The sequence below is a fragment of the Gorilla gorilla genome, chromosome 6 (assembly GCF_029281585.2).
Source record: "Gorilla gorilla gorilla isolate KB3781 chromosome 6, NHGRI_mGorGor1-v2.1_pri, whole genome shotgun sequence".
NCBI lineage: Eukaryota > Metazoa > Chordata > Mammalia > Primates > Hominidae > Gorilla > Gorilla gorilla.
This window is the reverse complement of record NC_073230.2, coordinates 159747672-159807082: the sequence shown is the minus strand read 5'-3', so window position 1 is coordinate 159807082 and position 59411 is coordinate 159747672. Positions and strand designations below refer to the sequence as shown.

Genomic DNA, 59411 nt, shown 5'->3' with positions numbered 1-59411 from the left:
GCATGGTTGCTGTGGCGCCTCTTGGGAATTGGAGCTTTGGGCCTCAAGTGTGCCCAGCATGGAAATTCCACAGCAACTGTCACTGGGATCGTCTGGACAGAACCCTCTCAGGTGCCCCCAGGAGGGGCTGGGCCCTCTCTCCAGACCAGGGTGGGAGGAGCAGCCTTTAGATGCCCCTGCTGATTTGTGAGATGTGGAAATCCTGACTCCAAGCCCTGGAGAACCTTCAGTCATTGGTGACTTGTCTTTTTTCCTGCTCTCCCCAAATGGATTACATGCCTCTGACTCCCAGTGACCTCCCAGAGGCGTCCCTGACATATTTGCTGTTGATGATGACCTGAGGCTTCCCAGGGGCTCCCAGGAAATGGGGTTCCCAGTCTGTCGTCTGGTTTCCTAAGCACCAGCCCCATCTGCGCTGGGCACTGCTGAGCCGAGCACTGCTGATACTGAGCCCACTTTCTAGAGGAGATGGTGTTCTGCTGCGCGGATCCAGAAGGGGGAGCTCTCAGGGCCTGTTCTTCTTCAGCAGGGAAAGATCGAATTGCAATTCGATCTTTGGGTGGCAGGCAGGCAGAGGCATTGCAGTAGGCCTCTGCCGTCACCTTCACACCCTCACTGGCTCTATCTGGCCCTGCACTGGACTGCTGGTCCCCCAGAGGGACAGAGATGAGGTCCTGACCACAATTCTCAGCTCAGCCAAATTCTCCCTAAGCCTTCCTCCCTTGCGAAGCCTTCCCTTATCCTTCTGGCCTTAAAACGATTCCTTCAGACCCTGAAGTCAAAGCATTCATGGTCTGTCCGGGCGCCGTGGCTCACACCTGTAATCCCAGCACCTTGGGAGGCCCAGGTGGGAGGATCGCATGAGCCCAGGAGTTTGAGACCAGCTTGGGCAACATGGGGAGATCCTGTCTCTATTTTACAAAAATGAATAACATTTTTAGAAAAAGAAAAAGCATTCATGGTCCGCACCACTTCTTAGACTTGGGATCTAGGACTGTGTAACTTCTCTTGTCAGCCGCCATTATTTGTATTTGGCTCCTGTAATATTGTCTAATCATGGGTGAAAATATTGTCTTCTCAACGAATTGCAAATTTTGTAAGGCCAGGGACTGTATTGTATATCATATATTTCCTTAGGAACACTTCTCAGTGGGGGGCACATAGAAAGCTCTGGATAATTGTTTGTGGGTATATCAGGGAGAAGATGGAGTGGGAGACCTATTTGTTTATTGTTTTTGTTTTTGTTTTTTGAGACAGGGTCTCACTTTGTTGCCCAGGCTGGAGTGCAGTGGTGCTATCACGGCTCACTGCACCTGGGCATGGTGGCTCATGCCGGTAATCCCAGTACTTTAGGAGGCTGAGGAGGGTGGATCACTTGAGCCCAGGAGGTCAGAACCAGACTGGGCAACATAGTGAGACCGTCTCTGAAAAAAAAAGCAAAAATTAGCCAGGCATGATGGCGCACACCTGTAGTCCCAGCTGCTTGGGAGGCTGAAGTGGGAGGATCACTTGAGCCCGGGAGGTCAAGGCTGCAGTGGGCCATGATTGTGTCACTGCACCCCAGCCTGGGAGACAGGGTGAGACCCCATCTCAGAAAAAGAAAAGTTAACAGGTAGCTGCAGCCTTGACTTACCCGGCTCAAGTGATCCTCTTGCTTCATCTTGCTGAATAGCTGGGACTACAGGTGTGTGCCATCACACCCAACTAATTTTTTCTTTTTGTAGAGATGAGGTCTCGCTATGTTGCCTAGGCTGGTCTTGAACACCTGGGCTCAAGCCATCCTCCCACCTCAGACTCCCAAAGTGCTGGGATTACAGGTATAAGCCACCGTTCCTGACCATGCAAGACCTATTTGAACCTGAGTTCTCTTCTCAGGTCCTTGGTGTTGGCTGGCTCAGTAGCTGATGATCCTTGGGATGGGCTAGGATATGAAGCTAGTGTTGGGTTAGCATTTTTATTCCAAGCTGGGGTAGGCTCTTAATTCTGCCTGACATCAGCAGAATGAACAGCAAAAGTTCTGGAGAGCTGACAGAGCAACCTCTGTATCTAGAGTTCTCTGGTCTCTCTCTCTCTCTCACACACATATCTCAAATTTCTTTAGCTCTTGTTATATGTGGTATGTAATCTCCCACCTGGCCTGGTGTGGTGGAAAAATCACTTAACTAAGAACCAGGAGACACTATTTTATGTCCAGCTCCATTTCTAACTTGTGGCACAACCTTGAGGCAGAGTCCTTGTCACTGTGAATCTCTGTTTTATTGTCTAATATATGAAAGTGTTTGCTTCTGGCTCTAATATTTCATAAAGCAACAGAAACTCCCAAAGGAAATCCCAAGAGTTGCAAGTGTAAAGTTCAGGGGTTTATTCATATCTTTTCCTGATGGCTGTCAGAGGAGTGAGGGAGGAAGGCACACTCTGAAAGCGCATGAGACATGGTTTTCTCAGCATTGACTGGCAAACCCAGCTCTTGCTTCACCCCGTGCTGCCTCTAGGAGCTACTGTCCAGCTCCAGAGGCATTTTCAGGATTTGGGGTGACCATCTAATGCACTGTGTCCTGAAGAGTGCCTCAGTCTTGTCACCTGGGCTGCCCTCCCTGGTTTTCTGCCGAGACTGCCGTGAAGTATTTTCAGCACCTTGGACAGAGACAAAGCTCCAACCTGGCTGGAGGCATTGAGTAGCCAAGAGAGTTTGGGATCTCCTCCAGGGCCAGCTTTGCTGGCAGGGTTGCCCAAAGCATGTCTTGGTTCTTCATATTTTTTAATCCTTCGAAGGCACTCAAAAATAAACCCCCTAATATATGTCAAAACAGTGCACTAGTTCTGCAAACTGTCAGAGCATTTTTTAAAACAAAACCAACCTATTTTCTAGAATAGTGTTAGGTACACATTAGGTGCTTAGTAAATACATTTAAAAAGGAATACATGCAAATTCAACCTTCAGACAAATGTCCCAGCCTCCTTATAATCGGATTCTTTCTCCCCATCAGTCCATCCTATATAGTAATTCTGGAGCTTCTAGTACTTGCTAAGTTTTGCAGCCTCACTTGAAGCCCCTTCTTGTGTCTAAAAATCCCAGTCTTTAAATCAAAGGAACAGATGACTATTAAGTTTTCAGGCAGAGGAAACTGAAACTGGCCCCTTCTCTTTCTCATCTGGGGGTAAATATAGATTGGTGGGGAAACTCACACCTGACTCCTCTTGGGATCTTGCTTTATGAAGATGTTCACCACCTTCCTTTGTACCTGAGAAAGCCCTTACCATGCAGAAGGACCAAAATCGCCCAGGAAATTTTCCGAGCTGCCCCAGTCCACTCAGAGCCCTCCTTCTTCTGAACACCCCTCCACGTATCCTCAACATCACCAGATTGTTCTTCTGACATTTCATATCCAAGTTTTTTCATGCCTATTGGTTCTTTTCCTGGTTAGATAATGAATTCCTTGTGTTTGTAGTTTCTAGTAGATGCTACTGTGATGCAAACACAGCAGATAAAATGGGAGATTGATCAGTCTTGGGGGCTTCTATCTTGTTCTAAGGGGTCTCCTGCACCACTTATTTTTAGTCTGACATAACTATGCAGGATGGATCATGGTGCTGTTTGTGGAGTAACCATTGGCTCCAAGTGCACCCAGGATGAGAGAGCAGAGGCAGGAGGTGGAGGTGAAGATGGCTATTGAGGAGAAACAGAGGAACCACTCATGGGTGGGTGTGTTGCTGTGTGGAATTAAGGAATCACTCACTGCTAGAGCTGGAAGGGATCTCAGAGATCAGCTTGTTTGGTCTCCTCATTTTACAGGTAAGGAAAGTGAGATTTAGTGGTACTCCTAAAGTTACACAACAAATGGGCCCTTTTCCATCACCTCTGACCTGGTTCAAGTGTTGGGCATCTCTCCCTTGGATTATTGTATTGCTCTATGTGGCAGATGATATTTTCCCAAGGTGGTCGTGCCAATACATATGCTTTTCTTCCAGTGTGACAGCAACACCCCTCCACTGAGAGGTGGGGGTCTGTGTTTGTTCTCCTTGCATCTGATGGGCCACGATTACAGCAGAAGTTGTTTTATGTGATTTTTTAAGGCTAAGTTATTCAAGGAGATACAGCTGCTGACTGGTCTTCTCTTGGGACACTGGCCCTTGGAACACAGCCACCATGCTGTGAGGGAGCCAAGTGGCCACACAGAAGGGCGTCGTGTAGCTGTCTGGCCCCAGTCCTAGCTGAGGTCCCAGCCAACAGCCAGCACCAACCACCAAACGTAAGTAGATGAATCTTCCAGTCTCTCGTTTGGAGTAAAGCAGAGAAAAGTGGTCCTGGTGGAAACTACCCCAGTTGCAAATCCATGAGCAAAATATATCCAACTAAACCACTGGATCTTGGGATGGCTGTTATGCAGCAATAGGTAATGGAAAAACCTCATATCCACCTCATTTTCTCCAAACTATTATACACGTTTCATTCAATCAACAAACCTTTCTTGGATACCTACTCTTTGCCAGGGTCTGTACAAAGACAGACAGAATATTTACATTCATGGATTCTGCATTCAGCTGCCACTACTGTTTCCTTACTGTTTCCTGCCACTACTGTGTCCCCCTTGCAGAGATAATAAAATTCATAGTCCTCATCCCTCTGCAAATGGTGCCAACCTGCTGCTCCACTGCCACCACATCAAATTATTTTGTCCTCAGACCCAATCTCCATTCTCCTTTCTTTATATATCCTTATGTTGTCTCTTCTATCTGCAATGCTTCTGCCCTGCCCCACCTCCAACCTTCAAGGACCTGTTCTGAAATCTCCTTCCCTGGCAAGGCCCTCCAAGACTCCTCCGGTTGAAATTAACCAACACCTCCTCGTAATCCCACAGCACTGACTGCAGACTGCAGTTTCTGTCTGCCCACCGTCTCCCTCAAAACTCACTAGACTGTGAATCCCTGGAGGAGGGATCCTGGCTTATCCCTCTTGTCCCCCAGCAGTGTCTGGCACAGGGCCCAGTACTTAGAAAGCCCCCAGTAAACACTTGTCGATGCAACTAGTAGCAGAACTAGAATTAGAAGTCAGATCTCCCGAATCCTAGTCTCCAGGGCCTTACTTGCTTCTTTTGACACCACAAAGGCAGGGAAAATGTCCCACCAAAGGTGGGGATCAGGTTGTCCAGAGAAGACCTTGGAATGGACCAGGGGTTGGCGGGATTGCTACATGTGGAGCTGCAGAGGGCGATGAGTGAAGAGTGTCCTGGCTCTTGGCTAGGGGTTTCAGGCGGGTTCCTTCCATCCTTTCTTCCTTCTTTCTTTCCTTCCTACTTCCCTTCTTTCTATCAATAAGCCCTGATCATCCACTTCTGGAGGGGAAACATGCTGTTTCTTTGATTCTTTTCTTCTCCAACTCCAGTTCATATCTGAAAAAAATCTCTATTCTGGGGACCCAGTTGCACAGAAAAACAAAAAACCCCACCGTGTTCAAGCATCAAGGGACCTGCTCACTCTGTTCTTCCTTCCCCAGGGTTTCCCAGGAACCATTGCTCTGTAAGCTGTCTCTCCTGTGCCCAGCCGACTGGAACTGCTTCCCAATCCCCTGTGGGTAACCCCAGGCTCTCCTGGGCCTGACTTTGGTGGTGTCTTGCCTGGCCCGCTCCTTGGGGGACCTCTGGCAGAGTGGGCTTCCATTTCTCTTTTCCCTTCCAGGATGTCCTGGCTCCATGCCTTCGGACTGAGCAGGAGCAGAGAGCAGGGTGGGCAGGATGCTTTCTGCAGACTTTTCTCCCTAAATTGTTTCTTTTTGGGAGCTGGGAGGAGCCTGGATATCTCACTGTAGCCTCTCTGTTCCCTCAGTCACAGGCAGGGTGCGGGAGAGCTCTTCCCAGGAATGGTCTCTGAAATGGCTCTTGGAGCTGAGATGTGGGTGGGGCAGATTCTAGAGACTTAACAGCCCAGCTCTTGGTATTAGGGTTGGGCACTTTTCTCTTTGTCCCAGATCTGGGGGTAGCAGAGGTGGGAAGTTGAAGGCAGTGGGGGCTTCTCCATCAGCTCATCCGAGGCCCAGAAATGTTGCTTTGGGGAGAGCTTGCCCCCTCTCACAGCTTCTCTTCCTCAGCTCAATTCTTGAGTGTGGGGGCGGCTAAGTGGGTCTGCCTTCAGGCTCTACCCTGAGCCTCCAAGGAAGTCAGAAATCTACATTCAGCTTTGACTTCTGAGTATGTAGAGTGGGCTGGGGGGAGAGAGGGAGAGATCTGTCTCTCCTCAGCTTGAGGGAGCAGCTCTCTTCTTGCCTCTGTGCACAGAAGGAGGGCTACCCCGTGCCTGGGCTCCTCTCTGTTTGGGAGGATGAAGGGCTCCTCTGACTCCTGTCTTCCCTTTGGGATAAGAGCAGAGGCCTGTCCCAGCAACATGGGTACAGGAGTGGAGGACAGCTGGCCAGCTCAGATGAGTGGCTCCTTCCCTTCAGGGCCTGGCTCTCCCTCTCCCTTGGTCTGGAGAGAGGGGGAGGCTACAGACGTCCCTTTCCCTTCTCGCTCTCCCATGCCCATTCTCAGCTGCTGGCCTTTGCTCACTTTCTCTCCATCCCCTGGCCTGGACAGGAGGACACTTCACTCACACATGAATCATCCTGGATTCATGGTAGGCAACCCAGCGGCCAGGGGTGGCCTTGGGGCGTGGCGGGGGCTGGGCCAGTCATGGACTAGGTTCTACCCGGAACCCAGATGTGTGGATGCACCTGATGCCAAATGCTACAGCAAGGAGGAGTAGCTTGTGCTGCGGAAGGCCCTGGGCCCCCTGGGGGGTGAGCGAGGAAACTGCTGGCAGTGGAGAGGGCCTGAGGAATAACTGCACAGGCAGGAGCCTCTGGACTTTTTTAGCATCAGCTGTGGAGCCACCTCCTTCTCTCCCACTGGCTGCCTCCCTGAGTCACTGCCCACCCACCAGCAAATAAAAAAGAGTGTCATCTGCTGGCCAGTGGCCCCATTTGGCCCCAGTGTTTGCATCTTTGTGCTCCTGGGTGGAAGGTGAGAGTCCGCGTAGGGTGGTCTCACCACGACAGTTTTCTGCGTCTTCCTCCTTCGGGACTCCGCTTCCTTCCCTGCCCTTTGTTCTTCCCCTCCCCCCATGATGGTTCTCGCTGGTGACAAGACCCAGCCCCTGCTCCAAGGACAGAGGCAGCTGCAAGCCCTCAGGAGCCCCCACATGGCCCCATCCATCTAGACAGGTCTCTGATCCGGCTGCAGGGAGGGGACCCTCGGCTGTTCAGCTGCGACTCCTCCCTCCCCGCCCGCCCACTCAGCTGTCAACACTCGCCTCCCCGCCCTGGCCTTCCCGGGGCCCTGCCTGACTGCTAAGTCCGAGGACACTGCGCCCGGAGACCCTCACTCAGACCCATGCAGGCGATGAGCAGGCGGCGGGCAGACACCCCGCCTGCCCTTGAGCATCCCTAGGCCTCCTTGCCTAAATAAGGGAGCCGCAGCTGGAGCGAGCCAGCTGGCCGGGGGGAGGGGCCTGCGGTTAGGCCAGGGCTTTCCGAGGGGCTGGGCCGTGGCCGCCGCCGCAGGGCCCCGAGCCCGCCGATTGGGCGTGCAAGGCTGGCCCCGGTCTGCCGGGGGAGGGCGGGCCGCTCGCACACGGGGATCCCCCGGTTGGAACCTCGCGCTCAGGGACCTCTCTTTGATCCTGCAGCTAGGAGGCCGCAACTGCTGTCAGAATGTCCCTCTTTGTGCAGCTCCTATGCAGAGCCCCACAGAGGGCTCTCTCTCTCTCTCTCCGTGTGTGTGTGTGTGTGTGTCTGTGTGTGTGTGTGTGTTGGGGCAGGGGGCGTGCCCCTTCTAAGTTTAACCCTCCCTTATTTCAGAGCTCTGCTGCTCTGGGGCCTCCAGATTGTCTTGCTTTTCCTATTTCCAGGGTCTCCCTTGACCCCGGGCTCGTCTTCGAGGGCCCAGGCCTTGCCGCGGTCACCCACAGTAGGCACTGAGCGCGTGCTGTGTATACCAAGCCAGTGCTCGGCGTGGTGGGGAACCAGGGCATAAGGACCCGCCGTTTCCCTTCAAATCAGGTTTCTTAGTCGCTAATCTGGGGTGGGGGTGGAATCCCTTCCCCCATCCCGGCCGCCTACAAGCCGGCCATGGCACCTGTCCTCACGGTTTCCCCTGCCTAAGGGTCCCTTCCCCCTCTTCTGGGCGCGCGAGTCCCAGGGGCTCCTTGGCAGAGTGAGGGGCTGGCGCTGGGGGAGCACTCGGCGCGGCTCAGCCAATGGGAAGGTCGGGCGCGCGCGGTGGGGCGGGAGCGGGGGGAGAGGGCGGCGCTGCGGGCGCGCGGCAGGCGGGAGGGGGCCGGGAGGCGGGGGCCGGAGCCGGAGGGGCGCGCGCCGCATTAACCCTTCCGCGGCCGGGCCGAGCCGCAGGCGCTGCCCGAGCCGCGGGCGCTGGAGCGGCTGTCGGCGCGGTGGCAGGCGGGAGCCAGGAGCCCGGGGCTCGGGCGGGCGGAGCGCAGCGCGGGGACGCGGCGGAGCGGGCCCCGCGGCTCGGCGGGGGCCGGCAGACAGGTGTGCCGGCGGCGGGCGGCTCGCGCTCAGGCGGCTCCAGGCCGGGCCCGGGGTCCGGAGCGGGGAGCCGGGAGCCGAGCGAGGACCCGGCGCCCGCAGTCCAGTCTTGGCCGCGCCCGTGCTCGGCTTGGCCGCGGGGTGCGGGGACCACGGCCCGGCCGGGCCACCCGAAGCCTAGTGCTGGGCCGGGCCGGGCCGGGGTGGGTGGGGGCCCGCCCGGCCCGCCCATGGGCTCAGGATGCCGGTGCGGAGGGGCCACGTCGCGCCGCAGAACACCTTCCTGGACACCATCATCCGCAAGTTTGAGGGCCAGAGTGAGTGGGGGAGGGGGCTGAGCGGGGAGGGGGCTCTGGGGGCGGGCCGAGCTCTTCCGAGTGTGGATGGGGGGGCGTGCCCGGGCCGTGTGCGTCGCCAAGTGCGAGTCAATGGGGCCTGGTGGGCCCCAAGCTTTGGCGAGGGGACGGCGGGGGCAAGGCTTGGTGCACCGGGGCCGTGGGCACCGGGCCAAAGGGTTTGGGGTTGGGGCTTGGGGCGGGAAACTCAGCTCAGGCTTTTGGGATCGGAGTGTGTGTGACACGCTGAGTGTGCAGGGAAGGGATGTGGGATGGAGTGTGCAGGTGTCCCCAACTCTGGGTGCGTGGCCGTGGATGGGGCTGTGGGCAAGGGCATAAGAGTGTGTACGACCCAAACCCTGGGATCCCGAGAGTCCAGCGCGCACACTGGTCTTGCCAGATCTTGACTGTGTTGTGCCTGAGGGACTGAAAAGCCGTGGATGCAGCGTCAGCCCATAATCTCTTCTTGTGTGTGCCGTGTGTATATGACCCTGAGCCCATGTGTCACCCGTGAGTTAGACCCTGTATGGGCGGTGGGGAGGTGTCTTTGACAAGGCTGCGAGCTTGTGGGCTCTGTGGAGACAGGGTGTCCTGGGGCTAGAGCTGGGCTTTGAGGGTAAGCAGCTCCCTGTGGTACCCCCAAGTTGTGGGTTTTCTTGCCCTGGACACTGTCACCTAATTCCCTTATGGGGACCAGGAGTACAGCACCCCTAATGCCTGCCTGGTAGGGAGGCTTCTAGAAGGGTCCCAGATTAGGCAAATGTCCTGGGTGTGGGTTTGCACCCAAGCAGCATTCATGTGCCTGTCCCTAAGGCTGCATGAGCCACAGTGGGTGTGACTGCCAAGGGCCCTGGGAGTTGGGAGAGAATGACATTCCTTGCCCATGACCCTGTGAGCATAGGACAACGCGTGCTTGTAACGGTGGTTGGGGGAAGGAGGGGTCAGTCCGATGGTCAGTATTGTGTGAAGCGGAGGAACAAGATGATCCTGAGGGGGTGGAGACAATGACACTGGTTGAGGGCCTCCCTGAGAGGTGGGGGTGGGCCCAGGGGGAGGCTGTGGGCGGGCCTACGAGGAGGCTGGGATGGATGTGGGGGGGGGTGCTGGATTCTAGCCCTACCTTTGCCACTGACTGCCATGTGACCTTGAGTGACTCTTCCCTCGTTGGGTCTCAGGTTCCAGGTCTGTGGAGGAGGGGCAGGCTTTCTGTCCCATCCCTGTATTCCAGGATCTCAGTGAAGGGTGTGTGGGGGGGTGGGGCATGCCTTCGAAGAAACTTGCTCTTCTTTCCCAGGCCTGGGAGAGAGGACAAGGGGTGGTTTTTCTTCTATGAAGCTGGGGTGTGTGGCTGGGCCTCTGGACTGCCTTGGACTGTGGCAGAGCTGGAGGCCGAGTTAGGGGGTCTTTTCAGGTGACAGGAAACCCTGACTCCTGGAATTGATGTCTGCCTGGGAGGTCTGGGGGGCCTTGGGAACTGGCCAAAAGACGACCCAGTTCCAAAAGGCAACTTTCTGGGGGCCAGGGGAAGGGAGAATCGAGAAAGGTGGGAGGAGGCCAAGTCCCGATGGCCTGGGCCTATCTCAGGGTGCCCTGCTGCAGCCCAGCCTTGCACGTAGGATTGCCTAGGGCTGCAACCTGAGGGCTATGCCTGCTGGGGAGGGGAGGGGGAGAATTCCAACTGCTACTGAAAGCCCCAGCATTACAGGCCAGAGTGGCCGGAAACTTCTGTTTATAAAAAGCTCTTATCCCAGGAGCATCTTGCCTGGCACAAGTGAGGCTGCTGCCTGCCTGCTGCTCACTCGCCAGCCTGGCTCTCCGGGCAGGCCTGGAGTCAGGGAGCCAAGTCTGGCAGAAATGGAACCATGGGGGTGCTCATCCAGGATGAGGCCAAACTGAGGAAGGCCTCACATCCCTGGGCAGGTCCCCTTGCTTGGGTCTGTTTTCCTACAAGTCGGGCCAAAGTCTCAGGCCCCGCCCAGGCTCCGGGTGTGTCCAGGGTTTGGAGCTGCAGGTCCCTCTCTTTGCTTCCTATGACCTTGGGCTTCTGCCTGTGACCCTCAGCTTATTCTTCTGCCTCTGCCAGACCAAGGTTCAAAAGCTGGCTCTATCATTTACAAGCTGCAAGACTTGGGCATGGTGCCGAACTTCTCTGGAGCCTTGGTTTCTTCATCTATAAAAGGAGGATAATAACACCTACCTTATGGGGTTGTCAGAGGACCTAATGAGATGCAGCGTCCTTAGGTGTTCAACGTGTAACTTCCCTCATCCTCTCTGGCACACCCACCCCTCAGCTCCTGACTGCCCTTGGGGCGGGGGTGGTGTGCAGAAGTTCTAGGGGGTACTGACCTGGTAGGATCCTCAGATAATCGGGGAGTGATTTCGTAGGGAGCCTCAGGATAAGGAGTGGCTCAGGGAGCGCCCCCCAGTCTGGAGAGCAGGGAAATTAAAAGCAGAATCCAGAGAGCCGGTGCAAAGGGAATCCTGGCCGCCATCTCTGGCCTTTCCCAGGCTCCCTTTCTAGGCCCAGTGTTTATCCCTCCGCCGCGGCTGCTGACACGCGTTGCTGACACCCGCCAGGCTGGCCTCAGCCTCGGGCATGGAGGAGGCGGCGGGCTGCTGGCGGCCTGCCCGGGGGAAGCCACGCAGCCAGCCCGCGGGCCAGGCGGAGGAGGGGGCGCACCGCGCGGCCCGGCCGGCCAGGCACCTGTATCGGGGCACACGCACAGCTGCGTCCGCCCCCTGCTGGGGACCCCGGTCCCAGCCATGCTTCCTGTGGCGGGGAGTCCCCGGGCGGCTGTGTGAGTGGAGAATGTGGGGAAGGGCTGGGAGTCCCCGAGGCTGGGGTCCTCGCTCACGCGCACTCTCCTCCCCGCCCCACTAGGCCGTAAGTTCATCATCGCCAACGCTCGGGTGGAGAACTGCGCCGTCATCTACTGCAACGACGGCTTCTGCGAGCTGTGCGGCTACTCGCGGGCCGAGGTGATGCAGCGACCCTGCACCTGCGACTTCCTGCACGGGCCGCGCACGCAGCGCCGCGCTGCCGCGCAGATCGCGCAGGCACTGCTGGGCGCCGAGGAGCGCAAAGTGGAAATCGCTTTCTACCGGAAAGATGGTAGGCGCGGGCCGGGGCGGGGCCACGACCAGGGGCGGGGTCAAGAGGGGCGGGACCACGGCGAGGGGCAGGGTGCGTGGGGGTGTGGGGGCGGCTGGAGAACGCCCCGAGCCCGGGCAGGGTTCTGTGGGGGTGTGACGCGGGCGGGGGCCCTGCGGTGTGCCTGTGGGAGGCGCGGTTCCGGGGCCTGCGCCTCACTCTGCTGAGATGGTTTTCAGGAGGGCAAAGGAGTTGCTAGGCTGTGGGTCTGGCTCCTCTGGTCCTTTTTTTCCTTGGGCAGGTATGGGAACGTAGAGCAAGTTGGACTAGAGTTAGACCGAGCTGGGATGGCAGGTACGTGCGTGGATGGAGGTTAAAGGTCAGACTGGCAGTTGGGCGCTGACATCCGGGCACAGGCCCCTATCTACCTTAGGGCAGTTGCTGCCAGGTGACAGGTCTGGGAGATGTCATGGAGGGACAGGAGGGCTGCAGGACTCTGGCTGTCTCTGCTGCCCCCCTCCTGCCCTGCGCTTCAACAGCACCTGGGGGAGGTGAGTGCCTCTCCCCGCAACCTCAGTTCCCTTTGTCTCAGCTGTCAAGCGCCCCGCCCTGCCACCCTCTCCTGCGCCAGGTGTCTTTACTCAGCCACCGCCTCCCAGCACAGCTGCTCTGGGCTTCCGGAGAGCGGATAAACAGAGCCCGGGGTGGGGCTGCTCCCACACCGTGAATGCCCTGTTGGGGTGGGCTCTGGTCAGGGCAGGCAGAGCAGGAGGACTGGGGTCCTGTGGGCAGAATCCGGCTGCAGAGGCGGCTCTGGAACGCGTGCAAACCTTGCTGCTTCCTAGCGTGTGTCCCATAAGCATTGACTCAACCCTTGTGAGCCTGGCAGGCACTAGGCTCTTGGAGATGGGCAGGACAGATGAGGCTCCTGCCCTCAGGGAGCTTGTCTGCTGTAGACAGTGAGCATGCTCTGCTTTCTGTTTGGGACCAGGCCAGCCAGCCCCATGTGCCAGCCCTGTGTGCTCAGGGTTGGCTGGGGTGGCCCTGCAAAGCTTTGCATCCTCCAGGCTGTGCTTTTGCAGGCCTGCACAGTCTGTGGCATCACTGGACGGCACTAGAGGGGGCATGGTCCCTGCACCCTGTGGAAGAAGGTTTGCTCACAGCAAATCAGGGTTCTAACTGGCAGGAGGCAGGGGCTGTGAGACTAGACTCAAACCCTGAAGGCAGTGGATGGTTTCTAGGGGCTAGACACTGGGCCAAATGCTTTACTTCTCTTATCTCAGGCACTCTTCACAACCCAGGGAGGTAGACACTACTGTTGTCTTCATTTTGGGGGATGAAGAAACTGAAGTTCACACAGTCACACAGCTAGAAAATAGCAGTTGGGAACGGAGCCCACATCTGTCTGACCGGAGCCCTGTGCGCTCTGTTCTGTCTGTCGTATATTGAAAATGACACCAGATAGTTGCAGGTCTATCTGTATGCTGTACATTATCTCATGTGAAATTTTATTGTAAAAGTTTGCCAACCACAGGTGTACTGAAGAGAATATGAACCCATAAGTCCTGGGTTTGTGTCTAAGACAATGCTGGAAATTATACACTACTGGACAAGTTGGTTGACTTCCCTGGGCCTGTTTCTACTTCTGGGATAACGTGCCTCGCTTTGGACCTTCACAAGGGTGCTGAGCTTTCATAGAGAGTGCCTGCAACGGGCCGTGCTCTGTAAACACGGTGCCAGTCCCACTACGATGTAGCTGTGCTGGGGATTTGGCCTCTTGGCAGCAGCGGCTGAGGGCTCTTTCCTTTGGCTGTGGTATGTGTGGAGTGCTCTTAGGTGGAGCTGGCCCTCCCTCCCAGTCTAGGCTGGCCCCTTCTGGAGAGGATGGCTATGGGCCCCCTTCTGCAGAGGAGTTATTGTGGGATCACCTAATCCAACCCATTCGACTTGCAGGTGGAAGGACGGAGAAGCAGAGGTCTGATGACCAGTGAATCAGTGGAAGGAGTGGGATTAGAACCCAGATCCCCAGCCCAAGTTCAAACTTGTCCCCTCTCCAGGTTACAACTCCAAAAAATGGGGCTGTGACCCAGAAAACTCTGTGCCAGCCATCTCTGTCTGTCCTCTTCTTCACTCTCACCTAGTTTCCACGGGGCTCAGGTGTCTCCTGTTGGCCAACAGGCTGGCCTGGCACTCAACCACCTAGGACCCCATGTATCCTGGCATTCTAGGCCTGGGGTGATGCAGACAGATTTCCTCAGCCTCCGCTTCTTCTGCCTTGAAACACTCAGTCCCTCCTGTGATCCCCGGGACCTGGCTTGGGCTGCGTGTGTGCGTGCCTGTGTGTGTACTCACACATGGGCCCGATAGGGAGGCGGAGGTGAGGAATGCCTGTGCCACCCCTTGTTTCTGTCCAGGCCTTTCTCAGGGTCTCTGCCTGGGCCAGCCTCGGGTAGGGGGAGCTGGGCAGGAGGTGGAGCCTTCTGCTGGCAGGCGCCGCCGTGGACAGCTGTGCTGTGTTGGTGCCTCTAGCCTTGCTCTGCGCAGTGTCAGGGCCTGGAGCCAGACAGCCCCATTATTTAGTTGCTGGGACTGCTGGGAGGTGGGGAGGCTAGACTCGGGGAGTGTGGGCTGAAGGGAGAGACACGAGGTGCCTGGGGCTCACTGGCCCTGTGCCCCTTGAAGTCAGGCCCGGGATTAAGGTGGAATTGGGGGCAGAGTCCAGTGGTGTGAGGCTGGCTGGCGGTAACATCCCCGCAAGGCCCTGGGGAGGCACCCCGGGCAGCAGGTGCTGGCTGGGTCCACACCTGTGCTCCCACATCGCCATGGGGGCTGTGGCTCCTCCTCTGCCAGTCCTCACAGAGTCCCTTCTCTCTGTCCCCCTGCATCCTCTTTGCTCTTTGTTCCTGCCTCTGCTCCCTGCTTCCCTGCCACCGTGCTCAGCCAGCCTGACTGTGCCCACCTTCTCGGCTCCTCTCTCACTCCCCACGTCTCCTTGCCTTTGTCTTCTGCCTGCCTGGCTTACTCTCTGTCCCTTGGTCTGTATCTCCTCTCTGGTGCCTCCTCCTGTCTTCTTCCCTCGCCTCAGCACCCCGGAACCTTGCTCCTTGCCTCTGTCCCTCTCTCCCATTGTCCCCCACCCCTCGGAGCCTCTATCTGGAAGGCTCTGTCTGGCTGCTCATACCTCCGACTGGCCTGGCCTGGCTCCATGTCCCTGTGTCCCCGGGAGCTTGTGCGTGGGTGGGGACGGTGGTGTCTCTGGAGAGGAGTCTATTGGCTTCTCCACTCCAGCTGCAGGCCGGTTGCCATGGTAACAGGGTCAGAGGGCCCCCCCCACCGCAACAGCTGATGCTGCGGCTGTTGGGAGGGGGTGGGGACCTGCTGTCCAGGCCTGCTCCCCAGTGCACTGTGCCCAGGGCCTCAGAGGTGGCCCCACGCCCAGTGGGCTTCGGTCCGTCCCCGGCCTTGGACCCCAGCCTCCCCAGTGCTTCTGCAGGCCTCAGACCTCAGACTGCCTTGAAATCCTCAGTACCTCCTGTGATCAGCCCCACTCCTCTGGGCCTCCTGCCCTTCTCCGTCCCCCAAGGCCGTCTGTCCTGTCCTCTTCCTCGCCTTCTTCATCTCTTCCTGTGCCCATTCCTTTAAATCAGACGCCCTGCTCTTGTCACCACCACGCCTCACCTTCTCCCTCATGGCTGACCCCTCCCCAGCTCAGACACCCACTTTCTGCTTCTTTTCAGCCCCCTAGGTCTGAGCTGAGGATGAAAGAAGCTTTTCCTTGAAGGGGAGCCTTGAGGCTGGGAAGGCAGGTGGGACAGGGATTGGTGCATAAGTGGGTTTTGTTGTCTTGAGATAGGAGGCAGACCAGAGCGATCCCAGAGGATGGGGCTTAGACAAAGGAGAACTTTTCCTGTGGCACTGAAGCTATCAGGGGAGCGCCCTTCATCGTGGGGACAGCAGTGTTCCTATCCTTCTGGTCAAGGCCTGGTGCAGCCTGGAGACAGGGCTGAGTGGGAGAATCTGCAGGGCTGCCAGTTGCGGGCGGGGGTCCATGGGGGCCCTGCTTCTGAGCCAGTTGCCTCTTGCCCTGCAGCACCTTCCCTCCACCTTTCCCTTCTCTAGCTGGATCAGAGGCCTGTTGGAGGGGCTCCATGGGGGTCATTCCTGAGCTGCGGCTGTCTGTCCTGGTCTGCCGGGGCTGCAGTCTTCCTATCCCAGTCCTGCTCCAGGGGTGAGGCAGGCATGACACAGCTGAAGGGTGCTATCTACTCCTCGACCCACCCTGGGGTCTGGAGAGCGTCGGGAGAGCGGCTTCTCCGTGTTGCGTCTTCTGCAGCCCCCGGAGAGGAGCTATGTAAATATTTGCGAAGAGCTGTCTGAGATGGGAGCAGAGTTTGATGGTGGCCTTGGGCTCTGGGGAGGGGGGCCATGGGGCAGCAGAAGGGCCAGCTTGGGGGTGTGTGAGGGGGGAGACTGGGCCTCTTTTCTCCCCAGAGGTGGCTTCCTGGGTGGGGTGATTTTGGAGGGTCCAAGGAAGCCCTTCACGTGTTGGTATTTCCCTGAAGCGTTCCTGAAACTCCTCCCTTAGAGAACTTCTGCGTTTAGAATGCTCCTTTTTCTTTAAGAACACGTTCTCTCTCATTGCCCCCTCCCAGCATAGAGACAGAAAGTATTTAGCCCTTTAGTGTGTGAGGGAGTTTAACAGAACTTCCCTCCCGACGTGGGCAGGAGGGCCATGGGAGTCAGGGTCAGTAGAAGAGGGAGGGGTGCTGGGACAGGTGATGAATGTGGGGTGCTCCCCTGAAGTCCCCTCCATGTCCTTAGTCTTGCCCATAAAGATCTCTATGCTGTGGCCTGTGGTTGGCCTCAGATAAACCCCTCTCCTTTTTGGGTGCTTATCCAGGATGAGAAACACCTTGGGAGCCAGGCAGCCTTGGTCCTCCGCCTCCTGCAGTACTGGAGGAGGTTCCCTGTCCCTCTCCCCGCCACCAGGCCTTGAGCTCCAGGTGGGTGGAGAGCAGCCCATCTGCTTTGTTCTCTGTTGTATCTGCGTGCTCAGTGCACAGCGAGAGCTCGGCACTGTTTGCTGAATGAATGAATGAATGGGGTGGGCAGAGTGCTGCGTTGCAGGAGCCTTCCCTGGGAGTCAGGTGACTTGGGTGGAGTTTCCAGCTTGGTTACAGACTTGCTGTGTCTGGGAGTCCTCTAGCCTTGCTTCGCGTGGACATTGTGGGGCACAGGAGCATCTGGGGGCTCCCAGCTTCTTCACCCTCAGAGGTGGACCGAGGAGGATGGGGTGGGGGGACAGAGTCTTAGAGCCGCCACAGAGAGCACAGCTGAGGTGGGGGTGATGCCACCTGACCAGCAGCACAAGGCACTTCTATTGTTGTGACTGCACTTTGTAGTTTGCAAACTGGGGAACCATGCTTTACCGCAGGTGGTCCTCATGGCCCTGTGAAAGGCAGGATTCCTCTCCGTCACTTTACGGGAGGGAAGCTCTTGCTTAGAAAGGCTGAGGCACTTGCCCAAGTTTACCCAGCTGGCGGGTGGCCTGAGTGGGAACCCGAGCCTAGCTGTCCCCTCCCTGCCCAGCGTGGAATGCCACTGCACCAGCTGTCTTGCCCCCAGAGAGCCCTTCTGGGGCATGATGGGCTCAGGGCCTCAGGAAACTTGGATTTTAGCTGGGGTCTGCAAACCTCCATTCCTCGTTTGCTAAGTGGGATCATAGCACCTGTCCCTGATGCACTTTGGGGTGTGAGGATGTTCCTGGAATGAGATGACAGACACCCACAAAGCAGCGTGCGGTGCCAGAGCTCATTCTCCTCGCCATGAAGCAGGGCGTCACCTAAGTGGCTGCAGCTGCTAGCCCGTGCTGTTGCAATCGTGGGAAATGAGCCTGACCCAGGGCCTCAGCACCCCTGCTCCTATGGTGCACCCCGCCCCATCCTGCATGCTGCCTGCCTCTCCCCCTCCCTCCCTGCAGGCTGCTGCTGGCCCCGGGTCCTGCCTCTCCCCCAAATAATTGAAACCACAGCATTTGTGTTATTGCTTTTTCCTTTCTCTTTCATTTTATTTTTTCCTTTTCCCTTTTATCTCACTCTCTAGTCTCATTACCCTCCCCATAGGCAACCATTCAAATGTACTTACTGTGAATGTGTTGCTTGCATATGTTCTTGCAAATGTGTATTTTGTCTGGATATATGCATATAGATTTAATTTATGTAAATGATATTGTGCTATATGTTGTATTTTGGTGTTCGCTTTTCTTACTTGGGAATGTGCTTTAAGTCCAGCTGGGTGGCTGTTCGACATCTAGTCTGTAGGTGCGTATTCAGTGGTATGCGGCCGCCACGCTTCACCCACCCACTCTCCCGGGGAGGGACCCCACAATGTCTCCAACTCCCAGCCACTGTAAATGAGGCTGTAGTGAATATCCTTGGACATGGTCCCTTCTGGACCTGGGTGAGGATGTCTGTGGGATACACGCCCGGGAGTGGAATTGCTGGATCGCGGGACATGTGGACACTTAACTAAGTACAGCCATGCCTGTCATCACCGTCCTTCTCAGAGCTCAAGATTCCCATACCCGCATATCTCGGCCACTCTCGACATTATCTACCTTTCTAAATTTTGCCAATCTAATAGGTGACAGTGATTTCTTGTTGCTTTAATTTGCATTCCTTTGATTTCTGTTGAGTCTGAGCATCTCTTAGGCCTGGTAGCCTCTTGGGCTTACTTTCCCGTGAATTGCCTGCTCATGTCCTTTGCTCATTTTAATTTTGATGTCGCCGTCTTTTGTCCTTGTTGATTTGCAGGAGTTGCTTGTGTCCTCTAGAGATACCAATGCATACTGTTAAACATTCAGTGTATTCCAGATTTTAATTCCTTGTTGAACTGGAAACAGATATTGCAAATATCTTCTCCCATTCAGTCTCTGTTCAATTTATCCAACAAAGATACTTAATTTTGATGCAAACAAATTCATTGATTTTTAGCTTTGTTTGTACTTTTGAAGTGTCTCAGGCTGCAGAGGGTCTCCATTTTCTTCTGTTCCTTTAATTGTTTTGCTGTTCTCAGTTAGGTCTATAATCTATCCTGAGACTACCCCATATGTGGTGTCAAGTAGGGATCGAGTTTTATTTTTTCCATGTAATGTGCCAACTTTCCCAACGCATCTTGTAAACAGTCTGTTCTTTTCCGCTGAATTGTGGGGCAGCCTTTATCAGGTTAATCTCCCACATAGCCATGAGTCTGTCCCTGTGCTCTCTGTTCTGTTCCAAATATTTATTTACTGGCTCTTGCATTGATATAGCTTAACAAAAACCTATAGCCTTCCGTATGTCTTAGCGTCTGCTGAGGCAAATCCTCTCTCTTCATTCTGTTTTTTAAAGGCTGACATAGCTATTTGTGGATCTCCCTTGTTCTTCATAAACTTTATTTATTAATTAATTTATTTTTTCAGATGGAGTCTTACTCTGTTGCCCAGGCTGGAGTGCAGTGGCATGATCTCGGCTCACTGCAGCCTCTGCCTCTTGGGTTCAAGCGATTCTCCTGTCTCAGCCTCCCGAGTAGCTGGGATTACAGGTGTGCACCACCACATCCGGCTAATTTTTGTATTTTTAGTAGAGACGGGGTTTCTCCATGTTGGCCAGGATGGTCTCGAACTCCTGACCTCAGGTGATCCGCCCGCCTTGGCCTCCCAAAGTGCTGGATTACAGACATGAGCCACCGTGCCTGGCCTCCCTTTTTCTTCATAAACTTTAGAGAAAGTTTATTGAATTCTTGGAAAGAAAACACCCACTAGATTCTTGATTGGAATTAGTTTGGTTCTATAGATTAATCTGGGGAGAACTGACATCTTTATATTTGTCCCACTCAAGAGCCTGGATTGTCTCTCCATTTACCAGATGAGTTCTGTATTTCTTGCTAGTTTAAGGTTTTGTTCCCTTTTGCCCCAACTCCAACAGGGTTCTTGTGCCTTCTTGGTCAATTCCTGGACACTTAAGAGTTTTTGTTGCTATTGTAAAAGACATATTGTTTTTGACTATATTTCCTAATTGCTTGTGTAGAAAAATGCTTTATATTTTTGCGGGCTGATCTTGTATCTCTCAACCTTGCTGAACTCTCTGATCTAATTAGTTCTAATTGTTTATCTGTTGATTTCTTGGGGGTCTCTAGGCAAGTGACCCCGTCATCTGCAAATAATGCCAGTTTTCGCTGTTTATGTTTGGATCACCGTCACGTGTTTTGATGCTCGAATGTTCCACCTGACTTTTTGGAGGCTTTTCATTAGCACTCGTATTTGTTTGTTGGTGCTTCACAGTGTCCTGTGTGTGTGGGGGGGGGGGGGGGGGGGCAAATCAATGAGGAATTATAACTCTTGGTTTAAGCTGTGACTCATGGCAGAGCTGGAATTGGGACAGGGCTTTATCAAAGCCTTACCAGGCTGTCTGGGGTATGCTAGGAGCCAAGGCAGAGCACAGACCTAGAAGCCTACAGGCCACTCACTAGAGGAGACCCCAGAGTGTCCCCTGGTGGACAGTGGCAGCTGTGTGCACCTTCACTGCCCTGTGGCAAGCTGTGTGTGGGGTCACAGTGAAGGGGGGCTGAAGGGGACTGAGACTCGGAAGTCTCACACCTGGTGCAGTTCCTGCTTTTGCCGCCTTCCCTTGGGTTCCTGGGTGCTCAGCCTCTGTGTTCCATGAAAACTGATGACCAGGTTGAATTTTGCTTCATCAAAAGGCACCTTAATTCCCATGGTTGCTCCATCTGCTGTCCAGACTTGGGCTGGAGGGCACCACGGGCTTGAAATGGGCAAATTCTGCTGTGAAAGGGTGGGCTGTGCCCCCGGATCTGGAAGGGAGCTGAGAGGGTGGGGACATGGCCTGTCCCCACCTGTTATGACTGCAGATCACCACCCCTGAGTCCACCCTCAGTTCTTCTGCAACTGCCAGTCCTGCCCTGGCCTCAGGGCTCTGACTCGGATGGACGGGGAAGCCCGGCCAGTGTACAGTGGCCTTCTAGACGATGGGCATTGTTTGGACAAGTTCTCCAAGAGCAGCGTCCATGTGGGTCAGACGGAGCAGTCAAGGAAACCTTTCTAGAAGGGGTCCTAGAAGGCTGGGGAGGAGTCGGAGGGAAGAGGGGTAGGGGCCATGGGGAGCAGGAGGGAAGGGCTGAAGCTGGGGCGCAACTGCCCGGGACTCACGCGCCTGTGCAGGGAGCTGTGGAGAGCTGCTTCCTGGCATCAGCGTGCCCTTATTTCACCTTCCCAGGCTTCTCAGCAGGAGGGCAGGGGGTGGGACTTCCAGTTCGTGCACCATCGGAGAGGCAGAGCCGGGCCCCAGAGCTTTAGAGAAGCTAGAGGACAGAGATCTTCTGAGGCATTGCTGTGGTCCGGGGCAGAGACGGCTCAGGCATGCCACATGCAGTGGATTTGGATGGGTCTAGATGACTACAGCGGCCCCCAAGACCCTATAAATGATCCCATAGATTGCTGGCTGGGTCTCAGGCTGGAAGGGGTGGTGGAGGAGTCTGTCTGGAGATGCTGCTTCTGTGGGGTCAGGGTCTGAGCTTGGGGCCCCTCAACCTGCTGCATTTCCCAGATCCTGGAGGCAGGAGCTTAGGACTGGTCTCTCTCTCATTCAGCACACACACACACACACACACACACACGTGCGCACACACACACTCTCTCCCTGTCTCTGTCTCTCTCCCTCCCTCTCTCTCATTCACTGGTTGGCCTCTCGGGCTCCCTAACTCTGTCCCCTGGGCCTGCAATGTCCCTGGCCTTTCCTAGGCCCCTGGCTGCCCATGAGAGCTGTGTTAGTGACACGGTGGCCCCCTGCCAGGAGCGGCTCCTGCTGCATCTTCCTGTCGCCGCCACCAGGCTAAATATAACCTGACACTGCACAGCCCTGGGCTGCTGCTCCGGAGACAGCCTCTCTGCCTGGGGGCGGACAGGCCGACTGGAGCCCCAGCCTCCTGCCCTCAGCGTGACTTTGGGCCTGTCCTGGGCACAGCTCCTCCTGCTCCGAGCGAGGCAGGGAGGCGACCAGGGCGAGGATGGCTGCCTCCCTGAGGTCACCTTCCCTGCAGGGACCCAGCACCCCGCCTTGTTAGAGCTCTGGATGCTTCCACAAAGCCATCTGTCATCTCATCTGGCACCCAGTGCAGGAATCACTTGTCCCCGCAGTACCCGCAGGGAGCCTGAAGCTCAGGGAGGTGGGTGACCTGCCCACAGCCACAGAAAATAGAGGGAGTGCAGGAGCCACCATGGCTGGGGCAGAGTGGCTCGGCTCCCTGGGGCTCCTCCACCTGTCTGGCTTGTTCCCTCTCCTTCCCTCTTGCCCCATGCATCAAACTGGGGTCCTGTTGGATGGTGGTTCACTGGGGGCAGGTGCCAGGTGTGTCTTGTTGGTCATGGTGGCTCAACACTTCGTGTGCACGGATGTGCTTAGCGATTTGCAGAGGACTGGGAGGAGCTGCCTGGGAAGAAGCTGTGATAGCACCTCATTTACAGAGGAGCGCACGGAGACTCTGACCCCAGAAGGTGCCCAAGGCTACTCAGGGCCATCTGCAGCCTCTTCCTCCCCACCTGGTGCTGACATGGGAGATAAGGCCTGCCCCTGCCACAGCCAAATGTGGCTCCTGCCTGGGGCCTGGCCTAGGCTAGCGGTGCCCAGAGGTGGGGAATTGGGTGGAGCCCCTGACCTCGGATGGGTTGGGATGCTGGGCAGGAACAGTGCCCCCCACCCCAGGTAGACTGCTGGGTGTGGATTGGCACCAAATGAAAGCAAGCCGGTGTTGTGTTCTGAGAAGTGATGGATACCTTCTGTGGTAGCAGGATGGCGCTGTACCTGCCACTCTGGGAATGTGTCCAGGCCTGGCTCTCCTGCTCTGCTCTGAGCTGCATGGCCTCTGGAGGCCTGCTGGGTGGCCAGCCTGCTTGCCTCACCCAGGCCATTGGGCCCAAAGGCACGGGGGTTCTAAGGAGCCATGGAGCCTGTGCAGGGATGGTTGCGTCCATGGGTGCCTCCCCTTTCAGAGGGCCCAGGAAGCAGAACTGGGCCAGGCAGGGAGAACCTTCTCACCCAAAGTAAGGTGTCTTCAGCCAGCGCTGGGGCTGAGGCTGGGGCGGGAGTGGGGTCGGGGCTGGGGCTGGGGTGGGAATGGGGCCAGGGCAGAGTGTTCTGGCATTAGCCACATGAGCCAGGCTGGCCCTGGGGCCTCTCATTGCTAAGCTCCCTCCACCCTTGTCTGCCTCTCTTCTGTCTCAAGCTTATGGTGACCTCAAGCCAGGCTCTGAGCTTCACATATCTTAGGCCATTTCACCCCTACAGCCCTTGGGGGGTGGGCAGGATCACCCTGTGTTGCAGATGAGCGCCCCGGGGCTCTGGGCTGGTAAGTGACCAGCCCAAAGTCATTCTAATGCAATGTGCAGAGGCACCTGACTCCACAGCCCATGCCCCCTCCCTTTGAGACTGGGAACCCTCTCCCCTGTTGCACCTCCTCCGCCCTCCTTGTCTGTCCTGGCTGCCCCCTGAGCGCGCCCAGTGCTGGCTGCCTCGGGAGTGTGGGCTGTGCCTGCCACGGAGTGGCTCTCAGCGGAACTGCAGCCGGCAGCAGCTGGGTCCTTCGTCTCTGCCCTGGGGAGCTGGGCCACTGGCAGGAGCCAGGGCGAGTCGGTGGGAGAAGGGAGCAGAGCAAGGGCCTGGGGGTCTGGAGTAGGTGGCACTGGGGCAAGTGAAGGGACTCCCATCCCCCCATAACCCAGCCAGTGGTGGGATGGAGTCTGGCTGGGAGGCCTGGCTGAAGAGCTGGGAGCAGGTGATGTGGCAGTTCACCGAAGCCCCAGCCGACCCGGCAGGGTGGTTGCAGGCAGTGCCTCTGAGAGCCCAGGCCTATCTGGGGCCCCTACTTTCCTTCCTTCCACATCCCCTTGATGATCGCTAGATCTCCCCCGCCCCAGCCCCTGCCATCAGGCAGGGCTCCAGTTCACATTTTTTGAATAACCAGGCCTTTGACAGGGTTATTTTGAAAGGAAAAATTTCTTGAATCTCGACAAAGGAAGAGGGCCAGTAGTCACTCCTCTCTCTCTCTCTCTCTCTGTCTCTCGTGTGTGTGTCTAAGTGTGAGTTACAGGCTTGTGCTGTGAGGTGGCGTATACCTAGAGTTTCTGCGACCCTGGCAGGGGGTTTTGAGATGTGGGGTCCTGGACTGGGTAGGCTTCAGAATGCCATTCTGGGCTGTCTTGCTGAGCAGCTTGAGCTGAAGAGGGGACGGGCTGCTGAGGTCTCAAGGTTGGAATTTCTGGGGCCCTATGTTGGGGACAGAGTCTCCAGCCCATTCTGAAGGTTGGGTCCATCTTGGCTCCAGACTCTAGACTTCTCTGAGGCAAGCTCCCTGGTGGAGGACTTAGGTTCGAGGGCCTGGCTGGCTGTGGTCCCTGGGGTGGGTGCTGGGGTCTCTTGGGCTAAGGCTTCCTGGTCTCCGGCCTCTCCTCAGTCCTGGTGAGGCGCATCCCTGTTCAGGCCGCTGCCGGCCATCACCATATTAGGGCATAAACTCCAGGCAGGCTGTCTGGGTGCCAAATGGTCTCCAGCTGGGCCCAGCCCCCTGCAGCTTCCCAACACCACTGCTGTGTGTCAGAGGCCGGAGGTCAGGGGACAAGAGTGGCTGCTGCAGGGAGACCCAGACAGAGCCCCAGAGCTCAGGGCCCTCGGGCGGGGCTGTGAGGGTCTGGGATGTGGTGAGTGGAAGAGCTGCAGGGTGGGGCGGAGAGTTCCTGGCCAGCCCCTTCACCTAGTGCCAAACCTGTTTAAGCTGGTTTCAGAAGACCTCGTTCCCCTAGATGAATCCCCAGCGGGTTAGAATCCCCGAGCCTGGCCAGCATCTGCCATGCATCAGGCCCTTCCCACCTGGCCTGCTCCCTGCCTCCCCAGCACGCAGCCCCTTGGCCTCACTGTCAGGCTTCAAGCACCAGCTCCAAGTCCCAGGGGTGGCGTCGCCTCCAGGTTGCCGGTGTCTGTTGCTGGCTTCTACCTTGACTCACAGCACCACCACTGTCGCCCCTGCTCTGGGTTTGAGATCAGGAGTAGGGGTGAGCCAAGGAGGCTCTAGGGGGTAGAAAGGTGAGGAGAGGCTGGGTGCGGTGGCTCACACCTGTAATCCTCGCACTTTGGGAGGCCGAGGCAGGCAGATCACTTGAGGCCAGGAGTTTGAGACCAGCCTGGCCAACACAGTGAAAACCCTGTCTCTATCAAAATATACAAAAGTTAGCTGGGTGTGGTAGCATGCAGCTGTAGTCCCAGCTACTTGGGAGGCTGAGGCAGGAGAATCACTTGGACCTGGGAGGCAGAGGTTGCAGTGAGCCAAGATCATGCCGCTGCACTCCACCCTGGGTGACAGAGTGAAACCCTGTCTCAGAAAAAAAAAAAAAAAAAAAAAAAAGGGAGGCTGGGTTGCTAAGATGGAGTGGGACTGCATGGTTTGTCACCCTCGCCTCTCCCCCATGCCTGCAGCCTCCCTGTCAGCATGGCCTGTCACTGACACCACCAACCAGTGCTGGCCCCAGGGCGTATGACTCTAGGTGCTAGGCACTAATGTGGGGACGGGAGACACTGGGAGGCAGAGAAGACAGCTGAGCAGAGGGGGAGCTGAGAGGAAGGAAGAGGCTCCCTAGGGAGAGTGGGAGATGAGGAGCCTGCCTGGTGGGTCCCTGGGGGGCCATAGAGGAGCTGGAGCGGGATGTTAACTGCCTTCTGGTTTCATTAAGGACTTCCTGCGGGCAGGAGGTTCTGAGCTGGGCCTTAGGTGGAACTGAGTGCTTGGCCTAAAAGGGGCTCCTTCAGAAATCAGCGTGGGTGGGGGGCGGGGGGCGGTGGGGCGGCAGGGGGCCCATGTGCTCAACAGGGAGCTGAGGGAGACCAGGGGTGCTTGGCGTAGGGGACTGACCTCATCTGGTACAGGGCCTTTGGTGGACAGAGAGAGACTGGAAAAGAAGAAATCAAGGATCGAGGGGAACGCGAGGCGAGGTGAAGATGAAAGATCTAGAAGCAGTGCTTCTTAGACTCTTTGGTGAAGGATCAGTGTTTTTTAATGCTAATATGTTATAGGCTGGTACATCTATGAAATACGAGAGCACATGCGTGGATATTGTGGTGATGCCAAATTGCTGTAAAGTTTTTGAAATTCTTGCTCTCAACGTCTGTCCTTATCTTGTGTGCTGACACAACGGCTGGTGCTAATCTAGAGAGAACAGAGAGACAGATAGTAACAGCTAACCGTCTGTAGTGTGCGGCATACGCCAGGCATTGCCTAAGCGCTCAGCATGTGCTGACTTGGTTAATCTTTATAACTCATGAGAAAAGAATTATATACATTATGTGTATCACAACATCATTGTGTACCCCATAAATATGTACAATTATTGTGTCAATTAAAAAGTTAAAAAATTTTAAAAAGAAAAAATTATTCTTCTTCCCATTTTATAGATGGAAAAAATGAGGCACAAGGATGTTAAATAATTTAGGAAAAAAGCATAAGTGATTAAGCGGCAGATCCGGGCTATGAACCCAGAGATCGTAGGCCTAAAGTCTGTGGGCTTAAGCACTGTGCTACAGCGCCTCGCGTGAGGGAAAGGCAGAGGTGCTGGGAGGATATGAGGAAATGAGATAGGGAGGAAATGAGACCAAAGATGGCGGAAGAAAGGATCATAGCCAGCGTGAGAGAAAGTGCAGCCAGGAAAGAGCTAGATAAATCATATAGGCAGAGAGAGGGGTAGGGGAGCCTGGCAGCAACAAGCTGGGGTAGACAGATTGAGGGGAGCCATAAGGGCGGCAGGCACATGGCCGGGTCGGGGATCAGGACGGGAGATCCTGGAGAGGAAGGGCCATACGGGGAGGCAGAAGTGGACGGGCCCACTTAGGTTCCAGGGTCCATCCTGCCTGGCTTTCTGCTCTGCCCACTGAGAGGGTGCCAAGGGGGCTATGTCCTCCCACTCTGCAGGGAGCTGCTTCCTATGTCTGGTGGATGTGGTGCCCGTGAAGAACGAGGATGGGGCTGTCATCATGTTCATCCTCAATTTCGAGGTGGTGATGGAGAAGGACATGGTGGGGTCCCCGGCTCATGACACCAATCACCGGGGCCCCCCCACCAGCTGGCTGGCCCCAGGTAAGTGTACTTGCTTTAGGGCAGGCTCAGGGGTTCGTGGTCTCACTTCTCTGGGGCTGTGAGCTGTCCAAGGTCAACGCTCTGCAGGAAGGGAGGATGTAATGGTTGGGTGGGGGGTCCCCCCTTTGGAGGTGGGAAGTGAACCCTGTACCCTGAGGATGTGGCTTGGTTCCCCTGGCCCAGGATGGACACATAGGGGTGGAATGACAGGGCCCAGAATCACAGGTCCTTGGCGTGGGCTAGCACCGTTTCCCTAGCTTCATCTGTTGGGCTTCCCATCCCAGCATCCCCTGGGAGCGGTCCTCTCTCCAGCCTGGTTTGAGCAGCCCAGGGTGGGGAACATGACCACCTGGGAGCAGCTCCTCTGCTCAGTAGGAAGCTGTGTCCCATGGACTCAGCTGTGTGTAGGTTCTTTCATCTGCTCCTTGTTCATGGACTGGCCAAGTTTCCTGGGGGTCTGGGCTAGCTGAGGAGAGGCTTTGAGGGAATGCCCACCTGGGCTGGACCATCCGCTTGACAACAAAGGCTCTGAGCCCCTTCCTCTGTCAGGATGCCCTCTTTGGCTTAATTTTAATCTTTCCCTCAGCATCATGACAAAAGTGCTCACCTCTTGGTTTCTTACACTCTAAAATGACAGTGTCAGTAAAACTGGCCCTACCTGTTCATCGGATGCCACCCCTGACGGCAGGGCCCCTGGCATTGCGTCGCCCACTTAGGCGCAGGCCCCACGCACTGGCTGTGTGACCTCCAGAGAGTGACATGACGCCTTTGTGTCCACACTTCCTCCTGTCTAAAATGGGGACGCTGGCACCCAGCGGCCGGTGTGAGAGACAGAGATGATTTTTGGAATCCGCCCTGAAGTGTCGCTTCAGATATGGCGGTTTATGATGACTGGATTCTAGAATGATTTTTGAGACTCGAGGTCAAAATATTGTGAATGGAAGTGGGGATGGGGGGGTTGCCCGTTCCCCTCCTTCCCTTACCCAGCGGCTGGGGCTCCATTTCCCAGGCCTTGCCCGCTCCGGGGCTGCTCGCGGTCCCCACGACCACGTGCCTCTCCTCTCCTGCAGGCCGCGCCAAGACCTTCCGCCTGAAGCTGCCCGCGCTGCTGGCGCTGACGGCCCGGGGGTCGTCGGTGCGGTCGGGCAGCGCGGGCGGCGCGGGCGCCCCGGGGGCCGTGGTGGTGGACGTGGACCTGACGCCCGCGGCACCCAGCAGCGAGTCGCTGGCCCTGGACGAAGTGACAGCCATGGACAACCACGTGGCAGGGCTCGGGCCCGCGGAGGAGCGGCGTGCGCTGGTGGGTCCCGGCTCTCCGCCCCCCAGCGCGCCCGGCCCGCTCCCATCGCCCCGGGCGCACAGCCTCAACCCCGACGCCTCGGGCTCCAGCTGCAGCCTGGCCCGGACGCGCTCCCGAGAGAGCTGCGCCAGCGTGCGCCGCGCCTCGTCGGCCGACGACATCGAGGCCATGCGCGCCGGAGTGCTGCCCCCGCCACCGCGCCACGCCAGCACCGGTGAGGGCGCCGCGGGACCCGTTGCGCCCCAGCCCACGCTTCCTCTGCTGCCAGGCTTGCTGCTTTCTGGGCCCTCGGCTTCCGACCTTTTCACTACGTCCTGGGTGCCTGGGAGATGGAAATCCCATTAAGCACTTATTTAATTCCATTAAGTGGCTTGTTGCGCTATTAAATGTCCATTCATCCCATTACATTCTTCCACTCCCAGAGCCCTGGTAGGCCCCTGGAGCTGGCTGTCCCGGGACGGCCTGGAGCAGGGATGCCCTGGGCAGGAAACGTGCCCAGCCTCCGAACACCACCTGGCCCCCTGCCTGCCAGCTTCCTGGGGCAGACCGTTTCCTCTTCCTCTTCCTGGTCTCAGGGCTGTCTCCTGGCTGCTTCCTTAGAGTGGGACAGGGGTCTGACCTCTCTTGTTTCTTGTGACTCCCCTGGTCTCTTGAGCTGACCCCATGGACTCCTGACTGTGCAGGGCCTGGTCTCCACTCTCGCTCTATGGGTGGCCTGCCTGGCCTGGGGCCCCGGGCCTGCTGGCCTGACCACACTGCCTCTCCACCTAGGGGCCATGCACCCCCTGCGCAGCGGCTTGCTCAACTCCACCTCGGACTCCGACCTCGTGCGCTACCGCACCATTAGCAAGATTCCCCAAATCACCCTCAACTTTGTGGACCTCAAGGGCGACCCCTTCTTGGCTTCGCCCACCAGTGACCGTGAGATCATAGCACCCAAGATAAAGGAGCGAACCCACAATGTCACTGAGAAGGTCACCCAGGTAGGCGCCCAGAAACTGGGCTCTCCTCTCACCTTGGAGGAGCTTGGAGAGGGGGTGGGAGTAGGCTGTGGTCCAGAGCCGGGTGGAGGGGGCTAGCCAGTGAGGGCCTCTTGGAGGGAGGCAGACCTGAGGGTTGGGGTTGGCAGTCTATTCCAGAGCTGGGATCGGGGGAGAGGGGACAGTCTGAGAAGTCCTGGAGAGGGGACTGGAGGGGTCTGGTAAAGGGCTGGGAATGGCAGATGCGGAGGTCGGGTAGATGGGGTGCGTGCCTTCAGGGCACAGGGTGAGGACAGGGCAGTTGAGGCTGGGGATGTGACAGGGCCAGTAGCAAGTGGGGAAGGCGGCCTGAGGGACATGAAAGGTCTGGCTGCAGGGTGTGTGAAGGAAGTACTAGGGGCCAAGCCAACTGGGAGGCTTCAAATGAAGAGGGGTCACAGAGGTCAAGGACAGGAGGGTCTTAATTCTTCCAGGCCAAGGTGATGTGCCAGGCAGAGGGTGGGCCTCAGTCCTGTAGGGATGGCCTCGAGGGGCCCAACTATGTCCCCAAAGCATGGGAGAAGCAAGTTTTCTTCTCATAGGGAGGTGGTGGGTACAAAGATATGGAAGGGTCAGGTCCCTGAATCCTGGGCCAGAGAAGACCCCTCGGCCTTGGGGGCATTAGCCAGCCTGGTCTTCTGTCCCCTCCTGGGTTTGGGGTCCTCCTGGCAGCAAGAGGACCTGCGACCCCTCCATGGCTTCATCCACCCGACACCTTATCCTAGCCTTTGGGGGCTGGGGGTGGGTGGGTCAGGAGTGCAGATCTCTGGCAGTGAGTGAGAAGCCTGGGATAATGTGGGGGACTCCTGTCCCAAGCTGTCCCCTCCTGCCCCTTCCACAGCAGCTGCCTGGGTTGGCTCATGTAAGGGAGCTGCCCTGCTACCTCAGCGGGCTCCTGGCCCTGCTCCCACCGCCTGGCTCTCTGGGTCCCTGCCAGGTCTCCAGTCCACTGGCCATGACTCCAGAGCATTCCCCCTCACCCCAGGCCCTTGTCTGGCTGCCTACCCCTCTCTTCCACCTCCCTTGCTTCTCTCTTGGTTCCCACCTGAGCCCCTGGCATCTGCCCTGCTCGTGTGCCCGCTGCATGTGCCCGTGAGTTGTAGTAGGTCTGTGCATGTGCACCTGTATGTGTCAGCAGGCGTGTGTGTTCCTGCCAGTCACCAGCAGTCTCTCCATCTCTGGGTGTCTCTGTCTGACTCTGGCTGGCTCAGCACTGGACCGGCTGGGCGGGGGTGTCAGGGAGACCATTAATCTGCGGTGACAGGCCCGGCTGCTGGCGGAGGGGGAGGGGCTCAGGCTGCGGGAGCGCCGCTGCAGGAGCCCGGGCGGGCTGCGGGGGAGGGGGCCGCTGGCTGGGCACCGGCGGGGCGGGGGAGCCTAGTGTGGCGGGGTGGGGGTGGGGACCTGGTAGAAGGAGGGGCCGGCTGGAGGAGCCGAGGTTCCGAGTGCGGCCGCTGCTGGGCTGGCGGGCGGGCAGAGCACGGCACCCTGGCAGCAGGGCCCACGCCACGGGGCCATGGGCAGCTCGAGCCAGGCAGGCTGCTGCCCACGCTTACTGCCAGGGTGACCCCAGCCCCGGGGCCCAGCCACAACCACCCTGGCTTCATGCCAGGGGCTGCTCTGGTTGCCAGTCGGCCAGCCTCGGGGGTGCAGCCTGGGCTGGGACTGCTGCTGGGGTGCAGGTGAGGCACTGGCCGGGCCCTCAGGCCCCAGGGCAGGCAGGCTGCAGGGAGCCAAGTCCTCCATGGCGGCCCCAGCCGGGAAGGCGAGCAGGACAGGGGCTCTGCGGCCCAGGGCCCAGAAAGGCCGGGTGAGGCGGGCCGTGCGCATCTCCAGCCTCGTGGCCCAGGAGGTAGGTGACACCCGGTCCTTCCTCTTCTTTCTGGGGCCGGGACACTGAGGCAGGTGGCTGGCCCGAGGGCTCTGACTCCAGGCTGGGGAGAGGGCTGCTGGGAAGTAGGAGGCTTTGGGAGCCGTGGGGCCTGGCCCTGCTCACCCGCGCTTGGCTCCTGTTCTCATTCCCTCTCAGGCTGGGCTTACAGAGTTTCCCTTGCCGGGACTTCCGCGCTCCTGTGGCTGCCATGGCCCACAGTCCTGGAGCTCAAAATGCAAAGTGGGGAGATGACAGGAATGAGATGGGTGCCCAGAGAGATGGTGGGGGGGTGGAATGGGACAAAGGAGCCCATGGGCAGGACCAGGAGAAGCCGGCAGGCGGCAGCTGGGCCTGGCATGGAGGCGCTGGGGCTCCTTTGCTCTGTGTGCTGGGGTTGGACCCTGTGGGCAAAGGAGGCTTGTGCTGTTTTGCGGGGTCGAGGAGGCTGGAACGTGCGGAAGCCACTGTGTGGGTGATGAGGGCGCGCTGGGCTGAGGCACCTGGCTCATCTCTTCATGGGCAGCCGAGGTGGGGTGGCTGGGCCATGCCCTACTCTGTGACCTCCTGGGAGCCATCCAGCGGCTCTTCTGTCAGCCTGGGGCAGGCTTGGGCCAACAGTGGAGGAGGAGTGGGAGGTGGCTCAGGGCTAAGTCTGGGAATCCCATCCCTGCCCCCACCACCCCACACCTGAGCATTCTGCCTTGGCTCATACACTCTTTCCAGCTGGGGGACAGGTACAGGTAGGTCTTCCCACCCACAGCTGAGGAACCAGGGTTTGGCTTAAGCAAGCCAGCTTCAGTATTCTATAGGAGAACAGGCTGGGGGGACAGACCTGGCCCAAGGCCATAGGTGAGCTGGTGGCTGCAGAGCTGGGACTGGCCCCTGTCAGGTGTGCCCCATGCACGTGTGAGTTTGTACCCTGGGGCAGTGTTGCTCATGCTGTGTGCAGACTCAGGGGTAGGGTCACTGCTGTTAGAGGTGGTCCTGACGCCTCCGCCCAGAGGCTTGACCTCTCGGGCACAGAGAAGAGCCCTATCCAGGGGCAGCTACCTTCTTCTGCCCCCTTATCAGCAGGGGCCTGGCCAGTGTTTTCTTTTTTTTTTTTTTTCAGTCCCCACTTGATCACTGAAGGGCCACCCACCCATGGGCATTTGCTCTCTGCCTTAAGGAGCTGGGCACTTAGACAGCAGACAGAGCAGAAATGGAGCCTGTGAGCCTGTCCATGTGTTCCCTCCCTGCCCTAGGCCTCAGCTGCTCCCGCAGCCCATCTGGTACCGCTGGAGGCCCTGTGTCCACCCCAGGGTGGTCAAATCTTTGACTATGACCCGTCTTGACTTCTAGTTATTTCCTCTAAGGAGATGTTCTCCCAGCAGCGCCATCTGTGAAGGTGTCTTGGGCAAGCCCAGCTTGAGTATGAAGGGGAGTCTTTGGGATTCATCAACTATGGCCTCCCCAACCCAAAAGCCTGAGGGTGTGGGGGCCTGGGAGTCGGTGCTTCTGGGAGCAGGGCCAGCACCTCTGGAATTCATGGGGGCTGGGCAAGGCCTTGGGTTCAGCTGGCTGCCCAGGGATGGCAGGGAGAGCTTGGGGAGGGGGCTTTTGGGTTGAGCTGCATGCCTGAGAGAGGATTCTAGGAAGACCCAGAAGCTTCTGGGACAGTGTGGAGAAGCTGGCCGGAGCTCTTCTTAGTTTGCCTTGGGAGCAAGAGGGACGTGCCTGCTGTCACCGGGTCCGGATGGCCAGCCTGCCTCTGTCTGATGACTGTGGAGGAGGCAGAGTGTGAGTGTGAGCTGGTACAGGGGCTGTGTGTGTCACCGCTGAGCAGTCCCTGTGTGCACGTCCCTCTGTATAAGTTGGGTGCCATCTCCTCCCAGCTGGGCTATGTCTTCTTTGTCCCTTTGTAAGAGGGTGGGAGGATGAGGACTGTGGGCTGTCCCGGACCTGTGTGGAGAGGGGGCTGAGGGAGCGAGGTGTGCGAGTGGAGGGTGGGAGTGTCTTGGTCTTTCCCCATCCTGGTTGCCTGGTGTCCTCGGGCCTGTGGCATGAAGAGGGGCTGGTAGGAACTTCAGTGACTACCAGTCAATGGATTGGGGCTATGGCTCCTGGGGCCACTGCCCAGGTCGGGAGCTGTTGTCCTTGGAACCCTTTCCGGTCTGAGACTATGGCGTGTGTGGTTGGGTGTGTGGGCCAGCGACTCAGGGCAGTCACAGTGGCAGGTCTGCATCTGCATTGCCGGCGGGGAGCAGCACTGGGTGTTCCTGCCGAGTGGCCTGAATCCACGTCTGCCGGGAAATGTTGGAACTGTTTGGAGCCAGTCCTGTGCTGTGTGGCATTTTGGGAACCATGATGCCCAAACCTGGGGGTGGCCATTTGCTGTGGTCGCTTGGCTGAGGGGTGGGCATTCTGATGGAAGCTTTTTTGGCCTCCTCCTCATTCTGCTTGGCCCCGGCAGAGATGTCATCGCTCCTGCCCCCAAGGTCCCATGGCTTGCCTCACCCACACCTCCGCCTTCCCCGGGTGCAGGTCCTGTCCCTGGGCGCCGACGTGCTGCCTGAGTACAAGCTGCAGGCACCGCGCATCCACCGCTGGACCATCCTGCATTACAGCCCCTTCAAGGCCGTGTGGGACTGGCTCATCCTGCTGCTGGTCATCTACACGGCTGTCTTCACACCCTACTCGGCTGCCTTCCTGCTGAAGGAGACGGAAGAAGGCCCGCCTGCTACCGAGTGTGGCTACGCCTGCCAGCCGCTGGCTGTGGTGGACCTCATCGTGGACATCATGTTCATTGTGGACATCCTCATCAACTTCCGCACCACCTACGTCAATGCCAACGAGGAGGTGGTCAGCCACCCCGGCCGCATCGCCGTCCACTACTTCAAGGGCTGGTTCCTCATCGACATGGTGGCCGCCATCCCCTTCGACCTGCTCATCTTCGGCTCTGGCTCTGAGGAGGTGGGGTCAGCAAGGAGGCAGGTGGTGTAGGGAGAGGAGAGGCCAGGAATGTGGTGGGAGGTAGTGGGGTGGAGGGGGTGGCGAGGAGGACAGAGAAAAAGAGAGAGAGAGAGAAAGAGAGAAGGACAGTGGGAGAGAGACATGGTGGCAAGGCAGCTGCAGAGGCAAGGTGGGTACCCCAGCAAACCTATGCTCCTTCTCTCCATACAAGCTCCTCGCAGGTTGCAGAGGGCCACACAGGACACCTTTTTTCTAATTCGTCCATCCCAAGGGGCCATTATTTTGTAGCGTCATCAAAGTGCCCTAGAAGCTGGTGGGAGTGGGCAGGCACCCTAGGGTGATCACTGCACCTGTCAGTGCCCCTGTTTCCTCATCCACACTATGGGGGCTGCCTCTGTCCCAAAGCTAGCACTAAGATTAATGAGACACCTATGCTGGGCCCAGCGGGGGCTTCAACTCTTAGGAGGAGGGTCTAGGAAGTCTTTGGGGATCTGACCTCTGATGCCCGCTCTGAGGGCCGCAGCACCTCCCCTCCTCCCTTGCCCCCCTTGCCCCATCAACGGAATGTGCCCCTTCCCTGTCCCCCAGCTGATCGGGCTGCTGAAGACTGCGCGGCTGCTGCGGCTGGTGCGCGTGGCGCGGAAGCTGGATCGCTACTCAGAGTACGGCGCGGCCGTGCTGTTCTTGCTCATGTGCACCTTTGCGCTCATCGCGCACTGGCTGGCCTGCATCTGGTACGCCATCGGCAACATGGAGCAGCCGCACATGGACTCACGCATCGGCTGGCTGCACAACCTGGGCGACCAGATAGGCAAACCCTACAACAGCAGCGGCCTGGGCGGCCCCTCCATCAAGGACAAGTACGTGACGGCGCTCTACTTCACCTTCAGCAGCCTCACCAGCGTGGGCTTCGGCAACGTCTCTCCCAACACCAACTCAGAGAAGATCTTCTCCATCTGCGTCATGCTCATTGGCTGTGAGTGTGCCCAGGGGCGGGTGGCGGGGAGAGCCCACGGTGGAGGAACCCAAGTTGGAGGAAACTGAGGCTGCTAGCCGGGCCAGAGTGAGGCCCCTGGGACTTAGAGACTCCAGGGGCCACCATCGTGACATGGTTTGGGGGCTGGGTCACCAGGGCGGGGACTACTGAAGGGTGGGGTGTGCTGGAGCGCAGATGTACAAGGGCGTCTGGTGGGCGTGTCGACGCTGAGACTGAGACACTGACCTGGTGCGGGGCCTGAGCAGGGTCCCTGTGGGTGGGTGGGGTCACTGCAGAGGCTGACGGCCCCACGTGCCCACGCCCCCAGCCCTCATGTACGCTAGCATCTTCGGCAACGTGTCGGCCATCATCCAGCGGCTGTACTCGGGCACAGCCCGCTACCACACACAGATGCTGCGGGTGCGGGAGTTCATCCGCTTCCACCAGATCCCCAATCCCCTGCGCCAGCGCCTCGAGGAGTACTTCCAGCACGCCTGGTCCTACACCAACGGCATCGACATGAACGCGGTGAGGCCACCAGAGTGTGGCCAGTGGGTGGCAGGCTGGGAAGAGTGGGGTGGCAGAGGGGAGCCTCTTGGCACAGTAAACAAGTCTCAGGCGGTCACAGTCAGTAGTAAGGACCCTGGAGGCATGTTGCCCCTTTTTGCCCATGAGGAAACGGAAGCCCTTGGAACCCCTTCCCTGGAGAGCTCCCCTTTTGGGGTGGGAGGTATATGTCACATAGGCGGTAGGGTTAAATCCTTGTGACAGCCCAGGGCGGGAATGGTCTCTATGCCTTACAAATAAGAACATGGAGGTCTAGAGCCCAAGGGTGCTCGGCCAGGCATGGTGAAGCTGGAGTGGGGTCCCAGGTCCTTCCCAAGACACTGGGCCCCCTGATGCTTCCGAGATCTCCCAGGCCTGGAGGCTGAGATTTCTCTGACGTGGAGGGGTGGGATGGTGGAGTGGAGTGTGGGTTGGGGGGTCCCAAGGGAGGGTGTGCTGAGCTGCCCCCACCCCGCCCCCAGGTGCTGAAGGGCTTCCCTGAGTGCCTGCAGGCTGACATCTGCCTGCACCTGAACCGCTCACTGCTGCAGCACTGCAAACCCTTCCGAGGGGCCACCAAGGGCTGCCTTCGGGCCCTGGCCATGAAGTTCAAGACCACACATGCACCGCCAGGGGACACACTGGTGCATGCTGGGGACCTGCTCACCGCCCTGTACTTCATCTCCCGGGGCTCCATCGAGATCCTGCGGGGCGACGTCGTCGTGGCCATCCTGGGTATGGGGTGGGGGGCGGGCACTGGACTGGAAATGCCCTCTGCAGCCTCAAGAGGTGCGAGCCTACTGAATATGCAGTCACTGGGGCTGTGGACCTGGGACTGCCTGCAGGGTCACTGGGCTCCTTTAATTCACCTAAACTCAGGCCCTCCAAGCAGGGCCATGGAGAGGAGCCCCACGTGGGGTGAGGCTGCTGAACTCTGGGGTTCCCACATTCTCCTTCCCTTCAGGATCTGCCACAAACAGACGCTTTTTGCTTCCTTAAAGAAGGATCAAATCTAGATCCTCTAGCCTGGGCAGTAGAGGAGGAAATGCTAGCCTGGAAGCTTGGCATTTGGTTTCACTAAGGGCCATGTGGTTCCCTGCAGCCTCATGCCTGGCCCCTTGACACATCCAAAGCAAAGGGAGTCCTGCCTCCTCCCCCCACTTCCTTTCTACCCTGCCTGTGCACAGTGGGTGGGTTGGTGTGTCTGGACACTGAGGACTTCCTCCCCCTTTGCCTGTCCTTTCCTCGGCCCTGTGTGCCTCAGGGCAGATATAACAAACTCTTTCGACCATAGTTGATGGTAGGACATTTTAGATTTTGTTTCTCAGCTCTGTACAAACACAAATACACACCCCCACAAAACTAAAATCAAAGTTTCACTACATAACACTGGGCCTTACTGCATGTGGTTCATTCTAGCATTTCTGTTCTGTGCTGTGCTAAGCTATACTACTGTATGTTCTTTCAGTAAAAAAAAAAAAAAAAAAAAAAAAAATGCTGGTTTTGATTCACTACTGTGTTCTGATCTTTGGTTTGAAGAACATTGCTTATAAGGGCGCAGTGATTGGCTAAGAGGGTGTTTGGGACCTGGGGTTTGGGGTAGTCCTGCTGGCTGGGTCTCATTTGCTGGGAGACCCTGGGCTCCTGGCCCCTCTGGCACTGTCATGCCTGCTGGGAGCTGACGGAGGGTGGGCTGGCAGATTGCTTCCCCAGTTGTGTGGGTTGGGGGCTGGCTGGCAGGCGATCCAGCTGAGTGGACATGCTCTGCCCGGGGTGGGGATGCCGGAAGAAGGTGCCTGCTGCCTGGATGCCGCCCCCCGGGGCTGAGCTCCCTGTCCTCTCCACGGCCTCCAGGGAAGAATGACATCTTTGGGGAGCCTCTGAACCTGTATGCAAGGCCTGGCAAGTCGAACGGGGACGTGCGGGCCCTCACCTACTGTGACCTACACAAGATCCATCGGGACGACCTGCTGGAGGTGCTGGACATGTACCCTGAGTTCTCCGACCACTTCTGGTCCAGCCTGGAGATCACCTTCAACCTGCGAGATGTGAGTTGGCTGCCCTGAGCTGGACCCCATCCTCCTGCTTCCAGCTGTGTGGCTGCCCCTTTGCTGTGTGACATTGAATGTGATGCTTCTCTGTCTCAGTTTCCCTGTCTGTCAAATGGTATCATAGAGCAGCCTACAGAAGTCCCAAACTCAGTCTTTGCCTGGGGCAAAGTCACACTGGGGGCAGGGAAGGGTTTCCCCAGAGCTGGGGCGCCCAGCCCTACTTTTTCTGTGTTAAGGAGGGAGCTTGGGGCCTGACCCTGGTGGGGCAGGAGAGCACCGAAAGGGCCCTGATACTGATTTTGGTTCCAGACCAACGTGATCCCGGGCTCCCCCGGCAGTACGGAGTTAGAGGGTGGCTTCAGTCGGCAACGCAAGCGCAAGCTGTCCTTCCGCAGGCGCACGGACAAGGGTGAGGCGGGGGAGGGGAGGAAGGGGGAGGGCGGGGACAAGGTGAGGCTGGGAGCCGGAAGGCGGGGTGGGCCGTGTCTGCTTTACCCAGGCCTCAGACCTTCCCATCCCTTCCTCCAGTGTGCCCACTCCACACCCCAGCTGTCCAGATGCTGCCCATCTTTCAGGGCCCCTGCAGCTGTCACCTCCTCCAGGAAGCCCTCTTCCACCCTCCAGGGCAAGCCTAGGCTTTTTGGACTTCACAGGGCTGTGAAGCACTGTGAGCACTGAGGAGGAAAGAACATAGAACGAAGGAGGGCCAGGGAGCCAACAATGGGGCTGGGGCCCCGCAGTCCCAGAGATTCGCCAACCCCTGAAGCACCATTGCCAGTGCTTGGGCAGTCAGGGGGTCCTGGGAGTTCTTGGTCGGCTTGACAGTGGGTGCAAGATAGCAGAAGAAGCGACTGGGGACAAACCAGGGCGTCCTGCCCAGTCCTCTCTCAGGCTCGCTCCTGTCCCCTCCTCCACCCTCGCCCCCTCCTCTCTGCTCTCCTTCCCTCTCTGAGGCCCATTCTCTGTTTCCCACAGACACGGAGCAGCCAGGGGAGGTGTCGGCCTTGGGGCCGGGCCGGGCGGGGGCAGGGCCGAGTAGCCGGGGCCGGCCGGGGGGGCCGTGGGGGGAAAGCCCGTCCAGCGGCCCCTCCAGCCCTGAGAGCAGTGAGGATGAGGGCCCAGGCCGCAGCTCCAGCCCCCTCCGCCTGGTGCCCTTCTCCAGCCCCAGGCCCCCCGGAGAGCCGCCGGGTGGGGAGCCCCTGATGGAGGACTGCGAGAAGAGCAGTGACACTTGCAACCCCCTGTCAGGTATCCCGGGCGACGGGCGAGGGAGGACCGGGCGTGGCAGCGGTGGTGCGTCTACCCTGCTCACCCAGCTCTGCTCTCTGGCTGCAGGCGCCTTCTCCGGAGTGTCCAATATTTTCAGCTTCTGGGGGGACAGTCGGGGCCGCCAGTACCAGGAGCTCCCTCGATGCCCCGCCCCCACCCCCAGCCTCCTCAACATCCCCCTCTCCAGCCCGGGTCGGCGGCCCCGGGGCGACGTGGAGAGCAGGCTGGATGCCCTCCAGCGCCAGCTCAACAGGTGAGGGAGTGCAGGTGGGGTGGGGGGGCACGCCCTGGAGTCTGGTCCAGGTCCTGGCGGTGTTGTCGGGTAGAGGGAGAGGGAGGGCCTGTCTGTGTGTGCAGCAGCTGGATCCCCTTCTTCCATTCCGAGCCCAGCTGGGGGCTGCCACACCTCTAGCGCGGAGGGCCTGGGTTGACGGGCTGCCCCTCCCCCCTCCCCTTCCCCTTCCCCACTCCTGGTGGAGGCTGTCACTGGTGTCCCCACTTCTCTGAGCATCCCCCACTTCCTGCCCCAGGCTGGAGACCCGGCTGAGTGCAGACATGGCCACTGTCCTGCAGCTGCTACAGAGGCAGATGACGCTGGTCCCGCCCGCCTACAGTGCTGTGACCACCCCGGGGCCTGGCCCCACTTCCACATCCCCACTGTTGCCCGTCAGCCCCCTCCCCACCCTCACCTTGGACTCGCTTTCTCAGGTAAGCTCCAGCCCTGCTTCCTCGATGTACCCCTACCCGCTTGTTCCCCGATTCCAGCCCAAACCTGCTTTGCTGCCTTTCTGCTGGGCTCTGTGGCCCAGCCTCCCTGAACCTTGTTCCTGCCCTCCTCCCACCCCTGTCCTCCTGGAGGAAGGCTGCTTCAGGAGCTGCAGGCTCAGGGTAGGGCAGGAGAGTCCCCCGTCCAAAGCCCCTAGACAGCTGGGTGCAGGGAACCTGTAGGCTAAGTGGCCCGCAGCTTCACTCCCCTAGTGTCCACAGCCTCCACTGCCAGGCCCCGGAGCATTGCCTGAAGAGCCAGCTCCAATGGTGGCGCCTGTGTCACGGCCACGGGTGGTCTCCAAGAACTGACTGAGCCCGAGACGTGGCGGTGGAGGCTGCATACCAGAGTGTCTAGGGACAGGGTCCTGGGTCCCTTCTGTGAGCGACACTCCCTGGTCTCACTGTCCTGCCCATCCTTGCCCTTGGCAGTGGCTGTCACAGGGTCATCTTGAGGGTGCTTGGCATTTCCCAGGGTGCAGAGGCCAAGCCTCCAGGGGAGGACTTCCTGGGCCTGCTTTGCCCCCTCTGCTAGAGATGGGCCTTAGTTGCCCCTTGTCCTCTCCTGGGTGGACCTGCATGTTCCTGGCCTCTGCAGGATGGCGGTGTCTGTGCCAACCTCCGCGTCCATGGTGGGGACTCCTCTGGCTGCCAGAGGCGGCCTGGGATCTGCTCCCTTCCCACTTCCCTTGGCATCCGCTCCCCCCTCCCATATGCTGCCTGCTCCTGTTTGCAGACACCAGGGCCCACGTCAGCAAATGTGCCAGTCTCCCTTCGCAGCCGCCCCCGCAGAGCTCTCACCAGCAGACGCTCAGTACCCACAAACCCCTCCCGCCTGCCCCGGCCCTCTCCCTGGCCTTCAGATGCCTGGCCGCCAGCCTGCCTCTGTTTCTAGGTCCCCGAGTTCTTTCTGGATTGCGGGAAGGAATCTTGTCTCTTTTTCTGTCCCAGCTTCTGTCCCAACACAGAGACTGCTTGTTCCAGGTTGGGTTGGGCTCAGCGGCCACATTCCCTCGGGAAGAGACAGGGGCCTAGGGTTTTCCCTGCTCCCAGCTCTCTTGTTTGGCTCCTGCTCTCAGAGAATGCCTTTCTCTACTTCCCACCTTGGTGCCTCCCCTTGGTGGCCCCTGTCCTGCTCTCGCTGCCTTGGCTCTTGTCCCCTCCAGCTTCTCTGCCCACCTGACTCTCCTCTTGGCCCTCCTGTCCTCCCGTCCATCCTCTGTACCCGGGTTCTCCTGCCCCTTTCCCTCTCCTTCCTCCTCCATGGCCTCTTCGCCTGCCCATGCTCTGTGTGTATTGCAGGTTTCCCAGTTCATGGCGTGTGAGGAGCTGCCCCCGGGGGCCCCAGAGCTTCCCCAAGAAGGCCCCACGCGACGCCTCTCCCTACCGGGCCAGCTGGGGGCCCTCACCTCCCAGCCCCTGCACAGACACGGCTCGGACCCGGGCAGTTAGTGGGGCTGCCCAGTGTGGACATGTGGCTCACCCAGGGATCAAGGCGCTGCTGGGCTGCTCCCCTTGGAGGCCCTGCTCAGGAGGCCCTGACCGTGGAAGGGGAGAGGAACTCGAAAGCACAGCTCCTCCCCCAGCCCTTGGGACCATCTTCTCCTGCAGTCCCCTGGGCCCCAGTGAGAGGGGCAGGGGCAGGGCCGGCAGTAGGTGGGGCCTGTGGTCCCCCCACTGCCCTGAGGGCATTAGCTGGTCTAACTGCCCGGAGGCACCCGGCCCTGGGCCTTAGGCACCTCAAGGACTTTTCTGCTATTTACTGCTCTTATTGTTAAGGATAATAATTAAGGATCATATGAATAATTAATGAAGATGCTGATGACTATGAATAATAAATAATTATCCTGAGGAGACTCCAGTGGTGCTGGGAGGGTGTAACTGTTACTTGCTGTATCCTGTGTTCATGTCTGGACATGCATAGGTGTGCCTGCACAGGAATCCGGGTCTGTCTGCATGCTCAGGCCGACAGGGCTGCCCCTGTATCCAGGTCTGGGTGTGTGCAGTGGGGGTGCTCCCTGGGGGCTGACACAGGTCATCTCCAGGGAGACAGAATCTTGTCTCTATAGGGCCCTGGATTCAAGATAACAAAAAACCCCCTGAACCACATGCATTTAGAGGCAGTCCTGATGGGACACTGACCTGGTGTCTAGCTCCTGAGGGCCATGTGCCTCTGCTGGGTGGGGCACCCTGGCTCCCACAGCTTGGCTTCACACTGACTGTGGAAGCAGCCCTGCACTTGTCTCCCTCACCCAGTTCCTGAGCCTGCGTTGACCCTAACCTGAAATTGGTCTGAGTCCTGGCTCCCCCTGCCACCCACAACTTAGCCTTATCTTATCCAATACAATTGGGCCCCGGACACACTGGTGACTCCAGCCCTGACCAGAGCTCACCTGGTGTCTGGCTGCAGATGGACCTCACTTGTATCACCTTGGTCCCCTGTGATCCTGGATCTCAAGAGGAGCTTCCTGAAGAGGGTGCAACCTTCAGGGTGACTCATTCCCATGACTGGGGAGCAAGGCAAGGCAGATGTCTTGGGGACAGTGTGTGTGTGCAAGTGCCTGCGTGTGCCTGTGTGTGTGTACATGTGTGTGCATGTGCTGCTGGGCTTGTAAGGACGTGCAGCCCCCAGAGGAATGTGGTGCAATGACCAAGGCTGGTGTGGAGAGCCAATGGGTGGCGGGCAGGCTGTGCCCAGCTGGGCCGGTTTGCAGGCAGGGAGCTGCCAAAGGCCTCCAGAGACAGAGCAGCTTCTCACTGAGTCTTTGAAACCTCTGACCCTTGGAGGTGGGTTTGTTGACTGTTTTATTTTATTTATTTTTTTTTGAGATGGAGTCCTGCTCTGTCACCCAGGCTGGAGTGCAGTGGCACAATCTCAACTCCTTGCAAGCTCCGCCTCCTGGGTTCAGGCCATTCTCCTGCCTCAGCCTCCCGAGTAGCTGGGACTACAGGCACCCACCGCCACGCTCAGCTAATTTTTTGTATTTTTAGTAGAGACAGGGTTTCACTGTGTTAGCCAGGATGGTCTTGATCTCCTGACCTCATGATCCACCCGCCTCAGCCTCCCAAAGTACTGGGATTACAGGCGTGAGCCACCGCGCCTGGCTGTTGACTGTTTTAAAGACAACCGTGCCGTTCTCACTGCCCATGCCTGGGTGGGGCGGGTGTTGGTCTCTGAGCAGCCTGGAAGGTTCCCTGTGCCCAGAGCAGGGAGGAGAGAAGGAAGGGATCTCCCCCTTTCCAGGGCCTGGGAGAGACAGGGAGAAGGAAGAGATCCACAGGTCAGAGGGGGAGAGGGGTGACAGAGAGGGATGCCAGGCAGAAAAGACAGGTTTGTGCATCAGGATCTGTCCCACACATGTACACACGTGCACATCAGGATCTGTCCCACACGTGTACACACATGCACATCAGGATCTGTCCCACACATGTACACACATGCACATCAGGATCCATCCCACACATGTACACACATGCACATCAGGATCTGTCCCACACATGTACACACATGCACATGTGAGTGTGAGCTTGCTTCTGCTCATGGTTTAAAAGTTTAACACAGGCCTTCCAGGTTGGTTGATGTGACTGTCACTGCAGGTGGGGGCCTAGCTGGGGTGGCCTAGATTTGGTGTCAGTGGGGCGTGGCTCTGCTTATGGACTCTGGAGCCCAGGGCAGGAGACAGACCCAGGCAGTGGCTTATGGGGAGCAGTGAAGGTACACACGAAACTCAATGCTCTTCGCATGCTGGGCTGTGAGCTGAGCCAACTCCCCGCTCCCTGGTGCTGTCTCATCCTTGTCATCGTCTGCCCTTGTCCTTAGAGTTCCTTCATCTTGGGAGTCTGCCTGATGCCCACCACTCCGTGTCCAGCAGCCTGGCTGGGTGTTGGTGGACACAGAGAGGAGAGGAAGAAAGGGCCTTTGCCCCCCTCCTGGCTTTGTAGCAGAGGTGCCACCGGTTATTTCTTTGCGGCACCATGCCAGCACCACAGTTAGCTATCTTCCCCTAGGTGAGGGCCCTGCCTGGGCGGTGGAGGTCTGGTGTGGATTTTGGTGCTCCTGAGGAGTGGATGCATGTGTGTGAGTGAGTGTGCATGTGTCTGTGCTCAGGATGGGGTCTGGGCCCAGCAGAAGGCGACCTGTCCATGCTGGTCCTCGATAGAAATACACGGGTGTCCCGGAGTCAGTTCAGTCTGGGTGGGTCAGGCTGCCCAGATGCCCCTTGCCAAGTCCCTTCCAGGACTCCCCTGCCAAGGCTGGAGAGTGGGTGAAGGGCAGTCACAGTGGCTGCGTTTGCCAGGTGGTCCCTGGGTCCAGTATGCAGCTGGGTGATCTGCCTTTGTGTCCTGAATCCCTACCCCAGCGGAGGGCATGTTAGCATCCACATGAGGACAGTCAGTTTCTGGCTGGTCCAGTGACTGGCTGGAGGTTACATCCCTAGTTGGTGGCAGGTGCGTCAGACTTCAGGTTCTCCCCACCCATCCTCCCGCCTGCACTGCCCAGCCACAGGCAGGCCTGCTCCTTGGCTCCTCCCCTCATCTGGGCTCCCAGAGGGACAGGAAGTTTGGTGGTGAGGACAAGGGCAAGCCGTGGTGGTGCAGTCCCTCCCCTCCCGCAGGGCTGGGCACCTGGCTATTAAGGGCCTGTCATCCAGAGCTGAGGGTTTTCCCCAACCAAGAGAGCCAGAGGGTGGGACGGGAGCTGGAGGGAGCTGTGGCAAGAGAGGAAGGGATCCATGTGGTTGTCAACACCTGGCAGAAGCCTGGCGCAGGGCCCCAAGCTGGAGTCTGGTCAGGGGCTGGGAGCAGGAACAGAAGTGGGAGGGCAGCGTGGCCTGTCTCGCCTCCACCTCCATCCCCAGGCGTGGAGGGATGCCCAGCCTGCCTATCCAGGTGCAAGCTGGTCTCCAGCACCTGTCCTTACCTGAGATCTCATCCCCACTCAGCCGGGCGGTGGCAGCTCTCACATTTCACTGACAAATAACAGCAATGGATATTTCCTGAGCACGCCCTTTGCGGCAAGCATTATTCCAGCCACCTGAAACCAAAGCCCCAGAGGCTGAGTGACTTGCCCGAGCATACCCCACTCCTGAGAGTGGAGCTGGAATGTGAGCCCAGGTGGTCTGAGTCACATGCCTGCTGGTCCTGAAGGGACAGGTGGACTTCTCCACCTTGCCTGCAGGGCAAAGCCCTCTGTGCCAGTTTTGCACAGAGGTTCTCATCTTTCTTTCCAGACTCACCTGCCCTCTCCCCTCCCTGCCATGTGGGTCATGCTGCAGACACGCGAGCTTCTGTCCTTTTCACCATCTTCTTGCATCTGCCCTGTCTTGCTTTCTTCTTGTGACGCAGACTCCCTCATCCTTGGTGTGGAAAGACCCTTCTGTCTTCCCAGCCCTAGCATGGACGTCGCTGCTCCTGAGGCCTTCTGCAGGTTTCTCAGCCGGTTGTGGCACTCGCTGGCACCTGTGTTAGGGGCTCCCCACACCCTGCCTGCTTGCTCGTCTGTCTTCCGTAAAGGGGAAGGGCTGAATGCTGGTCATCTTTTCGCCTATTCCCACCCAGCATCTAGCACAGTGCCCAGAACCTGATGTGGCCACTAGGCAGCCCACAAGACCCCATGTTTGAGGATTTTGCACAGAAAAGGGAGATGTCTTCCTGACAGAGTTGGCTGGGCTAAAATTTGCTTCTGTCCCTGGAGGTCGCTTTCTTCCCAAAGGCTTGGCCTCTGGATTGTGGCTGCCTCCCCGCCTGCCTCCCTGCCTGCCTCCCCAAGGAGCACAAGCCCCACTCCTTCACTGGCAATGTGGCTAAAAATGCTTTTTTTTTCTTTTTACTTTAGCACAACCAAGATAAATATTAAATATTGAAAGAGAATAATGGGAGCAGTGGGGAGGATAAACCAGAGACTTGGACCGAGAGCCTCAAGACCATTCATTTTGTAGATTGAATGTTGGGGCCTGTCCGTGGCTGCCCCAGTCTGCGGGCTTGTGGGCCCCACCCTGTTCCCATGCTCTGGGATGCCTCTCAGGTGGAGCTGGGGATACTTTTTTGCAGGGGGGTTTGCTCCCAGTTTCCAGTTTCCAGGTGGCCTCTGAGTGGAGGGCTCCAGCTCACCGTCCTCTGGGTGGTTGGTCATTTGTCCTTCGATGGTCAAGGCTGAGGGAGGTTACACCGAGGGCTTTGCAGTTCCAGATTCAGGTCTGTGGGGTCTACCTTTTCCCCTGGTGGTGGACGGTCTTCCGGAAACTGAAACCTGATTGAACTTGCTTTTCAGTGAGAGCTTACACTGCTGTAGGAAGAGGTATTTCTTTGTAGGAGTCCTGGCAGCTTGACAACACAAGGACCATAAGAGGACACATGTGGTGTGTTAGTGTCTCTCAAGTGCTCAACGATGTTGAAATAAATGGAAAACGCAGGGCCTTCCAAAGTGACTGTTTTGAGGCATTTTTAGATAATTGTATATCATTAAAGAGTGGTTAGTGTGAAAATTGATTTAGTAAAAGATTAAATAGTAACTATTTTCTTAAAGCTGCATATATGCATGGTATTAAGCGATAAAAATTCAATTTAAGGCTGGATGCGGTGGCTCACGCCTCTAATCCCAGCACTTTTGGGGGCCCAAGGCAGGTGGATTGCTTGAGATTAGGAGTTGGAGACCAACCTGGGCAATATGGCAAAACCCTGTCTCTACAAAAAAATACAAAAATTAGCCAGCATGATAGTACACATCTGTAGTCCCAGCTACTTGGGAGGCTAAAGTGGGAGGACAGCTTGAGCCTGGGAGGCGGAGGTTTCAGTGAGCTGAGATCGCACCACTGCACTCTAGACTGGGCAACAGAGCCAGACCCTGTCTCAAAAAAACCCAACCCTCCCACCCCCAAAACTCAATTTATCTTGATCTTTTTATTACAGTAGCATTTTAAAGAGGGTGCTTCTTAATCACTTTGAATTACTAAACATCCAAGTACAATTCTAGTTTTTTGTTGTTGTTGTCGTTAACTTTTGTCTTCCAAAAAAAGAAAAAGAGAATGCATTCTGAGGCACTTGTTTAAATAATCAGCTTCATTATTTTATATTAATAATCACACCTTATAAGTGAGTTGGAAGTCTGCAAGAGACATTGCTAAGAAACCAGAGCAGAAGAATTTGGCATGATCCTCTTACCATTATTTTAAAATTAGCAATAGCATAAGGTCTGGCTGCAAAAGACTTAGATGCTAACTGGCAAGAAAATCAGTCATTAGGGAAACAGTCTGGAGAGGGCTCTCATAGCAACACAACTGTATGTGACAGCTCCGCTTCCCCTTTCTGCTCTACCAGGTGATGGCAGCCAGATAATCAGATGGAACTTGCTGATTAGGGACACCAGGAAGGTCAAATCAGGGTGGTCTCCTGGTCTTAAGCAGCCCAGGTGGAATGCAAGTCTTAGCAGAGAGGCTGTATTTAATGTCAAGTTGTCCTGGGTGCCCTGGGATGATGACTCTTCCGCTGGGAAGTTTGGCTTTCTGTGGGGCTCTAAGTGACCTTAGGGAAGAGTTATTCTCAGGCTGGAGAAAGGAGCATGGAGGAATGAGGATTAGGCGACATGGGAATGAGTGAAGGGACTCAGCTGTCCTCCATCCTCTGGCCCTGGGGGAGCTTTTTCTTTCAGATACTGAGAAATGGGTTGAGCCCATGTGCCTAGTGCCACCCCATGTCTCTGGGGATGCCTGAGGGGCAGGGGCGAGGCTTATGTTCTGAGTCAAGGCACCTGAGACATTGGAGTCAGCAGGCACTGGCTCCTCAGCATGCAGCTGGTTCCTGTGCCTGGGAGGATTGCTTTAGCTCAGGGGTTCAAGACTAGCCTGGGCAACAGGCTCTTAAAAAAATAATTAAAAAAAATCAGCTGGGCATTGTGGCATGTGCCTGTAGTCCCAGCTACTTGGGAGGCTGAGGCAGGAGGATTCCTTGAGCCCAGGAAGTTGAGGCTGCAGTGAGTCATGATCGCCCCACTGCACTCCAGCCTGGGCAACAGAGCAAAATACCCTGTCTCCAAAAAGAAAAAAAATGTGAGGGGCCTTTGTGAGCACTGGGGAAGTTACCTCACGATACAGGCCAGAAAACAACTTAAAAGATGATCCCAGACCTTCAAGCCCTAAGTTCTTGGCCACCCTGTCAGTGCCACCTCACTGGTGACCTTTTTCCTTGTCCTCCCACAGCCATTGGGATGCTATCCAGATGCATCTGATGAACCCCAGGGAGGAATTAAAACATGGCCCTGGAAGGGAGGAGAGGCTGCAATACGGCTTCTGTCTTGGTCAGCAAGCAGTTTTCCCATAATAATAACTAGCCATCATAATGAGGCAGCACGTTGCAGAGATGCAGAGCTGGCGAGGATGAGGAAGCTGCAAAGGAACTGTGCTGAATGGGAGGCACAGAACCTCCTGGGAGAGCAGAGCCTGGTGCAGGTCTGAGGGTTGGGCTGGGCTTGGCTCAGTGGCTCCCGTCATGCCTCAAAGGCAGTCCTGAGGCGCACAGGAAGTGGTGCGTGATCGTAGGCTGAGCTGTTCAGCTCAGGGCTTGCAAAGCCCAGGTTTTAGGAATATCCCTTCCTGAGCCAATTAGCTTCCTACCTGCCGAGGCAGCTGCTGCAGCTTTAGCCCAGCCTATCCTCTTGCAACCTCAGGCATCAGGTGAAGGATCAGTGTTTGGAGGGGACGGCAAGTGCCATTGCTTATTAGAGACTCAAGTCACACCAGACATGACTGACGAGGTGTTGGGGCACAGCGTTGCTTGCTGAGGACAAACTCCTCGAAGTTTCCTGCTAACTTTTCACCAACTGGTAAACGTTGAATGTTCTGGGTAACTGCCAAATTTGTGGTTCAGAAATGGAAAAAGTGCAGAAAAGCTGAAAGTGACTTTAGCAAAGAGGCAGCTCCTTTGGCTGAAGTGCTTGGCAGGGTGGACGTAACTGACGCAGCAGGACAGACACGCCTCTCTCCTCAGCATCCCCTGTGGGTGGCGTCTCCTTGGTCCTGGGTCTTGGGTTAGCCCCACAGCTGGATCCGGTGCTGGTGAGGCTCCTGTCCAGGTGGCCTCACTCCAGCAGAGCAGACTGGGCCTTGTGGGTGCTTACCATGCCCGGGATCCCCTGTGGAAACTTTATACCCCAACTCAGGGCAGGAGAGCTTTCACTTAAAATGTTTTCCTTGAGCCCCACCTAGAATCACAGAAAGTCGCCAAAAGTCGTGAGAGAGCACAGTCCACCCCGTCGTTTTTCAGTGGAGGAGAATGAGGCTTAAAGTTGCTCAAGGCAGGAGTTTCCAGAGCAGCATGGCCCCTCACTTCCCGTCCTGCTGCAGGCTGGATGGGATGCAACCGCACCCTCCAGTAGCTCATAATTTAGCTGGGACCACATAAGAGAAATAAAAGAAAATGATCATGGCCCCACTTTTATGAAGTGCCTAACAGAGCTTCTTTTATTCCTATTCAAGTCCTCCTCATTCTCCAGGACCTGGCTCCTGGCAGCCCTCTCCATAAAGCCTCTCCATGAACCCTTGTCAGTCTACAGCTATCCTCTGTGGCATTGCATGACACACAAAGCCACACTGTCCTGTAACTTTTTTTTTTTTTTTTGAGATGGAGTTGAGTTTTGCTCTTTTCGCCCAGGCTGGAGTGCAATGGCACGATCTCACTGCAACCTCTGCCTCCCGGGTTCAAGCGATTCTCCTGCCTCAGCTTCCTGAGTAGCTGGGATTACAGGCATGCGGTACTATGCCCAGATAATTTTGTATTTTTATAGAGAGGCGGGGTTTCACCATATTGGCCAGGCTAGTCACGAATTCCTGACCTCGGGTGATCCACCCGCGTTGGCCTCCCAAAGTGCTGGGACTACAGGCGTGAGCCACTGTGCCCGGCCCTGTTAACAGTTTTTTCTAATTAATTATTATTTTTTTAAGAGACAAGGTCTCCCTCTTTTACCCAGGTTGGAGTGCAGTGGTGCGACTATGGCTCACTGCAGTCTCAACCTCCTGAGCTCAAGTGATCCTCCCGCCCCAGCTTCCCGAGCAGCTGAGACCACAGGCGTGTGCCACCACACCTGGATAATGTTTTCTCACTGAAAGTGGAAACAGCCATTTCTGTCTTCTATATTAGCAGAAAAAATATTTTTAAAAACCCGAAGGACTGAACTTTCAGTTCTTACTGCAAAGCCCGCAGGGGCAGGGTTATCTGGACCGGAGGGATGTCCACTCTTTGCTCACAGCCTGACTTTGATACTGTGTTCTCTGTGGTCTAAGGAACTTACCAATGGGGCTTCAGTAGTCTCATATCCTAAACACGTTATCGAGTTGTTTTCATTTTCAGAAATCATTAAGGGACACATTTGACCCACATAGAGACTGGCAGGGTCCCAGTTGCCTGCTAAGTTCTCAGACAGGGCCAGGCTGATGAAAATTCAACTTAAGTCATTAATTGCTGCATAATAGCAATGGTGCAGTTGTGAATGGAGGTGGGGTCCTTAGAAACTGGCTCTGGAGGATGGGGCAGGGACTTGGCTCTTGGAGATGCGGCCATGAGAGCTCCTGGGAATGACATGGAGGGAATAACAGGTGTCTTGACACTAGCACCTGGAGGTGTGTGAGGGGCCAGGATGGACTGTGGATAGACCAGTCAGTGTACCCAGCACAGTCAGCACAACCAGATGGCCATGTGCTCCGGGGCCAGAGGGAGACGGAGGGACACTGTGGCCCAGATGTAAATGATGGATTTGCTCTTTTTGAATTTTATTTTATTTTTTGAGATGGAGTCTCACACTGTTGCCCAGGCTGGAGTGCAGTGGGGCGATGTCAGCTGAAGTGATTCTCTGCCTCAGCCCTCCCGAGTAGCTGGGATTAGAGGCGTGAACCACCACACCTGGCTAATTTTTGTATTTTTAGTAGAAATGGGGTTTCATCATGTTGGGCAGGCTGCTCTTGAACTCCTGACCTCAAGCAATCCTCCTGGCTCTGACTCCCAAAGTGTTGGGATTACACGTGTGAGCCACCATGCCCGGCCACATCTTTTTGTATTTTAAAGTGAAATTTAAAAGCACAGATTAAGGGTTAAAATTATGAAACAGACCTGATATAAAACATGTTATTTTGGGGATAAATTTTCCTGGTTGCTGTTGTGGAGAAGGTGGAATATTTCACCTTTGGTGAAATAAACTAGAAATGTGGTGTTAGTCTTGTCTACCTAACACGACTATAAATTCTTTGCAGCCAGGGCTGAGATTGCGGTGGAGATGATGAAGTGAGGGTCTGTTTGAGGAAGTCTCTCTCCAGAGGTGTGCACGAAGGGCCAGCAGCAGAGTGGCACTGCCTGAAGGTGTCTTCGTCAACATCCCCACCCCTGAGGATTGGAAATAGAAACCTGGGGTTTTAATTCTGTCCATTTTTGTTGTTGTCACAGAGCTCAGTGAAAGCTGACTGGCTACTTGAAAATATCAGGGTTGGAAAGTAGGCTTTTGAGAAAACTTATCAAGCGATCGATCACTGGAGGCTGGGAGGGGCACAGGATCAGGTGCTGGGGAGCTGAGACCGGCAGACTGGAAGGCTCTTGAGAGTGCAGGGCTCCATCTATTTACCATGCCGAGCAGGAGATGGAATCCCGGGGGCAGGAGGTGGCTTGCCCAAGGCCATAGAAATAGAGTCAGGGCCAGGTTTAGGACACAGCTCTGGCCCCTCAATTCCACAAATGCAGAACTGTGATGCTCCCAACCCTTGGAATATAGCTTTGTAAAACCCAGATTTTTCTTTTTTTTTGAGATAGGGTCTCCCTCTGACAGCCAGGCTGGAGTGCAGTGGCATGATCACAGCTCATTGCAGGCTCAACCTCCCTTGGCTCAAGCGATCCTCCCAACTCAACCTCCTGAGTTGCTGGGACTACAGGTGAGCACCACCATACCTGGCTTTTTTTTTTTTTTTTTTGTATTTTGTAGGGTTTCACCATGTTGCCCAGGCTGGTCTTGAACTCCTGGGCTCAAGAAATCCACCTGTCTCAGCCTCCCAAAGTGCTGGGATTACAGGTGTGAGCCACCATGCCTGGCCTGGCCTGTTCTTGGGTGTGAAGGTATCTGATGTGCTGGGCGGCCTGTGCTTGGGGTTCTTTCTCCAGGGTTGGAGAGGGATGGTGCGGAGCCCTTTAGCTGCTCCCATTCATTTCCGCAGAAGGTGTTATGTCTTTGAGAAGAGGGAAACAGTGGAATCTGTTTCAATCAATATTTATGTGGATAATCACCATCTGGCTGGAGCTCCCAGGCCCTCACCCTACCCATCTCTCCACTTCTCTGGCTGCCTGCCAGTGGATCCCAGTTACAGGCCTGGACCTCAAGGGAGGGCGAGGACAGCCTCAGGTCAGAAGGAACAAAACCAGGCTGTCTTGTCCTGCTCTTATGTCCAGGCGGGCATGTCTTTCCTCCAGTCCACGGTTTTCAACCAGAGGTGATATTGCCCCCCAGGCATGTGTGGCAATGTCTGTGCACTTTCGGTTGTCCCACTTCAGGGTGGTGGTAGATGGGTTGTTACTGGCATCTAGTGGGTAGAGGCCAGTAACATCCTGCAGGCACAGGACAGCCCCCACAACAGAGAATCAGCCAGCCCCAGATGGCCATAGTGCTGAGGCTCAGAAACCCCGCTCCAGGCCTGTTCTTTATGATTTTTTGGGAAGAGGGGTTTCCCAGCTGCCTTCTTCCCCTACACAACATGACAGCAAGCTACTGCGGGGCCTGGTTTCACCTCCTACCTCAATGTTTTCTCACTGAAAGTGGAAACAGCCATTTCTGTCTTCTATATTAACAGTAAAAATATTTTTAAAAGCTGACTGTAGTTTAAACTGAATGTCCTGGGAGAAAGGCAGATATTCCTGTGAGGAAGAGATGGCTCGTTTTGTTCAGAAGTACCCTATAGTCTGTTTGGTTATTAACGATGAGGTCCTTAGAGAGCGGCCTGGGTAAGTGAGAGCTGGTCAGAGATGGTACACCAGGAATCGTTTCTGAGACTTTTTTTTTTTTGAGACAGAGTCTCACTCTGTTGCCCAGGCTGGAGTGCAGTGGCACGATCTTGGCTCACTGCAACCTCTGCCTCTTGGGTTCAAGTGATTCTTGTGCCTCAGCCTCCCCAGTAGCTGGGATTACAGGTGTGCAGCACCATGCCCAGTTAATTTTTGTATTTTTAGTAGAGACGGAGTTTCACCATGTTGGCCAGTCTGGTCTTGAACTCTTGGCCTTAAGTGATCCGCCTGCCTTGGCCTCCCAAAGTGCTGGGGTTACAGGCATGAGCCACCCCACCTGGCACACTTTTGAGTCTTTAAGGGCATCCTGGGAGAGATGAGGCCCAGCGGTGAGAGGGAGAAGAGACTTCCATGGCCTATGAAGACGTGCGGAATTATTTTTTGGTGGGAAATGGCCAATGAATATTTAGGAAAATTGATGTTCGACATTTAGTGTTAGGTTACTTCCCCCCAGTGGTTCTGTTACCCTCCTAGTCCTCAGTAAACGCTTGTCACACACATTGCTGTTTGTTAGTGGTGCTTGGGGCAGTAGAGGAGGGGACATTTCCTGGAGGACAGAGCTACACACTGAGCGGAGGCAGGGTAGAGGGAGGTGGGCAGGAGCCGGCCACACCCCTGCATGGCTGCAGTCTGCTCCCAGCATGGGTGATGCTAGGACATTCCCTTGGCCCCCAGATATACTACTGAAGGTGACTTAAAAATTTATTTATTTATTTATTTATTTATTTATTTATTTATTTATTTATTTATTTATTTCTGAGATGGAGTCTCGCTCTGTCACCCAAGCTGGAGTGCAGTGGTGTGATCTTGACTCATTGCAACCTCTGCCTCCCTGGTTCAAGCAATTCTCCTGCCTCAACCTCCCGAGTAGCTGGGATTACAAGTGTGTGCCACCACGCCCAGCTAATTTTTGTGTTTTTAGTAGGGACGGGGTTTCACCATGTTGGCCAGGCTGGTCCCAAACGTCTGACCTCAAGTGATCCACTTGCCTTGGCCTCCCAAAGTGCTGGGATTACAGATGTGAGCCCCCGTGCCCAGCCCCATTTCAAAAATTTTTAAATTTTCATTTTTTTAAACTTTTATTTTAGGTTCAAGGGTACATGTGCAGGTTTGTTATGTGGGTAAATTGCATGTCGTGGGGGTTTGCTGTACAGGTTGTTTTATTACCCAGGTAATAAGTGTAATACCTGAGGTAGTTTTTTGGGCTGCACCCTCCTCCCATGGAAGATGACTTTTTTTTTTTCTTTTAAAACAGAGTTTTGCTCTGTCACCCAGCTGGAGTGCAATGGCATGACCTTGGCTCACTGCAACCTCTGCCTCCCGGGTTCAAGCGATTCTCCTGCCTCACCCTGCTGAGTAGCTGGGATTACAGGCACCCGCCATCATGCCCGGGCAACTTTTGTATTTTTAGCAGAGATGGGGTTTCACCATTTTGGCTAGGCTGGTCTCGAACTGCTGACCTCAGGCAATCCACCCACCTCAGCCTCTGAAGGTGCTGGGATTACAAACGTGAGCCATGGTGCCCAGCCAGAAGGTGACCCTTTAAGGGGCTTGCTGGGAGGAGTGCAGCAGACAGGCCAATCTCCATATTGTATGTGTGGGCCTTCCCCATGGTAGACACAGGGGTTACATATATCATCACAACCCTTTGTGACCACAGCTGCTCATTGCCTGCCCCAATATCCATTATTCTTTTCCTCTTCAGTAATGGAAGCTCCAGTGTTGAGCTCATCCCATGGCTTCCTAGAATAATGACCATGCACCACCCCCTTTGCAGCTTGGTGTTGCCCTGTGATTAAGCTTGGGCCAGTAGGATGGGAGTGAAGGTGCCATATGTAACTTTTGGGAAGTGCTTTTTAAGGGAGGAGAGTTTCTCCTTCACCTCTCCTTCTCCCTGCTGACTGAAGCGTGAGGTGTCACTCTCAAGATAGATGAGCCTCATGGACAAAAGCTCCCAGGTTTCTAACGATGGAAGAGCTTCCACACTGTGCTGACTGCCGCAGCTGCTGCCCACTGGCCCGAGGCAGTTAGGAGAGGTAGGAAGAGGAGTGTATGGGACCAGCCATGCTGCCTCCCTTCTCCAGCACCCTTTTCTCTCCCCTGAGCAGAGGAAGGCAAAGGGGACTCTCTCTGGGTCTGTGAATTAATCACAAGCCACTGGTCTTCATAGGATGCTTGGGACTAATTCCGGAGCTTATTCATGGCTGTTCTGCCCTGAATTCATGGCCATTAGCCCCTCTTCCCTCAGCTCCTGGCAATCCCATACCCATCTTTCTTTGCATAAGCTTCTTATCAGCTCTACACCTGTTATAGCTGCTGGTCATCTGGCGTCATGATGTATCAGCCAGTGTGCAGTCATAAAAGCAGACATTACTCCAGATATTTCAAAGAGGATTGAGTTCAGGGACTATTGGAAACATAGGCTACACATGTGGAAGAAGAGCTGCCACAGTGAGCAGGAGGAAAGGGTGATGCCAATAGGTCAGGAAGCTGCCACTGCCCCTCGGAGACAGCCCACAGCACACACTCACTGCTGCTGCTGGAGAGCTGCCGAACGCAAGCTGCTCTGTGGTCCCCACGAAGCCACCAGCGCTGCTAAAAGCCACAGTAGCCTGCTGCAGTTGTGACAGAAGCTTAGTGGCTTCTTTCTCCTCTCCTCTCCTCTCCTGTCATTGATTCTCATTGGTGAAACTCAGGCAGAACCCAGTTGGTGAGGGAGTCTGAAATGTAATTTTTACAGTTCAGAGGGAAGTATGGAAAGGAGTGTGGGTGTCAGGGCTAAAGGCCAATAACTGGCTCATGGAGGAAAGTGCTCAGCTTTCCAGGTGAGCCTCACCCCTTGTAATTTTTCATTTTTGAATTAAAATGAGTTTTTATTGAGGAAAATTTAAAATATATACGAAAGCACTAAGAACAGTCTAATAATCCTTTAGGTATCTATCAGATAACTTTAACAATGATCAATTCATATCCAATCTTGTTTCCATATACCCTCCACTCCCCAACACCAGATTATTTTGGTGCAAATCCCAAACACCATATAATTTCTTTCTTTTTTTTTTTTTTTTTTCTGAGATGGAGTCTCAGCTCTGTCGCCCAGGCTGGAGTGCAGTGGCGCGATCTCGGCTCACTGCAAGCTCCGCCTCCCGGGTTCACGCCATTCTCCCGCCTCAGGCTCCCAAGTAGCTGGGACTACAGGCGCCCGCCACTACACCCGGCTAATTTTTTGTATTTTTAGTAGAGACGGGGTTTCACCGTGTTAGCCAGGATGGTCTTGATCTCCTGACCTCGTGATCCGCCTGCCTCGGCCTCCCAAAGTGCTGGGATTACAGGCATGAGCTACCGCGCCTGGCCCAAACACCATATAATTTCATCTGTAAATATTCCAATTTTTCTAAAAGGTGAGGACTCAAAAAATACATAGCCACAATAGCTTACCACATCTAAGGTAGAGTAATTCCCTGATATCATCAAATATTCCATTAGCAATCAAACTTCAGTTGTTTCATATATCTATATCTCTGTATATGTATATATACACACATACATATATTTTATAGAGACAGGGCCTTGCTATGTTGCTCAGGTTGGACTTGAACTTGTGGGCTCAAGTGATCCTCCTGCCTCATCCTCCCAAGTAGCTGAGGATACAGGTGTGCACCACTGCATCCAGCTTCATATATTTTTGAAATAGTTTTCTTTATTTGAACCAGAAACCAAATAAGATCCATACATTGTAACGAGTAGATATGACTCTTAAGTACCTTTTATTCTATGGGGTCCTCCTCCATATTTTTCTTTGTGTTTTGTTTTGATTGAAGAATCTAGGTTGTTCATTCTTTAGAGTTTTCTACAATCTGAATTTTGCTGATTGTATCCTTATGATGTGGCTCAACATTAGAGGGGACCAACAGGTCTTGGTTTTACCCACTGCTAAAACCAAGAAAGTCCTGAGCAAACCAGAATGGTTAGTCACTCTGCATTTTTCTCTGTCGCCCGTATTTCTCATAAGTTGGTAGTTAAACCTAGAATTTTTATCAGACTCAGGCTTCAATTTTTGGCAAGATTATTCCCTAGTTAGTGGTGTATTATTCCAACAGGAGACACAGAAATAGCTGGCTGCCTCTCTTCTTGTGATTTTAGCAGCTATAAACGATGGTTGCTTAAACCTATGAATTCATTACAGGTTGCAAAATAGTGATGTTCTAATTCTGTCTTCCTTTTTCATTTATTAGCTGGAATTCTCTTATAGTGAGAAATGAACTCTCAGCAACTCTTTGGTTACCCAGAGGTAAAGTTCATATAGTAAAGGCAATATAAACATGCAGTTCATTCCCTTTATTTGCTACCTTTCAAAATATGGTTCTCTGACATCTCCCCAAAGTGAAGAATGATATTCCTCTAGTGGTATTATAAACTCATAGCCTGGAAAAAAAATGTATTTCAACACTTCCTAGTTATTATCCTTATTGATCTCACATGTTTCCATCTTTGGCCAGTGGGAACTTATATTCAGGTTGGTTCCTGAGTTATTTTGACATGACCCTGGTAGGTTTTTTTTTCCCCCAAACACAGCTTTATTGAGCCATCATTGACAATCAAAGGATTGCACATATTTAATGTGTATAATCTAATGAGTTTGGACATATGCAAATGCCCGTGATAGCATGTCCACAATCAGGGTGAAAGATTCAAAACCTCCCAGAGTTTCCTTGTGGGCCCTTGTGTGTGTTAAGAATACTTAGCATACAAACTTGATAGCTTCCTTGTTTTATGATATTACAAGATGTTCCAAACCAAATCATTTTGTACCTTTCCTGTCCTGATCTTGGAAACAGCCATTTCTCCGATGAGTCTTGGTTCTTTTTAATAGGAAATGTATTTATAGCTAGGAGTTCTCATTACTACTAGACTGGTCTGGGTCCTTTCAATGGCTATAGCTAGGAAATAAGCATTCCTTTTAAGACATTATATAATGTGTTCATGCTGTTATCACTAATTCTAATCCAGAACTACAGAGTTTTAATTTAACCTCATTGATCTTACATCTTTATCCCCTTTTCCCCACACTGAAAATCCTGACTCTTAATGGCACCAACATCATTACTCATTGGCTTTATCTCACAACAAACACACATGCAATAGTCTCAGAGCAGTAATACCAACCACCACAACTAACACTATGGTGACTGGAAATCTCTTTGTGATATTTTTGAAGTTCTTTTTGTCCTTAATATATCCCACTAGGGATGTATAGTGAAATTACTGTGTTTAAGTCAGTTGGAATAATTCCTTCTTGCATGGTTATGTTCCGTAATTATGGTTCATTTGTGTAATTTCCCTTTTCATTTTTAGGACTTGCATTTTAAGTTTAATTCTAAAGTTGAATCTACAAAGCAAAGTATATTCAAAGAAGTCTCATTTCTATGCCTGTCTACTCCCCTCCTCTCCCATAGATAACCGTTAAGGTATTTGTGTTTGTCCTTTCAACATTTTTTAAAATAAGCAAGTGTATGTATGTATGCCTCTAGTTTCCCTACTTGTGTTTTTTAGATGAATGAAAGTGTCCATACATACTTTTTTCTTCCTTGCTTGATCCACTTAGTATCTGGAGAGGAGTCCACATCAGTAAGAAGAGACACGCCTCATTCCCTCACAGCTGTGTAGTATGTCATCATTTGGATATAGCTGACTCAAACGGTCCCCTGGTGGTTGCCATTTGTTTCCAGTCCTTTGTTGTTATTACAAAATTCTGCTACAATACATAGTCTTGTGCATACATCCTTTCATATTTTTGCTACTATATCTTTGGGAGGAATTCCAAGATTTACTGGGTCAAAGGTCAATGCATATGTAATTTTGTAAGATATTGCTAAAGTTCCCACCAGCAACGTGGGAATACTTCTTTCTTTAACCTCGCCAACAGACTATGCTGTCACACTTTTGGATCTTTGCCCAATTTGATAGATGAGAAATGGTATCTGTGTCTTTTTAATTTGTATGTTTCCATCACAGGTTGAATTCCCTGGGAGCAGACTCTGAGACAGAGACTGGAAGGAGGGAGAAGAGGGAGGACTGGGTAGAGGGACAAGTCCGCCTGTGACTCAACCTCAACAGAGAGCCCAGCTGAGCCCACAGTGACCTCTAGGGCTGGCAGGGCCCTTCAGAGAGGCTGCGTAGGAATGATGGGCCTGGCTGTTGTAACCCCGTGTTAATCCATCACTGAGTGTGGGCTGCTCCGGAAGGAGGTGTGACCTTTGGTGAGGCAGTTTTTTTCCTGCCAAGGCAAATCCATGGGAGGGCAGACAGCAGAGGGCCATCCTCTGGTGGCACTTTCCGTCATAGGTAGGGATTATGACATTCATTTCAGAAAGACAATCTGGGTGACACATCACGGCATCCACCCTCATTGCTTAATTTACCTATAATATCTACTTTAATGATTTTGTTTTCTACATACTATCTATCTATCATCTATCTAATCTATCTATGTATCTATCATCTATCAATTATCTACCT

At 55.5% G+C, this 59411-nt stretch overlaps 1 protein-coding gene across 5 annotated transcripts; it reads left to right on the top strand.

The window, feature by feature from the left end:
- The first annotated feature begins 8671 nt into the window (after nucleotides 1–8671).
- KCNH2 (potassium voltage-gated channel subfamily H member 2) lies at nucleotides 8672–41722 on the top strand. Of its 5 annotated transcripts, none has more exons than XM_031013293.3 (15): nucleotides 8672–8835; nucleotides 11735–11965; nucleotides 26951–27115; nucleotides 28186–28629; nucleotides 29187–29398; nucleotides 33831–34259; nucleotides 34848–35235; nucleotides 35564–35763; nucleotides 36264–36516; nucleotides 37636–37829; nucleotides 38142–38241; nucleotides 38808–39080; nucleotides 39168–39354; nucleotides 39632–39809; nucleotides 41169–41722. In XM_031013293.3, exons 1-15 carry the CDS (start codon nucleotides 8760–8762, stop codon nucleotides 41316–41318), a joined length of 3480 nt encoding a protein of 1159 aa, XP_030869153.1. In that variant the 5' UTR covers nucleotides 8672–8759; the 3' UTR covers nucleotides 41319–41722. The 5 variants fall into 5 exon arrangements, with proteins under 5 accessions (XP_030869153.1, XP_055248376.1, XP_055248373.1 ...); XM_055392398.2 differs by lacking the exon at nucleotides 8672–8835 and adding an exon at nucleotides 10135–11651; XM_055392400.2 differs by lacking the exons at nucleotides 8672–8835; nucleotides 39632–39809; nucleotides 41169–41722 and adding an exon at nucleotides 10136–11651 and having other exon boundaries at nucleotides 38995–39080; nucleotides 39168–39291.
- The last annotated feature ends 17689 nt before the right edge of the window (nucleotides 41723–59411 follow it).

Bases quoted from the DNA above. Each gene is read 5' to 3' on its own strand.
- KCNH2 (XM_055392398.2), top strand. From the start codon at position 11,450: ATGGAGGAGGCGGCGGGCTGCTGGCGGCCTGCCCGGGGGAAGCCACGC. The intron at 35,236-35,563 runs GTGAGTGTGCCC...CCACGCCCCCAG, and splicing joins CTGCGTCATGCTCATTGGCT to CCCTCATGTACGCTAGCATC. The intron at 38,242-38,807 runs GTGAGGCGGGGG...TGTTTCCCACAG, and splicing joins CCGCAGGCGCACGGACAAGG to ACACGGAGCAGCCAGGGGAG.